This window comes from Hemitrygon akajei, chromosome 3, assembly GCF_048418815.1.
Source record: "Hemitrygon akajei chromosome 3, sHemAka1.3, whole genome shotgun sequence".
Classification (NCBI taxonomy): domain Eukaryota; kingdom Metazoa; phylum Chordata; class Chondrichthyes; order Myliobatiformes; family Dasyatidae; genus Hemitrygon; species Hemitrygon akajei.
The window spans coordinates 34440298-34497100 of NC_133126.1; the positions used below are offsets into that span (position 1 = coordinate 34440298).

The 56803-nt window shown below is 43.4% G+C and overlaps 1 protein-coding gene across 1 annotated transcript; it reads right to left on the bottom strand.

Annotated features, from left to right (window-relative positions):
- Positions 1-1583: 1583 nt before the first annotated feature.
- Positions 1584-37909, bottom strand: snapc1b (small nuclear RNA activating complex, polypeptide 1b). Its single transcript, XM_073039524.1, has 10 exons — positions 37701-37909; positions 35610-35773; positions 23010-23169; positions 22316-22456; positions 21130-21237; positions 20817-20972; positions 17102-17167; positions 12497-12559; positions 12081-12192; positions 1584-2126 (listed from the first exon to the last, which is right to left on the bottom strand). Exons 2-10 carry the CDS (start codon positions 35735-35737, stop codon positions 2098-2100), a joined length of 963 nt encoding a protein of 320 aa, XP_072895625.1. The 5' UTR covers positions 35738-35773; positions 37701-37909; the 3' UTR covers positions 1584-2097.
- Between the last annotated feature and the right edge of the window lie 18894 nt (positions 37910-56803).

Here is a 56803-nt window from a genome sequence, read left to right on the forward strand (position 1 = left end):
AATTCTGTTGGCAAAGTTGTCTTGATCCACACACAGAAGTTGGCTGAACATGTCTACCCAAAGTCACAGAGTGGCTTCCATGTTGTGGGGTCAACTGTGGAAACGATTTTCTCTCTCTGCCAACTCCAGGAAAAGTAGAGAGAACAAAAGGAGCCCCGCTGTGTTGTATATCGATCTTACCCACCGCATCTTTGTCAGCAGAGATGGGCTCTTTCAGATTCTCTTTAAGGTATGCTGTCCGAACAAAGACTAAACAGCATGATCAAGTGTTTCCACAACATGAATTGTGCAGTAAAACTGCAGTTCTTCAGAGCCCTTTGATGTTAAGCAAGCATTACACAAGGCTGTGTTCTCACCCCAATGTTCCTTAGGATCTTCTTTGTCCTCCTGAGGCACAGTTAGCATTACAACAGAGGGGATCTACCTCTGCATTAGAAGATGACAGGCTTTTTAACCTCTCCAGCCTAAAAGCCAAAACCGAAGTGCATGAGGCTATGATCAGAGACATGATGATGCAACAGTTACAACCCACACCCCGCAGCCCACAGCAGCTCCAGAGCTCGATGGATCACATCTCCCCAGGCCTACAAGGAATTTGGCCCGACGTGGAAGCACCACCAGTCATTACTGTTGGTAACTACAAACTGGATGTTGTTCAACAGTTCACATACCTGGGCTCCATCGTCAGTGACAACCACTCCACGAGTGCAGAAATTGACAAGCACATCGGGAAGACTGCAACAACTCTTGCCAGGCCCACCACACAAATCTTAAGGTAAATCCAAAATCTCAATCAAAGCAAAGACGACAGTGTACAGTGCGTGTTGTACAGTAGCAATATCTGGAGAACATACACTAAGAAGGAGAGAAGGCTCAATACCTTTGTCACTCCAGGAGATGCCCAATGCTGAGGTTCTCTCTCATGCTGGCCTTCCCAGCATCTACACCCTGCTCAGGCAGTGTACGCTGTGCTGGCTGGGCCATGTCTGCCGCATGAAAAATGGCAGCACACCAAAAGACCTAGAGTCTATGGTGAGCTGACTTCAGGCAAGGAAACTGCTTGCTGCCTACTAGGATGTCTGCAAATGGGACGTGAAGGCACTGGAAATCAACATCGAGTCCTGGGAGGAACTTGCAGCCAACTGCACCAAATGGAGGAGCACCCTGAAACAACAGCTTAAGTCAGGCATGGAAGAATTCCTTAAAACCAGCAGGAGGAAACAGACCCGTCGGGAGGAACACTACCTCTCCAGCAGAGCAGAGACCACCTATAAATGCAACCTTTGGTCTTGTCAGCCACAGACAGCACTGCACTAACAACATAGCTAGGACACAATATCCATGATTGACCTCGACCAACAGAGGGCCACTTCACATGCTGCAAAAGTGTTTGGTGACGACTGAAGTCACAAATGATCAATAGTAATTACCAAAGTTAAAAAGATTACTGTAAAGCTGAAAAAATTCCATCAATTCACAATTGGGACTCAGTCTATATTACAATTTCTGAGATATGTTTAATAAGAACAGACTTCATTCAGTTCCTAGTAAGGATAGGGATAAAAGATAAAATTCTGCACCAGTTGTTCAATCCAACCAAGTTTAATTTAAGCATCACATTGGTTCAACTGACAATACTCTTCTGTGTCCATCAGTTGTTGGGACGCAGTACAGAAAGTTCTACACTGAAGAGCAAGTGATAAATGTATTAAGGTGGGGAAAGAGGCAAGGTGCACAATTTCCCCTAAACCTACCTTCTTTAACCACTGGAGAGAACTGCATGAATTTCACATTACAAGACTTGAAGACAAATCTAGGATCTCTTACAATTCAGTACTTGGATATGATTCAAGACTTTGCTTTCGTAACATAAAAAAGATATTTATTCATTTTCAGCAGAGAAAATACAAAACTTTAATGTGCAACATAGATCCAAACCACCAGCATTGTGATGTTGTGATGGGATTGCTACTTTGATCTGCTTAGTTCCAAACACAGCTTTACTTCTGACCACCCCCACTGGAGTTGCTGAAGGTGCAGAGATTATTGCTTTGACCCCAGTCATTCTACATGTATTATTCAAAACTGTCTTCATTGTCACCGTCTTCTCTTGGATGGTGGAGATTCTAGAAACAAGCAAAATTGTAATATTAGTCACTTGCAATCCAAAACAGGATCAATTACCCCAACTTAAATACAGAAACAACATCTATTAAGTGAGAGATGTTTAAAAGCAAGATAGTAAGAGGTAAAAATCAGTTTGCTCCAATAACGTTAAGAAGAAATACTAGCGAAGATTGAAGGTTTGATCAGGTATAAGGAAGCATATGTCGGCTATAAAAATTGGTATCAAATGAGACTTCAAAAAGTTTATAGGAAAACAAAGGAGAAAAATTAGGAGGGAAAAAGGGGCCATAAAAATGACCTTGGTAAGTAGGGTGAAGGAAAATCCTAAAACATTCACAACTATATTAGAAACAGGAGGGTAGCTAAGGAAAGAGGAGGTTTCATCAGGAAGCAAAGGAGTATTTGATGGGTGGAGTGAGAGGGTATGAGTGAAGTCTTAAATTAGTACCTCTCATTGGAATTCACCAGAAGGTTGTGGAGGCCATAGAGTTAAGGGAAATGATATGCTGGATTATATTTGTATTAAAGAGGAAAAGTGTTCAAAATATTGGCAAAAGGGTGGTAGATAAATCTGCAAGGTCTTATGGAATCAAGACAGGAGATTGCCGGGACTCTGAAAGTGGTTTTTGCATTTTCATTACTCATAAGTGAGGCACAAGTATACTGGACTTCGCAAACGTTGTGTCCTTGTTCATAAACAGCAGTAACGACATATATTCAGTTTCTTGTTGCTCTGTAAAGTCAAAGTCCATTAGAATTCAGGGCAGGCTCAGTAAATGTACTATTCCTTTAGCACTGGAGAACTACTGATTTCTGCCGTGAACAGAATAGATCAGAGTCACACAAATCAGAAACAGGCCCTGAGGTCCAAATACCAATGTATACTATCCTGCTTATTAGGGCTTGGTCCATAGTCTTTTGTACTTTGGAAATCCAAGCGTTCGTCGAGATTCCACTTAAATGTTGTGAGAGTGACTGCCTCCATCACCCTCTGGGTGAGTCAAATTTTTCCTTAGATCCACTCTTACTCCTCACTGTATACCCATGCCCATTAATTTTAACTATCTCCATTGTTGGGAAAAAATTATTATTTACCCTATGTTACCCTTTCATAATTTTGCATATATCTATTAGTTTAACCCTCAGCTTAAGCAAAGAATAAACTGCCGGAGAACTCAGTAGACCAGAGATTCATGTGCACCTCCTCCAACCTGGCCTAGTGAATAATTCAGTGTTCACGATGTGGCCTACTCTCCATCAGTGAGACCAAGCAACAGAGTAGGCAACCATACATGTCGCCTGTGCATCATCCACAGCTGGCATCTTGAGCTTCCAGTTGCACATCATTTCAAATCACCTTCCCACTCCTGCAATGAATTGTCTGTCTTTGGCCTTCTCAACTGCTACAGTAAGGCCAATCATAAACTAGAAGACCAACCTCTTGTACTCCATAATCCCCTCCACTCATTCCACCACCACCCCACTCTCAACATGGCTTCTTCGGTCCATCATCCTCCCCCACACCCCACAATCTGATTCAACTTAACACCTACCAGCTCCTCGTCCCACAACTCCGGTTTTCTCCCACATTCTAAAGACGTACCGATTAAGGTTAGTGAATTGTGGGCATGCTATGGTAATGTGCAGAAGTCTTAGATACGTAAAATAATTCTGTAAAGTGAGAATGCTTTCAAAAATAATGAAAAGGTTCTAAATATTAAAAAAAACTATAAAGAGCAGTAAAACAGTAAAAAAAACTACATGAAATCAATATTTGGTGTGACCACCCCTTGCCTTTAAAACTGTGTCAATTCCCTTAGGCACACTTTCATTCAGTTTTATAAGAAAATCAACTGATAGGCTGTTCCAACCATTTGTAGAACTTCCCACAGTTCTTTTGCAGATTTCGGCTGCCTTACTTGCTTCTGTCTCTCCAGGTAATCCCAGACAGCCTCAATGATGTTGAGATCAGGGCTCAGAGGAGGGCATACCATCCACTGCAGAACTCCTTGTTCTTCTTTCGCTGAAGATAGTTCTTTATAACCTTGGTCATGTGTTTGCGGTCATCATCCTGTTAAAGAATGAAGTTGAGAGTGATCGGACATACTCCGGTATTGCGGGATCAATGAGAATCTGCTTATACTTCTCACACTGAGGATTCTATTCATTCTGACCAGATCACCATTTCCATTCACAGAAATGTAGCCCCGAACCTGCAGGGAACCAGACACTCATGCATGTAGCACACGCTTCTACAACGACCTCCTGTTTCAGCCAAAATTTCAAATTTTGACTTGTCAGTCCAGAGCACTTGCTGCCATCATTGCTCAGCAGCCCAGTCCTTGTAGTTTTGTGCACACGTGAGTTTCCTGACTTTGTTTCCATTTCAGAGGATTGGCTTTTTGGTAGCAATTTTTAAATGAAGACCACTTCTGACAAGACTTCTCCAGACTGTAGAGGGGTATATTTGGGTTTCAGTGGTTTCTGTGAGTTCAGAGCTGACAGCAGCGTTGGACTTCTTTCGATTTAGAAAGGAAGTCAGTTTGATGTATCTCTCTTCTGCTGCACTCAGTTTCCGTGGCCGACCACTGTTGTTTCTGGTCCTCAACCTTCCCCGTTGCTTTGTGCTTCAGAAGAGCTTAGACAGCACATCTTGAAACCCTGCCGCAACATTTCTGCTTGGGAGAGACCTTGCTGATGCAGAATGACCACCTGGTGTCTTGTTGCTATGTTCATTCTTGCCATGATGTAAGAATTGATGACTTGAAATCACATCTGCCACACCTTTTAGTTTAATTCATATTTGACCAGTTTGATTCCTTCTATACCCATTTCTGTTTCAGTTAAACAGTTTAGTTCATTCACTTACTATGTCATTGATCATTAGCACCTATCTGTCATCATTGTTTAATCATGCACTGGACTGTATACCTACAAATTAATCACATTTTTACTTGAAAAGTGGTCTATTACTTAAAATGTTATTTTCTTTAGTGAAATACAAACATTTCTCAGTAACATTTAATTTTTTGGCAAATAAATGTTTGGAATCTAAAATTTGCTCTTTTCTACTGACACACTAATGCAGAAGACAAAAAATAAATATTTAAAACAAAATTTATATATACGGAAAACTTTTGCACAGTACTGTATGTTGTTGGTGCCAGAAACGTGGTGACATTTGCAGGCTGCCAGCAGTATCCTTACTGATTTGACTTGACACAAGTAACACATTCACTGTATGTTTCAGAGTAAATCTGACAAATAAAGCTAATCTTTAACCTTAAGTCCTCTATAATTCTAAATACTGTCCAGCTTTCTTCTTACTAAACAGCCAAGACCTAATGCAGGACCTCAACTTGGAACATTAACATATCGCTTTTGCCAACATGTTAAGTTCCTCTCTTTGGCTACGTTCTTCCAGTTTATTTATTTTTTGCTCCAGATTCCAAAATCTGCAGCCTTATATGTCTCTGCCACACAGCTTCCTTCACCCCAAGGGAAGCAAACCCAGTCTAACCAGTCTCTCTTCATAATGAACCATTTCTTTCCAAGCAACACCCTGGTGAATCTACTGTATACTCTTTACAGGACATTCATGTCCTTCCTTTCGTGTGGCAACCAAAACTATACACAATAACTAAGTTTTATAAAGTTAGAATATGACTTCCATGCTATATTCTATGCCTAGGCTAATGGAATCCAGTATGACAGTCATTCCGTTCCTCACTGTTCCCTTAGGGCTCTTCAATTCATGGTGATATACTACTAGACTTCCCAAAACGATACACTATGCACATATTTGGATTAAATTCATCTGCCCTAGCTCAACCTACCAGCCCATCAATACTTTACAATGTTACATGTCCTTTGCACATCATCCCTTTAAATTGCCCATTAAATTCTTGACCCTCATAGTCACAAAGGGTCCCACCACTTTACCTGAAGCTGTGACCCCAGGATAATAGGACATTTTAAAGCTAGAAAATTAACATTCTGAAAGGGTGGGGAAGAACGGTAAAATAAAACATTAATACAAAGCAAATACTAGAGGCACAAGAGATTACAAAACAATAAAATGGAGCAAATACTGCTTCTCCTCCTCCTTGCCCTCACATCCCAATCAATATTTAAAATATTTATTAGAGTCTGAAATTATCAGTGACATATTGGCCTGCGACTCCTGGTTTCCTAGGTAACCATGCAATATTCTTTCACTGCACTGTATCAAATGATACAGAGCTGATGAAATCTCCAATATTCATGACTGTACACAACTCAGACTAACCAATTCTATAAAATGAGAATGGATTTTGCAAATATCTAGTCATTATAAATAAAATTTAAAGTATTCCTTTGTATTAAGGAAGCATCAAAATTTCTCACTTTATCTTGGGCATTAAGAGGGTAATGACTGCCCAACACTCAAACAATTCAGGAACACCTGTCCAATAATGATCCCTGGCATATGTGGCTGGGCATCAAGGGCATTACTGACTAAGCAAGGAAAAACAGCGTAGACTCTACCAGTGACACCTCCTTCCCTGATACTCTTAAGTAATTTTTAAGCACACTTCAAGGCTTGCAACACAGGTGAGCAGGCATTGTCTCTAACACCAGCAGACGTGAGAATGAGTCCACAGAGAATCGACCTCTGTAAGGTGGCCCGGCCAAACAACATCCCAGGTCAAGTACTCAGGAAGTATGCATACCAGCTCACTGACACCTTCAACACTTAACTCGTCCAGGCTGCTATCACCACACGCTTCAATCAGCCACCATCAACCCTGTACCAAAGAACTCTACACCTTCAGAAGTGATCGACTATTGCCCAGTGACACTGACATCAAACATCATGAAGTACTTTGAACGGCTGATAATGGCACATATCAAAAACTCTATTCCTGCTACACTGGCCACTCACCAATATGCTCACTGACAAAACCGCTCTACTACAGATGCACCTGGCCCTGACACGCCTAGAATACAAGGACACATATCAGAATGTCACACTGTTGTCTCACAGACCTTGGTGAAGAAACTCCTATTTTCGGTCTAAGTACACCACTGTAACCATCAGACCTCATAGTCAAGATGCACAATCACAACTCCCTCCCCCATCATCCTCAACACACGTTCACCCCTACCAGGCTGTGTGCTGAGCCCATTGAGGTACATTCTGCTCACACATGACCATACAGTAATCACAGTGCTAAGTTCGCGATGGCACGACAGTGGTGGAGATCATCTTCAACCAACGAGTCTGCCAACAGAGAGGAGGTAGAAGAGCCCAAGGCCTGGTGCCAGGCAAATACCCTCTTCTTCAGTGCCCACAAGGCTATGGAGATGGTTATGAAAATGATCCCAGGATTGAATGGCTCGTCATATGAAGAGCTTTCGATGACTCTGGGCCTGTATTCACTAGAATTCAGAAAAATGAGAGGTGACCTTATTGAAACCTATCAAATAGTGAAAGGCTTTGACAGAGTGGATATAGAGAGGATGTTTTCTATCGTGGGAGAGTCTAACACCATAGGATACGGCCTCAAAATAGAGGGGTGTCCTTTTAGAACGGAGATGAGGAATTTCCTTAGCCAGAGAGGAGTGAATCTGTGGAACTCTTTGTCAGATACAGCTGTGGAGGCCATCTTTATGGATATTTAGGTAGAGATTGACAGATTCTTGATTGGTCAGGGCATGAAGGGGTACGGGGAGAAAGCAGGAGGTTGGGGCTGAGAGGAAAATAGATCAGCCATGATGAAATGGCAGAGCAGACTCAATGGGCCAAATGGCCTAATTCTGCCCCGACATCTTATGGTCTTATCAACTTCAGAACTCACACCACTCATGCCCCTCTTTACATTAGCATCACAGCAGTGGAGACTGAAAGCAACTTCTAACTCCTGGGAGTATACATCTCACATCACCTCCTAAGGTCCCAAAGCACATTCTACAAAATCAGGAAAGCTCACCAACGCCACTGCTTTCTGAGTAGGCTAAACAGAACTGGACTATGCATATCTATATTCATGGCAGTCTACAGATGCACAGTAGAGAGCACTCTACCTTGCTCATCACTGTATGGTACAGAAACGGCACTGTGGCAGACAGGCTGGCTCTACAATGGGTAGTCAAAACTGCCCAAGACAACACTGGCACCAGCCTACCTTCCACCTAGGACATATATACAGAAAGGTGCCAGAAAAGGGCTAGTAACATTATGAAGGAACCCTGGTCAAGGTCCCACTCCCATCAGTGAGCCAACGTAACATGCACACCAGGACCATCAGATTCAAAAACAGTTACTGTCCCCAAGCAGTAAGGCCGATCAACACCTCCACACCCCACCACCACTACTACTTTATCATTTCCTCTCATTCACTTTATGTACAGGTAGATCTATGCCTAGCGTCATTTTATGGACTTACAATCAATCTTTGCAAATAAGCTTAGTATTTATATTTATTGTGTTTTTTATTATTATTATGTTCTTTATTTTACTGTGTTTTTTGTGCTGCATCAGATCTGCAGTAGCAATTATTTTGTTCTCCGATACACTGATGTACTGGAAATGACATTAATCAATCTTGAATCCTGAGTATTGAACTCAGTTTGAACATCATACTGAGCTTGATATCTGGGTACATTTTCCATCACTATAAAATGTAATTTACCACCAAACGATTAAGGGCAAGAAATTAATAGGAGTGACATTACACTTTCTCTTTAAAGTAAGAGTAAAGTTTATAGTCCCAAGAAGTTATAAAATGGATTTTTAAATCAGAAAAGATGGAGAATAGAGTCAAGTGATCGACTTCGCAAAGTACTAACAACCATGCTGTAATTGTTATATGGTTATAATTATGGGCTGAGTGCAGGTAGGTGGGGCTAGGTGAGAGTAAGCGTTCGGCACGGACTGGAAGGGCTGAGATGGCCTGTTTCCGTGCTGTAATTGTTATATGGTTATAATAGGAATGAATTATTCTCAATAGGATTGTATTAGAATGAAAAATATGAAACAATTGCAGTATTTTGATCTTACTCAATATTGTATCTTATTGCACACAATTCTAAAATCTTTTGGTCAAGGCAAATACACAGCACTTCAACAAACCATTGTTAATGTACAAATTTTAAAGACAAAACAAATTCCCACTAAGTTGACATTTAAACAATTGGCATGAAGAACCTAACAGCAAAAAATATCATTAAAATTTTGAACAATTAGTGATTTCATTTAAGATACAATTATCAAACACCACAGCAAGGATGAATAAGATAATAAAATGATTTAAAATGAAAATTCATTTTCAGTATTTAATACATCTGTCAAGGAAATCCAAAGTGAAAAAACTAAACTAAAAACATACACAAGAGGCTTTCATTTGTCCGATATAAAAACCACATTAATGGACATGGCTTAAAGGACTTACAACAAAGTTGAGAGCTGTCCAACAAAACTTCCTTGAACACTTAGAAACTTCAGGATGCCTGTTTGCTTTGAACCACTCCAGACATCACTTTAGAGTTGTGGAAGTCCCAACCCAGAGGATCATGTCAATTCTAGAATTTGTATAGTGTATTTCTGCACTGCCCACTGCACCCACCACCATCTTCAACAGAGAGAAGAAAAGGTGCATACATAACAACTTTTGCAAATATTAACTTTAAACTTCTATGTCACTACTGAATGTTATTTTTTGAAGACAGGTATTTTCTAAAAATAAATAGGAAACAAATGTGCCACAGAATTAGCAAGTTGTTCCATGTCCCTTTCCTAGACTATACAGTATAATCAATCACACTGAGCTAAGAAATTCTGGACAGAGATACCATTTTTCCCTTTCTCAGTAATCTTAAATACAAAAAGCACCCTGGAGTTATTAACCACGCATGTAATGCTTAAACAGTTGAACTACTGACAAACATTAATTTTCAAATCTAAACCCAAAACAACTGAAAATACCCAGGAAGCCAGACAGCATCTAAGAGATTTCAGTTGATGATCTTTCAAATTTCCAGCATCTTCAGCAGGGGTTTCTTTATACTGTGGACCAATACCATTAAGCAAGGAGTCCATAGACCCCAGGTTGGGATCTCCAAATACAGTATTTACCATCAAGGGCTAAAATGTGAATAGGATTTTCTAAAGGTGTAGCCATGGGCACCCACATGGGTCCTAGCTCTATGCCTGCCTTTTTGTCAGCCATGTGGAGCAACCTATGTTCCAAGCCTACACCGGTATCTGTCCTCCTCTTTTCTTACGTTATATCGACAACTGCATCGGCGTTGCTCCCTGCACACATGCTGAGCTCGTCAACTTCATTAACTTCGCCTCCAACTTTCACCCCGCCCTCAAATTCACCTGGTCTATTTCTGACACCTCCCTCCCCTTTCTAGATCTTTCTGTTTCTATCTCTGGAGACAGCCTATCCATCGATGTCTACTACAAACCTACAGACTCCCACAGCTACCTAGACTATTACTCCTCCCACCCTGTCTCCTGCAAAAATGCTATCCCTTTCTCTCAATTCCTCCGCCGCATCTGCTCTCAGGATGAGGCCTTTCATTCTAGGACAAAGGAGATGTCTTCCTTTTTTAAAGAAAGGGGCTTCCCTTCGCCCACTATCAACTCTGCTCTCACCCCATCCCCCCGCCAGCCCACCAGGGATAGAGTCCCCCTGGTTCTCACCTATCACTCTACCAGCCTACAGATCCAACGTATAATCCTCCGTAACTTCCACCACCTCCTACGGGATCCCACCACCAGACACATCTTCCCCTCCCCCCCCCCAACTCTCGGCTTTCCGCAGGGATCGCTCCCTACGCGGCTCCCTTGTCCATTCATCCTCCCCCCCCCATCCCTCCCTCCAGGCACTTATCCCTGCAAACAGAAGAAGTGCTACACCTGCCCCCACACTTCTTCCCTCACCACCACCCTAGGCCCCAGACAGTCCTTTCAGATGAGGCACCACTTCACCTGCGAGTCAACTGGGGTGATATACTGTATCCGGTGCTCCCAATGTGGCCATTTATACATTGGGGACACCCACCGTAGACTGGGAGACCATTTCGCCGAACACCGACGCTCAGTCCTCCAGCAGTGGCGGGATCTCCCTGTGGCCACACACTTCAATTCCACAGACCACTCCCACTCCGATATGTCTGTCCATGGCTTCCTCTACCGTCAAGATGAGGCCACACGCAGGTCGATGGAGCAATATCTTATCTCCCGCCTAGGTAGCCTCCTACCTGCCGGCATGAACATTCAACTCATTCAACTCACAGACCTCAGTTTATACCCCTGCCCTCCTTCCCCCCCCCCCCTTACCCCATCCCTATCTATGATTTTAGCCTGGTTCTCTTTCTCTCTCTTTTTCCCCCCTCACTATAATCTGCCCCCAGTCCTACCTTTCTTTCTCTTTTATTTCCCATAATTCTCCACCTTCCCCCTAGCCCATTTCCCTCCAGCCTATCACTTCCCAGCTCTCTACTTCATCCCTCCCCCCACTTCTTATCCCCCCCCCCCTCGACCATCCCATGTTACTTCACTCCTGATGAAGGGTTTCGGTCCGAAACGTCGTTATTACCTCCTCCCATAGATGCTGTCTAGCCTGCTGAGTTCTGTCAGCATTTTGTGTTTTTAAGGATTTTGTAATGATCATATATGAAGACCCTGAAGGAATTCCAGCAGGTCAGGCAACACGTACGGAGGGAAATGGACAGTCAACATCAGTTTAATTATTGTATACATTTTAGAGTGAACCCTGAAACCACACAAAAATATATATTCATTCTTTTCACAAGATTTACCATGTAAGATCTTTTATGGGCAGAATTGACATCGTATGCACATTATATGCTTAAGTTACAATGTAGGTAATATTGCAGAGCTGTATTGAAAAGAACCATGCTCTGAAACACAACTCGCATAAGAAAACATTGAAAATTACCTTTCTTGTTGGCTTGATCTTTCACTGATGAATTTCTCACATTTGGAGGTTTCTTTTCGATTGTCTGATCAGACTCAGTTTTTACTTGCCGGTGCCGTCTAGATCTTGAGACCTTAAAAATATTAGTTTTAAACAATTTATGACCTGCTTATATCACATGAAACCATATAACATTGTTTTCTTTTATTCCTGAAACAGAACATTAAATCCTGACAATGTTCACTTAAACACAAAGAATGGAATTCTAAACAACATAATTATTCAAGGCCTTCAATAAGAATTGTACCTTTACTAAGAAATATATTTTAATGCTGGTGTTGAATCAATTTTCCATTCAGTAAAATTTAAGTACTTATTTTTGTAATTACAAATCAAACATTGCTAAATAAGACATAATATGATTTTGGCATACAGACCTTGACTATGGAACTATATGATTTTGACTTTATCTCTGCTAGGGTCTGTGCACGCCCGGAACCCTGTTTGAAAAATAAAGCTCAAGTTAAGCAGTTTCTAAATTAATTCTTATTTTTAAAGAATGCAAATTAGAGCAAAATAATATTCATAATCACTCAGTCATATTATATTGTTCTACCAGATATTTACATCTGTTACAATACTAAACTGTACCATATTAAACGCAAGCACTTGCCTAACAAAGATACAAGTTTCACCTCCATTCTGGTCTGACAACATTAGATGGACTTCAGTTACAATACTGAGGAATGGTACATTGACACTTGTCCATGGTTTCAGAAGAAAGCATTTTCCTTCTGATAGGAACCAAAACTAATTAACAATTAGTTTCAAATCCTCCTTCAAAGAATGCAATGAATGTTAGTAATTTTTCAGTCAGTAATGAAGTACTGGAATAACATAACTCATATGGAAAATAAAGTCAGGGATGGCTCAAGTATGGTTCATTTAATAAGACCAGCTGAACCGACTGCAATCCCAAATGTGCATTCCTGTCTACCCAAAATAACTTTTCATCCCCTTGTTTATCAAACATCTATCCACCTACCAATGCTATAGAAACATAGAAAACCTACAGCACAATACAGGCCTTTTGGCCCATAAAGTTGTGCCAAACATGTCCCAACCTTAGAAATTACCAGGCTTACCCATAGCCCTCTATTTTTCTAAGCTCCACGTACCTATCCAAAAGTCTCTTAAAAGAGCTTATCATATCCGCCTCCATCACCGTTGCCAGCAGCCCATTCTACGCACTCACCACTCTCTGAGTAAAAAACTTACCCCTGACATCTCCTCTGCACCTTAAACTTGTGTCCTCTTGTGGCAACCATTTCAGCCTTGGGAAAAAGCCTCCGACTATCCACACGATCAATGCCTCTCATCATCTTATTCACCTCTATCAGGTCACCCCTCATCCTCCGTTGCTCCAAGGAGAAAAGGCCGAGTTCACTCAAACTATTCTCATAAGGCATGCTCCCCAATCCAGGCAACATCCTTGTAAATCTCCTCTGCACCCTTTCTATGGTTTCCACATCTTCCTTGTAGTGAGGCCACCAGAACTGAGCACACTACTCTAAGTGGGGTCTGACCAGGGTCCTATATAGCTGCAACATTACCTCTCGGCTCCTAAAATTCAGTTCCACAATTGATGAAGGCCAATACACCATACACCTTCTTAACCACAGAGTCAACCTGCACAGCTGCTTTGAGCGTCCTATGAACTCAGACCCCAAGATCTCTCTGATTCTCCACACTGCCAAGAGTCTTACCATTAATACTATATTCTGCCATCATATTTGACCTACCAAAATGAACCACTTCACACTTATCTGGGTTGAACTCCATCTGCCACTACTCAGCCCAGTTTTGCTTCCTATCAATGCCCCACTGCAACCTCTGACAGCCCTCCACACTATCCACAACACCTCCAACCTTTGTGTCATCAGCAAACTTCCTAACCCATCCCTCCACTTCCTCATCCAGGTCATTTATAAAAATCATGAAGAGTAAGGGACCCCGAACAGATCCCTGAGGCACTATATGAGTTATTTGGCTCATATAAAGCTGATGCTGTATGGGAGCATGTACCAACCCCCACCCTCCCCCCACAGACAAAGAAGAAACAAAAACTCTCAAACCCCAAACTCGCACAAAAACTAACAGATCACCCACACAGAGAAACAGCAGAAAGAACATCAAACTCCAAACTCCCAGCCCACCAAATGGCAAAAATGAAGAAAGGGGCAAGAAAGAAATTCACAAACTGAAAAAGGCAATATCGTACTGAATATATGACTTAAAGATTTAGTCTGCACTCACCTGCTACAAATTTGTAATAAATTTTGTCTTAAATTTATCAACAGGTGTCCCCCGCTTTACAAATGTTCACTTTATGCCACTTCACTTTTACAAAAGACCTACGTTAGTAACCTGTTTTTGCATTACAAAGAGGATTTTCACTTTTACAAAAATTTTTCCCATATAAATTAATGGTTCTTCGCTTTGCGCCACTTCGGCTTAAGAAAGGTTTCATAGGAGCGTGCCACCTTTGTAAAGGGGGGACACCTGTATCATAAATACCAGCTAATCCTTCAACCTCACATACCGACAATGAAAATAGATCAGATAAATTATCTCCTTTCTATCTTACCCCACCTAAAATGCTTAGTTTTTAGATATACTTAAAAATAATTTATACATGTAAACAAAGTGAGGCACATCAACACAGATGGTTGGCTGAGAAAGTACAGAAGGACCAGCTATTCACTGACAATCACAATTTGCATGGGTTCTTCACAGCAACTGACTCTATCGAGGGCACAGAATGAAGGACACCTTAGAAGACAGAGAGACGGTCAGTGACCACTGGATGGAAGAACTCCTTAAAAATCATTCTGCCCTTGATGTGAGCCACACCTGACCAAAGCTCTGCTTGTCAACTGAAAAACAACAAGGCCTCAGGAGTAGGTGATATTCCTGCTCAATTGTTAAAATCCTGTCAGAGAGGAACCTCAAAGAGAACTTCATGCCTCAGAGATAATATATTCTCGACAATGATAACAAGACAGGGCACTTTGATGTCCGCCACAGTAACAATCAACAGGTGTCCGACCCCTCAACCACTTACGAGCGTTGGTCAAAGAGCGACCCTCCAAACTGCAGTATGGATGCTGTCCACAAGAAGCCCCAAATGAACAAGATTTGCACACCACTTCAACTTCAATCAAGGTGTCTGAATGCATGGATCAACTTCAATCAAGGTGTCTGGTCTTTTAGAACTCATAAAAGCCTTTTAATCTGTTAGTTGAGTGGAAATTTGTAGCATCTAACCGCAAAAATTCATCTTCAGTTTACATTTGTTTTATGATAGGCCCAAACTCAATTCAGACCTGTGTCCAGCAAGGCTGTGCCATCAATCCAATCACAACTCAAATGTATTTTTGCATGAAAGTTGAAAAGCAATATATACATGAAATATGGAGAAGTGGCCATAATTTTGCACAAGGACAAGAACCTGCTAGTTATTGGGGAAAAACTGGAAGCCTAAGAAGGTCATAAGCAAAAGTGACTGAACAAAGAAAAGAGGTAAATGGGATTTGGTGTGAATTAGTATGACAGACATCCCACCCTGCAAAATCTAATTTCAGGGAGGTAGCAATTTGCGGGAGATTCGCTGGAGAGATGGGATGTCTGCAATAGCGTAGCTCTTTAGCAGCTCGCTAGCTAGTTTAAATGACATCTGTTAAATTCACCTCAAAATGTTTTTTACATTTTAACCCACCATGGGCAATATAAAAGTCACTGTTGCGAACAGTGCAGCAAACAACACTGTCATTATTTTTGACCCCTATTAGGCAGGGGTACACTTTAGTGTAGTCTGGAGTGAAGTATGTTTTTTTGGAACACTCTGTCATGTCGTGCACTCTCTTTCTCTCTATCTCGCTCGCTCTCAAAAAAAAATCAATTTCTGGGATATTGTATATAATTTGTGGGCGTCAGGGAGCCGCTATCAATATATGGGAGACTCCCAGAACTTCCAGGAGAGGTGGGATGTCTGGTATGAAGGAAGAGTCTTGGAGAACCTCAGGCAAATGGAGGGAGGAATAAATCAGAGCTAACAAAATCAAGGATTAGGGTTTCAGTTGTAGGAATAAACTAAAGCAGGGTTAAAGACAGGATTTATAAAGATGAGAGCAGACACAAAGTCATAACTTGCCGCTGGGACATATAGTTCACTAAATTTTATACCACAACCTCATTCATTAGCCATGAAGAGTCCATGGGTCCAGAATAGAGTTTGCAGTGCTTGAGGACAAAGACTGACTAAGCTAAAATCAATACATAAAAAGTAACATTACATATGAACCTCTTCTATAATGTACCCTTATTTAGGATTCAAAGTCAAAAACACAACTTCTTCAGGAGCAGGCAAGACTGACTTTTGTCCTCACAACTGTCTCTAGCTACATTCTATGACACTCAGTATATTCCACACTACGATATGATTTCCAATATGAAATTTTCTCAGCACTATTCTTTTAGCTATGGAACTTAATTCATCCTAATTCTACATGTATCGAGTACATATTTGGGAGGACAGAAGTTGTATACCGTTTGAGCACGGGTCAGTACTAGTTCTGAAAGTCATTAAAAATCGATAAGTAATACTTCGGTAAAGTCAACAGTGAGACAGTGACTAAAACACAAAGCAGCTCTGTACCATTGATCTTACAGTAAGCCTGGAGGGAACAAATATAATTAAAAATCAGTGGCAAGGATGGAATATTTGAAACTCATTTACTCAGCATTTTTTTCTACAATAAAGACCTGAACAGTTTTAAACAATATAAATCAAGTGATCCAGCAAACAAGAATTGATGCATAATTTACACTGCTTCCTACAAAAACAATGTAATAATTCAACAAAAATTTCATAATGCCAGCAATCAATACAATTCAGTCTTAGATTTTCTGATGCCATACAAGAGAAATCCAAAATTTAAGCACAAACAACAAAGTTATTAATTTCATTGCACTCTTCTCACCTTGTGTGCTTTAGGCTCATCATCTTCAGGAACAGGGATTCCTGACTGGTCAGTTAAGTTTAAGTTCTGTAATAGTTTTCAGATTAAAAAATTAATGTACTGTATTTTCTTAAAATAAATTCAGAAATAGCTATACTGAAGCTCCCAAACATTTGTGAGAAAATGAAAACCTGACAGAATGCACTGATCAGAATGCTTCTCTAACAAAATTAGCATTCAACCAGCATTGTAATAAAATATAACCAGATTTATTAAAACACTAAAGAAAGAATCAGTGATTTTGTTAATTCTCCTGGCCTCTAGCATTTTGGGGTATTCCAGAAATTTGAAACCTCTCAATCAGCTTGCTTAAAATAGATTTCAGAATAATAAATGACTAAATGCACCAAAAAGGTGTACGTTCAGACAGAATAGAAATCCACAAAACAGCAGACAGCGCACTGTTTTGCACTGCATCTGTTCAATCTAGAGGCTCTGGCTGTATTACAACCTCAAAATCCAAGCATTTCTACAATCTAAATTTATGTTGATACTGCATCTAAACAGTACCAAGTATTTATTTTGCACCTCTAACAAGAGAAAAAAATGTACCTAACAAAAGCTTTACTAAACAAAAATGTGGCATTAAATCATTCAGACGTCAGGTCAGGAAGCAGAAAGCTTTATGAAACATATGTTGTGGGGTGCTCTATAAAAGGAGACAAATGCAAAAATTCAGAGGGTTAGGGAGAGAATTTCTCAACTTAAAGGAAAGGCAGCTGAAACTCCACTTGCAGATGGTGAAGCAACTAAAATGAAGTGCAAAAGGACCACAGTCAGAGGAGCAGGGAGATTTAACAAAGATACAAGACTGGAAAGGTTTGGAGAGTGGAAGTCAGTGAGCCTGTGAATGAAGATTTTAAAATGAAGCTGTGTTGTAGAAGAAGCTGTGTTATGAAGATGAGTGACTACATGAATAAAGAGCAAGAAAGACTAAAATGGTTAAAATACATGAAGTAGGTTTTGGATCTGATCCCTCAAGAAAAGAACTTAAGCAGTGACCCAGGTGTACACTGGAATAGAATTCTTGGAATAACAACTTCAGCTGAACGGAGCCAGGGCAGAGCTGAATAATAACACAGGGTTAGAAAGCAAACACGAGGAAATCTGCAGATGCTGGAAATTCAAACAACACACACAAAATGCTGGTAGAGCACAGCAGGCTAGGTAGCATCTATAGGGAGAAGCGCTGTCGACGTTTCGGGCCGAGACCCTTCAGGACTGACGAAGGGTCTCAGCCCGAAACGTCGACAGCGCTTCTCCCTATAGATGCTGCCTAGCCTGCTGTGTTCTACCAGCATTTTGTGTGTGTTGTTGACAGGGTTAGAAATATCTGTTTTAGTCAAGAAATTGCTAAGTGGGTGAAAACTTAAGCAAATCAAACAACATCAAAGTTACAAACCTTCTCCTGAAAAGGAAAAAGGGACCAGGAACCCACATTAGTACCAGGAACCATGAGAATGCTTTCAGCCTTCTGTATATGAAAGTTTTGCTAATCTTATACCAGATGTCAGATGAGCAAGAAGACAAATCTGAAATAGTAAAATGATCCAGAGGGAGGTTTGAGAAACAAGTCCAGTCATCCATCTGTGGAACCTGATTGGGTGACTTTACAATGACATCACTGAACCACAGTGTGCAAGTGAAAAACAGAATGACAAGGATCCATCATTAAACTTGCAAAAAGTTGGAAGGTTGATGTCAGTGGAAAAGTTCCACTGAGATAGTAACATCAAAAGCAGATGGAAGAAGTTAGATAAAAATAAAACATACATATGGATAGAACCGTTATTTAAATCTTACACAGGGAACAAATTTTAAATTTGCCACATCACAATAACCAAAACTCTGGAAAAAGACCTGACAAGGAAGCTTAGTTCCAAGTTCTCTTATCAAGTCTATAATACTGACTCGATCCTTTTTCTGCACAAATTCATTGCAAATGCATCAGTTACACCATTAGGCTATCCAGTACTGCCTCAATCAGTTTAACCTGTTGATACTACCTTGTTAATCTTAATGAAAGGTTGCACAAGGCAACATAGGAAAGAACTCATCAACAACACTTGTCATTAGAAAAACAAATCATTGCTAGAGATTGCTTCCCTATTCCTGGCGTGCAAACTGTTTCCACACTATAACATATCTTGGGTCGACAGTATACCCTACAAATGATTAAGATCTAGCTTCAACCTAAAGAGCATCAACCCCCATGAAGCATCTAATCACTAAATGCAAAAGCCAACTGCAGCAGTTGGTCATAACACTGGAGGAGCTTAGCTAACTCAGAACACATTATCACTTCTATCTGGGAGATTTCTCAAGCCTTCTGGGTCAAAGGGTGCCTGATGAATTTAAAAGCCAAATAATTTTTACCGGGATCTTATGTGACACAGCAAGGAAAAAGCACGCACAGTCTGGCTGGCAGGCCTGACTGCAGTTAAGAAGATTGTAGTCCAGCGTTGGAAACCTCCCCATGGTATTTCAAATACTCACTGGCTTTGGAGCTTTTTGGACATTTCTTTCTTGGAACCTTCATCAGCAAGAGTAAATGATGCACAACTAAACACAATCTTCATGTGGACAAATTTGATATCTAACTTAAAAGATCTTTTGTTAAAATAGGAATGCTTTGTCTGTGTATGCACTACTATTCAGTTGGTTGGTGGAGGGGAGAGGGGTTGGGGGGAGAGAGGGGTAGAGGGGGAATGGCGAGGAAGGTTGGGGGGTGGCTGGGTTAAACAGTCAAAATGTAATTGGCAATTGGTTGTATTGAATGTAAATTGTTGGTGTTGCAATAAAAAATTTGTAATAAAAAAAGCAAGGAAAAAGGATGACAAGGGAAATAAGAAAGACGACTCTTAACAAGAAGGAAGCCCTATATCAGAGAATAAAGTAAACTGGCAGAACTAGATAAGAAAGCTAAAATAAAAAGGTCTTGAGTTTTATGAATAAAGCCCTACACCAGAATAACAAAATTATGATGACTCTTTACAGCATAATGGTTTGACCACAAATGCAACATCATATCCAGTTCTTAGCATCTCACTTCAGGAAGGATATGAAACACTTAGAGAGGGTGCAGAAGCAATTTAGTGGATTGACACCAAGAATAAAGAACTTGATGAAAATTTAAGTTAATGAAAATTGGAGATATTCAGAATCACGCAAGACCTTGACAGAAAATTATTATACTGATCATACTTTGGTCCAAAACCAAAGGAGAAACAATGAAGGTGATCAGCAAAAAAACCCACAAATGATAAGAAAATGTTTTTTTTTAATTTAGAATTGTAACGCACTGTGAGGAAAAAAAGGTGGACTCAACTGCAGAATTGAACAGATTCTTGAAAGGAACAAATCTCCAAGGCTTTCAGCAGGGCGGGGGGGAGGGTGGTGGTGAAAGGACGACTAGATCAATTGCTTTTGTATGGAGCAGACAATGACTCATTGGGACAAAGGGAGTTTTGTGCCATAACAGTGAAATCTGATTGAGGTAGGAGCAAAGGAGAATGGAATTCTGTATTCTCTTTCCATGCTCCGAGGTTACTAATAAGTTACACATTTACACCAACCTCTGCATCTATTGTGTTAATGACTCATCAATTCTAACCAGCTTTAATGCATCTTGTATTGAAAATTATATCACATTACATAAAATTAGACATAGCTTCACCTTGTTCTCTTGCCACTGTTGGAATTCCACTGCAATGTTCTTCAGATCTGACACAAAGTTCCCTCGAATTAAGCTCAGTGCTTTGTCCAGCTGTGCCTTGTTTGCCGAGATCGTATGTTTCATAGCTTGATAATGTTCATGGACATTTGTGAGTTCCTTTAAAAGGGAAAAGAAATTATTTCTATGTCATTGTTCAGGAGGGAAGTAAAAAAACTCCATCCCTTTGCCTGGGCAAAACTTCACTATGTTCTCTTCCAAATAACTGCCCATATGTCCATTTTTGAATCCAAGTCATTCACCATTTAGGTCATACCTCTAAAGCTTCAGCACTAATAAGCTCGGACACCAAATTAGACTTTTCCCGGAAGTTCTCATTAACATCATCATTGGGTAATTTTTTCCTCTTTCTATTGTAAGTTAGCTGAAAAAGAAACAAAAAGGAATTAATCAGCTATTTTTAAACTAATTCAATCTTACTGATGTATCTGAAATGAAACTGAAATGGAACTGAGGCATCACAGTAGTGTACTGGTTAGCACAACGCTTTACAGTACCAGCGACCAGAGTCAATTCTCGCCACTGCCTGTTAGGAGTTTGTACGTTCTCTCCATGACTGCGTGGGTTTCCTGCAGGTGCACCGGTTTCCTCCCACAGTACCGGTTGGTCGGTCAATTGGTCAATGTAAATTGTCCTGTGATCAGGCTAGGATTAAATTGGGGGATTGCTGGGTGGCGTAGCTTGGAGAGGCAGAAGGGCCTATTCCATGCTGTATCTCAACAAACAAAAAATATAATGATCTGCACCTTGACCAGAGAGTAAAAAATATGCGAAGACTTTGCACTCCGATATAAAACTCCTCAATAGAGTAACAGAGTACCATGTAGTTCTGATTGCAACCACACCCTTTATATAATGTGGAATTGGTCACTGTGTAGAGGACACCAAGCGGGATTTTTTTTTCAGATTTGAGGAGAGGCTCATAGGCCGATTTGTTTACTTGGGAGCAAAAAGACTGAAAGGAAGAACTTGACTGAGGTGTACAAAATTATATGGACATAGAAAAGTTAGAAAATGAGAAACTCTTCCCCTTAACAGAGTTGTCCATGACCAAAGGATGGGATTACAGTGAGGGGGTAGAATATTTAGAAAATATGAAGATTTTTGTTTTCACGAAGAAGATCATTGAAGTCTGGAAATCTGCCTGAAGGTGGAGTCAAATATTCTTTAAAATTAAAAATGTATTTGGACAAGTCACAAAATAGAACACTACAGTCAGTTGATGGTCAATGGGAACAATATAGATGGGTACTTAATAGCCAGCATGTACAAGGCAGTCTGAGGGTCTGCTTCATGCTGTATACCTCCGATTATATGCATTTGATGAGGCTGATTCTTTTAAAATAGAAAAAGAACTGATGTATCTATTTAAATACTGATAAAACAACAGTTTGCAGACTTTTTAAGCTTTAATAAACTATAGAGCCTCAACTGGCACTTACCAATGTTGGCATTGCTGTGAAATGGAAGGCTTTGTCATTCAGAAGTGTTTTCAGAATATACACAGCATCAAAATGTTCTGCATTCACCATTTCTTCTTGGCAACTGACCACCTCATCCCAATTCTTCAATGCGATCCTTATCTGTAGAAAATAGACTGAATTGCTCATCGTATAAATGTATTTTGGGCATTTTAGTTCAAACTCCATCATGATAGCCACATCAGGGAATAAAGAAAAAGTACTTACCTCCAATTCCTCACATATTGCATAAACTATTCCTCACTTTAAAGGTGAGAAGATAAATTAGTTGTTATGTGCGGTTAAACAGGAAAAAATAAATTGTATAGCAGAAATAGGATTTTGCAATGTCCAAAGTGTCAACACTATAATTAAACTCCATAGATACCTCCTTGCGTCTCAATTCTTTTACATTTATCAACTTCTACTTGGGTTGTTCACCATCAATGCTATTTACTATAACTATTATTTCCCACTGTGAATACAGCAGTTTTTTTTTTCTCTCTCTCTGAATCACTTAGCATTTACTGGTGACTATTTCATATCTATGGGCCAGACTTGTGATGCCCCCACCTCTATGTCCAAAATGTACAGGATAACCTCTACGGAATAGATAGAGATATGCACTGATAGCTTAGAGTAATCAAGCACTCAGCAAGGTAAATCTGGCACATACCTTTTCCTTAGGTTGACAAAGCTGTGTATTGTACAGTCCATAAAGAAGGTATAAGCCTCCTAACCGGATCTGAAAGCTGTAAGGAGGGAAAAAGTATCGACTTGCCAGAGCTAGCGCTTCCCTTGCGAAAGTCCTCCTGTCAATTTTGCCCATTTTTCCACTGAAAGAAACAAATATAAGAGGTACAACTTATATTCCTATCTACCTTAACATCATTAACAAATTTAGAATAATACTTTTAGTCCTTTAATCCAATTCACTTATACAAGTTCTAAAAAGTTGAGGGCCTTGGCATTGACCTCTTGAATTTACCACTCATTGTATCTCAACAACCAGAAGACATACTGATGTCTACTTCAATTCCACAGAAATAACCATATCAATGTTAACTCCCATTCCCATTCCAATATGTTGGTCCACGGCCTCCTCTTCTGTCATGATGAGGCCACACTCAGGATGAAGCAGCAATGCCTCACATTCCATCTAGGTAGCCTCTAACCTGACATAATAAACAATGATTTCTCCAACTTCTGGTAATTATTTTCCCCCTCCCTTTTCCCTCTAATTCATTTCCCCACTCTGGGCCCCATCTTACCTCTTCTCCTCACCTGCCTATTACCTCCACCTTCCCTTTCGCCCATGGTTCACGTTCCTCTCCTATCAAACTCCTTCTCCAGCCCTGTACCTTTTCAACCTCTCCCATCACAACTTCTTACTTCATATCCCTGCTCCCACCCACCTAGCTTCACCCATCACCTTCAAGACAATAATAATAGACAATAGAAGTAAACCATTCGACCCTTCAAGCCTGCACCGCCATTCTGAGATCATGGCTGATCATCTACTATTAATACCCGGTTCCTGCCTTGTCCCCATATCCCTTGATTCCCCTATCCATAAGATACCTATCTAGCTCCTTCTTGAAAGCATCCAGAGAATTGGCCTCCACTACCTTCCGAGGCAGTGCATTCCAGACCCCCACAACTCTCTGGGAGAAGTTTTTCCTTAACTCTGTCCTGAATGACCTACCCCTTATTCTCAAACCATGCCCTCTGGTACTGGACTCTCCCAGCATCTGGAACATATTTCCTGCCTCTATCTTGTCCAATCCCTTAACAATCTTATATGTTGCAATCAGATCCCCTCTCAATCTCCTTAATTCCAGCGTGTACAAGCCCAGTCTCTCTAACCTCTCTGCGTAAGACAGTCCTGACATTCCAGGAATTAACCTCGTGAATCTACGCTGCACTTCCTCTATAGCCAGGATGTCCTTCCTTAACCCTGGAGACCAAAATTGTACACAATACTCCAGGTGTGGTCTCACCAGGGCCCTGTACAAATGAAAAAGGATTTCCTTGCTCTTGTACTCAATTCCCTTTGTAATAAAGGCCAACACTCCATTAGCCTTCTTCACTGCCTGCTGCACCTGCTCATTCACCTTCAGTGACTGATGGACAAGGACTCCTAGATCTCTTTGTATTTCTCCCTTACCTAACTTTACACCGTTCAGATAATAATCTGCCTTCCTGTTCTTACTCCCAAAGTGGATAACCTCACTTATTCACATTAAACGTCATCTGCCAAGTATCTGCCCACTCACTCAGCCTATCCAAGTCACCCTGAATTCTCCTAACATCATCACATGTCACACTCCCACCCAGCTTAGTATCATCAGCAAACTTGCTGATGTTATTCTCAATGCCTTCATCTAAATCGTTGATGTAAATCGTAAACAGCTGTGGTCCCAATACCGAGCCCTGTGGTACCCCACTAGTCACCACCTACCATTCCGAGAAACACCCATTCACCGTTACCCTTTGCTTGCTATCTGCCAACCAGTTTTCTATCCATGTCAATATCTTCCCCCCCGATGCCATGAGCTCTGATTTTACCCACCAATCTCCTATGTGGGACCTTATCAAATGCCTTCTGAAAATCGAGGTACACTACATCCACTGGATCTCCCTTGTCTAACTTCCTGGTTACATCCTCGAAAAACTCCAATAGATTAGTCAAGCATGATTTGCCCTTGGTAAATCCATGCTGGCTCGGCCCAATCCTATCACTGCTATCTAGATGTGCCACTATTTCATCTTTAATAATGGACTCTAGCATCTTCCCCACTACTGATGTTAGGCTGACAGGAGGATAGTTCTGTTTTCTCTCTCCCTCCTTTCTTAAAAAGTGGGATAACATTAGCCATTCTCCAATCCTCAGGAACTAATCCTGAATCTAAGGAACATTGGAAAATGATTACCAATGCATCCGCAATTTCCAGGGCCACCTCCTTTAGTACCCTAGGATGCAGACCATCTGGACCTGGGGATTTGTCAGCCTTCAGTCCCCTCAGTCTACTCATCACTATTTCCTTCCTAATGTCAATCTGTTTCATTTCCTCTGTTACCCTATGTCCTTGGCCCATCCATACATCTGGGGGATTGCTTGTGTCTTCCCTCGTGAAGGCAGATCTAAAGTCCTTATTAAATTCTTCTGCCATTTCTCTGTTTCCCATAACAATTTCACCCAATTCATTCTTCAAGGGCCCAACATTGTTCTTAACTATCTTCTTTCTCTTCACATACCTAAAAAAGCTTTTGCTATCCTCCTTTATATTCCTGGCTAGCTTGCATTTGTACCTCATTTTTTCTCCCCGTATTGCTTTTTTAGTTAAGTTCTGTTGTTGCTTAAAAATTTCCCAATCATCTGTCCTCCCACTCACCTTAGCTCTGTCATATTTCCTTTTTTTTAATGCTATGCAATCTCTGACTTCCTTTGGCCCCTTTCCCCCCTTTGAATCCTTCCCTTCTCCGGGGGATGAACTGATTTTGCACCTTGTGCATTATTCCCAAGAATACCTGCCATTGCTGTTCCACTGTCTTTTCTGCTAGGATATCCGTCCAGTTAACTTTGGCCAGCTCCTCCCTCATGGCTCCATAGTTTCCCCTGTTCAACTGCAACACTGACACCTTCGATCTGCCCTTATCCTTCTCAAATTGCAGATAAGAACTTATCATGTTATGGTCACTACCTCTTAATGGCTCCTTTGCTTCAAGATAGCTTATCAAATCCTGTCCATTACACAAGACTAAATCCAGAATAGCCTTGTCCACGGTCGGCTCTCGTACAAGCTGTTCCAAGAATGCATCCCATAGGCACTCTACAAACTCCCTATCCTGGGGTCCAGCATCAACCTGATTCTCCCAGTTCACCTGCATGTTGAAATCCCCCATAACTACTGCGACATTACCTTTGCCACATACCAATGTTAACTCCCTATTCCACTTGCACCCAATATCCATGCTACTGTTTGGTGGCCTGTAGACAACACCCATTAGGGTCTTTTTGCCCTTACTGTTCCTCAGTTCTATCCACACAGACTCTACTTCTCCTGATCCTATGTCCCCCCTTGCAAAGGACTGAATCTCATTCCTCACCAACAGGGCTACCCCACCCCCTCTGCCCACATTTCTGTCCCTACGATAGCACGTATACTCTTGTACATTCATTTCCCAGGTCTGATCTCCCTGCAGCCATGTCTCCATTATCCCAACATCATAATTACCCATTCGCACCTGAGCTTCAAGCTCATCCGCCTTATTTCTGACACTTCGTGCACTCAGATATAGAATTTTTAGCCCACTTCTCCTCTCTCTGTTTAAATCGCTGCCTATTGTGCTTAACCCAGCTCCCTGAACTCCCATCGGGCTATACGCCCCTAGAATTTTGTTGTCCTTCCTAAATTTACTTATTCTTTCTGCACATTTAAGTCCATGTTCCGTCAGACCATCCCTCTGTACATGTCCTCCTTATCACTTGTTCCGCCTCACCTTTCTCTACTACACACTTAATATTCCAGAACCGTGTAGTCCCCACCTGTCCTTTATTCTTCATCTCGCTATCCTCTCTCGCATTCTGGATCCCTGCCCCCTGCAAATTTAGTTTAAACCCCCCCCCCCCGAGAAGTACTAGCAAACTTTCCTGCAAGAATGTTAGTACTGCTCCAGTTCAGGTGTAAACTGTCCCCTCGAAACAGATCCCACCTTCCCTGGAACAAAGCCCAATTATCTAAAAACCTGAAGCCCTCCCTCCTGCACCATCCTCACAGCCACGTATTAATCTGTATAATCCTTCTGTTCCTTGCCTCACTCACACGTGGCACAGGTAGCAATCCTGAGATTGTTACCCTGGAGGTTCTGCCCTTCAGCTTCGCACCTAACTCCCTGAACTCACTACTCAGGACCCCCTCACTCATCCTACCCACGTCGTTGGTCCCTACATGGACCACAACATCTGGGTTCTTGCCCTCCCTCGCGAGAATAACCTGCACCCAATCTGAGATGTCCCGGACCCCGGCACAGGGAGGCAACATACCATCCGAGACTCCCGATCTTCCCCACAAAATCTCCTATCCGCCCCCCTGACTATAGAATCCCCTATCACTACCGCTCTCTTCTCTTCCCTCCTCCACTTCCACTCCCCCAAGCTTCTTACTCTGGCATCTTCTTTTCCAGTCCTGAAGAAGGATCTCGGCCCGAAACGTCAACTCTTTATTCATTTCCACAGATGCTGCCTGACCTGCTGAGTTCCTCCAGCATCTGGTGCCTGTTGTACTGCTGCTTATTCTCTCTTTCCTGTTAGCTACCCAATCCAGTTATGACCTCCATGCTAAAGCTTTTTAGCTTTAATTGTCATGCAACCATCCATGAATACCCTTGAATATAGGCAAACAAAACAGCATTGCTCCAGGGCCAAGATGCAAAAGCATAGTGCCACAGGACACAGCGCAAGGCACGCATAGCAAATATAAGACAGCAGTGAAATGCAGTCGCACAAAAAAGGCTAAATCCCCGAGTCCATGAATGTTGCAGCAGTCTGCCTTCTTGGCTTCTGCAGAGTTAACACTGGAGAGCAGCATCAACTCCAGCACAGACGCCATGCCACACCACCTCTGGAGCATACCAACACTTCTCTGCTGGGTGGCTGCAAACAGCAACCCCACAGTTTGAGGCTGACTCCTTGCTACGATTGAGGCCAGGCGGTCCCCCACTGTCCGCACCTGCCACTCACCAATAAAAGTGAATCAGACTTGCAGCACTCCACGCTACCAATGTCCAAAAGGGTCTTGTGATCACTAAGACAATCGCTTGTTATTAGACAGCACACTACCTTTGCGCACCAACTCTTCTCTGTTGCAGGTAGTGTCATGGTTTCTCATGCCCCACAAACGACCAGAAAACGCAGAAGATTCTTCAAGTATTAAACTTTAATTTGCAAATCAAAGCTGAGACAGTCATTGAGCTAGTCACTGATTGCCCACCGATCCTTGTACATAGCATTTTTTATAGCAATCTCCTGGTTTAGTTGCATTAGCATATCCAATCAGTCTATAGTTGCGTATCACAAGTACATCTGCCACTATTGTTTCTACCCATTGACTTAATCATGTTCTAATCTATATCTCTTAGCTACCTCTCATTAACACACCATTGTCTTCTACATTCTTAAGATTTCATTCTCCTACTAAATTGGATACATGCATAGCAAATAGCAAGTTCAAAGCTGACTACATAGTTTTGATTACACAGCAAACAACGCAACTTTTATACTCCAATATATCCCCCTTTTGAGACCCATACACACAGAGAAAGAAGACTAAGAGTCCGCGCACAAAAGCCCCAATGAACTCAAACACTTATTCCCAAATCTCGGGTTAAACTATAATTTTCTGTGCCAAGACCTCAAAGTATTCTCTCCCTGTTACCCTGGGCCGCTGAGCCAAAAACCTGTCCCTTTGTACCTGAGACAGGGAAAAAAACTCAGAAGCCCTTACAATCTACTCCCACACTGTCGTTTTGCTCTTGTTCATCCTGCAGGTGTTGATACATTTTCGGTGTTTCTTTCTCCACTAAGCTTGCTTCAGTAATTGCCACGAGCATCGGAAATTGTTTGGTTGCAGCACACACTACAAGAGACTTGAGACAAGGAAGAAAACAGCACAGCGCAAGTGCACAGCTCAACAATACAATACTGACAGTTATTGCCATTTTAGTCAGCCACGGTCCCCATCCTCCGAGTCTACTTTCTAACCAGTCAAATAACTGATGTCCGGACCCTGCATTCTGTTCAACTTCCTTTCTTAGCCTTTTCAACTTATACATTGCCTTAGTAAACGATCCTTCTGGACTAGTGTTATTTGGTATAAAAGTACAGTACTTCTCTCCAAACATCACACAAACTCCTCCTTTTTCTGCCAACAGCCAGTCCAATGCTTTCAGGGTTCCATTAATTCTCTCTACCATGCCCTGCGACTGAGGGTGGTATACACATCCAAATCTTTGCTTTATCCTCAGCGCTTATAGTACCAATTTGACCACTTTCTGGATAAAAGCTGAACCATTGTCTGAGCTAACTTCTGTAGGTATTCCAAACCTTGGGATCACTTCATTTGTCAGAAATTTTACCACTGTCTTTGCCCCTTGATCTCTTGAAGGTACCGCCTCCACCCATCTGCTAAATCGATCAATTACTACCAGCACGTATCTTTTCCCTCTCACTGTCTTTATCATGTCTACGTAATCGATCACTAGATGTTTAAATGGTCCTTCAGGTACAGGAATGTGACCTATTGGGGTTGTAATTCCCTTCCGAACATTATTCTGTGCGCATACCTCGCACAGTGACAAGACAAAGTCTACTGAAGCCTGTAAATAAGATGACCAAAAACCATCCTTCTTTATTTTCTTTATCACTTCCCCCCTTGCACAGTGGTCAATCCCATGCACTTCTGAAATCAGAATCATCAGTAGAGGGGTGGGCGCTACCAACAAACCGTCTTCCATGCTCCACAAGCCTTCCGTTCTCCACATTATCTGTTCTGCCAAAGTTGCCTTACCTTGTATTTCAATTAGGTCCTCTACCACAGGTTCTGGAGCTAGGCTTACCTGGGGGGCAATGACACCTGATGTACATCCAGACGCTCTTCTGGCTGCTTCATACGCAGCTTGATTTCCCTTTGTTATTACATCATTTCCCTTTTTATGTGCCTGGCATTTTACTATAGCCAATGCTTTAGGTTTCATTATGGCTTTTATTAAGTCTAGAATTTGCTGACAATGTTGTATGGGATCTCCACTGCTTTTTTTAAAACCTGTTTCCACACTGCCCCGAACAAATGGCATACTCCGTGAGCATATGCCGAATCAGTATAGATGTCTACTTTCTCACCTTCCATCATTTCACACGCAGCTGTCAGGGCTTTGATTTCCGCTAATTGGGCAGAACACGGTTGGGGACAGGACTCCATCCTAATAAGCTTATAGCTCGACTGATCCTGCTGCACTACTGAGAACCCTGCATGATTTCCATCATAGTCCCTATAACAAGAGCCAGCTACGAACAGAACCTTTTTATCTGCATCCTCTAGTGGTTCTGACCGTAAATCTGCTCTCAATTTGGCAAATGCCATCGTCTTCCCTACACAATCATGGGGTTCTCCTTCATAGCCCAAAGGGACAAAATCGGCTATATTACTGGTAGTGCATCTCTGTATAGTTATGTCTGGAAATGTCAATAGCATCTGATACGCTGCTATCCTGGCTGGTGTCAGCACAAATTTCCCTCTTTCCAGCAACTCTGCTACTTTGTGGTGTGTGTACAGAGTCACAGGATAGCCCAGGGTTATAGATGATGCATTTTCATATGCATAGTACAGCGCCGCCAATCCCTGATAACAGGGTGGGTATCCCTGAGCCACCTCATCTAGTCTCGTACTGTAGTATGCTATCGGCTGCTTTGCTTTTCCTGTGCCTGTCTCTTGTGTTAGAACCGCTGTGACATAACCCTCCTGTCGGTTGGATACATACAAATAAAAAACCTTCTCGTAGTCAGGCAAAGCTAATGCTGGTGCTGACTGCAATTCCTGCTTAATAGTATTGAAAGCTATCTCTACCTCTTCATTCCACTGTAAGCCGTTCTTCAAATTTGTATGTCCTGCTTCTTTCATTATCTTTCTCAAAGGTGCCACAATCTCAGCATATTCTCCTATCCAATCTGAGCTGTACCCTGCCATTCCCAAAAACGTCATCATCTGCCCTACAGTCTGGGGTTTTGGGGCCTTAGTTATTACCTCAATCTGATCTGGTGCTATCACCTTCACTCCCTTGGATATTACCCTGCCTAAGTATTCCACTTGCTGCGTGCAAAATTGCAGTTTCTTTTTGGATACTTTATGTCCTCCGTGCACCAGCTTCTCTAATGTCCTGCTCACACTGTTCCTTACTGTGGGAGCAAATCAACAGGTCATCCACATACTGTAACAATGTACTTTCCAATGGTATGCCCTCTAGGTCTGCCTTCAACACCTGATTAAAAACATGTGGTGAATGTTTAAACCCTTGTGGCATTCTGGTATAGGTATACTGAGCACCTCTGTAAGTAAATGCAAACAGATACTGACACTGGTCGGCCAGAGGAATGCTGAAGAAAGCCGAACACAAATCAATCACTGAAAAGTAACTTGCTTCTGGTGGAACATTAGTCAAAAGCACGTGTGGATTGGGGACTACCGCTGGCCAGTCCTCTACCACATCATTTACCGCTCGCAAATCATGCACTAATCTCCACTTAGATTTATCTGCTTTTAAGACCGGCAGCAACGGGGTATTGCATGGACTGTTTGTTCTTTTAAGCACTCCTATTTCAAGCAACCCCTGCACTGTCGATGCTATTCCCTCTTCTGCTTCTGGTCTTAGAGGGTATTGTGGTCTCCTGGGTGGAATTGCTCCTTTTTTCAGCCTTATTTCCACCGGACTAGCTGTTTTTATTTTCCCTACGTCTGTGTCATGCTGTGACCATAGAATAGATGGCAACTCATCTAACCTTCTATCTTTCTGCTGGCCTCTTTCCTTTCCCAGCAATGGCATGTGTGGTTGGGGAGTTATTTCGACCTCTCTCACTGTCCCTACCATATCTACACTTACCATTATTTTAATGCAATTGTTGTCTTCTGATATCCACACCTCTGGCGTGATTTTCCTCCACACTGTTACGGTTTCTGCACTCTTAACTAAGGGTCCTAAGTCTTTAGACTGATATCCCTTGTTTACCAACAACGTTACGTGGGGCGCAGCCTCCGGTATCCTGTACCATTTTTCTAAAAAGGTGTTCCACTTAACTTGTAAAGCTGCCCCTTGCTTTCCAATTATCACAGCCTCCCCTTCCAGGTGCTGTTGGGTACATGCCTCCAGGTGCCATCTCTCCTCTAACTCCCTGTTCTGAGTCTCGTCAAAAATCACTGTACAATGTAGCTCAGATTTGGGCATTGCAGCCCTGGGTAATATAGCCTGCACACCCTTTTTCCATTTTTCCCAGGTTTCCTGAATCTGATCTGCGATGTCTCCTATCCAAAAGACATTAGCCTTCTTGTCTTCTCGCACTATCAATTGAGCCCCTGCTCTTTCCACACTCAGCCCATTTCTGGTGCATTCTAATTTTAATTCCAGTTTCAATAAGGCATCTCTGCCTAACAAATTAATCGGAGTTCCTTTAAATACTAGCACCGACAAAACAATTCCTTTATTTCCCATTCTCAACTGCACTGGAGCCGTGCACTGTGTTTTCCCCGAGAACCCCACCGTCTTAATAAACTTTCCTGACATGGAAAGGTGAAGGGCATACTGTGGCTGTACACAAGTGTACGTGGTTCCAGTATCTATCATCATTGGTGTCAGTTGCCCTTCTAACATAACCTGAACAATGGGTTCCTCATCTGCCTCCCTTGTTATCATTGGGTAATGTCCCTTCCCACTCGAGTTCTCGGGGCACCCCTAATACCTCGCATAGGGGTTCACAGGTCCGCTTGGGCCTGTGGGGGCTGGTCCTTGGCTAAACTTTAGTTCCCTTCTTATCGGTTCCTGCTGGTGTGTGACAGGCCATGGTGTAAACGGACAATATCTTCTCATGTGACCTGGCTGATTACATCCCCAGCACAATCTCTCTACCTCTCTTTCCCCGTTTCCTCACTGGTCACCTCTGCCCATAGCTCCTCTGTCCCCCTCCTTGGGACTTCCAGTCCTATCTGGGCTGTTTGAATTTAGTCTGTTCATTTCTATGGTATAACCGATACACCTCATACTCCTTTTCCTCTCTCAAGTATTTCATCCGTTCAATCTCTTCTTTCATTTCTCTCTTTGCCTGTTCCACCTTTATCCTTTCTGCCTGTATCTCCTTCCATATCGCCGCTTTTTCCTTCTCGTATTGTCTTTTTTCCTCCTCATTATCCAAACTTGTACTTCTCCCTGCATGTTTACTGTTCCTGTCAGCAGGGGGCACTGCTTAGGGGTTCCTTCCTCATTGTAGGGAGGGGGTTTTTCTGTTTCTTTCGCATCCGGGTACGGAGCTGAAGCTTCTCACTGTACCTTCCTCTCTCTCTAACAGGCTGTTTCTCCAGCACCTTAGTGTCTTCCTCGCTTGTAATCAATATTCTACCTGTCCTCCTCAGCCTTTCTCCCTCTGTTCTGAAGAGTTTTAGCACTTCCATTTCTCATTCTCTTTTCTACCCTCTTAGATTTATCTTTTGGTTTGTAATTTTTAATTAGTGCCTCCATTTCTTCGCACAAGCTTACATCAAACGTTCCTTCTCTTGGCCATTTTGTGACCAGGTTTTTGGTTCTCTTTTCCCATTTTTCTGAAGTTTTTGTGATCTCATATTTAATTACCGGGATTTTTTGCTCAGAATCTCTACTGCCGTTCCTTTACCTGTCATGTTGTTCTCTCTTTTTAAGGTATTTCAGATATTCACAGTTTGTTTACAGGATAATATTATTTACTCTAATTCTATGCCTAGTCTATCGTCTATCTACCAGCACTTTAAACTATATATTGGACTGTCCTTGTTTCCTATTCTGTTCTGCCCGTACAGACCTCTATTCAGAGCAGTATCCACAGAACTTTCTCTTTGCACCTCGTCTATTCAGACCCTTATCTCTTAAGGCGGTATCCACGAGGATTTTCTCTATTTTCCTTTCTCTGCCCGTTCAAACTTTCGTTTCATACGAAGCGGTATCCACAGGGATTTTCTCTATGCACCTCATCTATTCAGACCCTTATCTCTTAAGGCGGTATCCACGAGGATTTTCTCTATTTTCCTTTCCTTGCCCGTTCAGACCTTCATTTCATACAAAGCGGTATCCACGGGGATTTTCTCTATGCACCTCATCTATTCAGACCCTTATCTCTTAAGGCGGTATCCACGAGGATTTTCTCTATTCTCCCTTTCCCTGCCCGTTCAGACCTTCGTTTCATACGAGGGGGACAGGGATTTACCAACACCACATGGAATTTTTCTTACTTCTTATTAACTTATTTGTACTTACCCTCACTGCAGTGTTCTTGATCAATCCTCTGAGCCCCCTGTTAACCCCCGATTCTGCCAGATTCTTTGGACCGGAGAGACCCTTCGGCAGTGGTTCCACACTTCTGAGACTCCAAGACCTCCCCAAAACCAACAGAATTCTTAGTCCAAATTGTCGCAAAAAGTGCTTACCTTTTGTTTGGGTGCACCCTTAATTCTGTTAGCCTTGTGGGGGTCCCTAGAGGACTGGGAAGCGTCCCCAATCTGCCGTTTCCTTTCCGCGGGTCTCTTTCCAGTCCTGCCGTGGTCACCAATTTTGTTGTGGTTTCTCGTGCCCCACAAACAACCAGGAGACGCAGAAGATTCAAGAAGTATTAAACTTTAATTTGCAAATCAAAGCTGAGACCGTCATTGAGCTAGTCGCTGATTGCCCACCGATCCTTGTACATAGCATTTTTTACAGCAATCTCCTGGTTTAGCTGCATTAGCATATCCAATCAGTCTATAGTTGCGTATCACAAGTACATCCGCCACTATTGTTTCTACCCATTGACTTAATCATGTTCTCATCTACATCTCTTAGCTAGCCTCTCATTAACACACCATTGTCTTCTACATTCTTAAGATTTCATTCTCCTACTAAATTGGATACATGCATAGCAAATAGCAAGTTCAAAGCTGACTACATAGTTTTGATTACACAGCAAACAATGCAACTTTTATACTCCAATAGTAGCAGCATGGTCTACACTAAGTCCAGCTCCCTTAGTTTCTCCTGCAACGAACAACTCTCTGATGGGGTACTCCTGCAAAACTTTAAGTTCCTAATGTCCAGCAGGGTCTAGCGATCGTGAAAAAAAATTATTGTTTAAAAAAAAAGACAATAAAACCTTTGGTTGACCCCAGAGAAGTCGCTACGTCTGAAAACGCCATCTACTTACTGTAAGTTTTAATTTCCACAATAACTTTTGATGCAGCTCCTTATTAAATGCTTTCAGGAAATAGTGTTCATCAACTTTTTCACTTTTATTCTCATACACATTAATACTTCAATTTCTCTTTCATAAAAAAGCAGTCCAGTAATGAAATGTACTCAGTAGAATCAGATGAGAAATGGATCTGTCTCAGATTAAATACACTTCAGGCTATTTATACTGTTGATGGTCATGACGTCAGCCATTTGGGCATCAACATCTTTGTAAATGCAAACCTTAATCACTGAATTAACATTTTAAAAGTAGAATTCTTACTAAAAGATAGTGGAGAACTTCATGTCTCGCCAGATGGCAGAGAACTCCTCATAGCGCACACTTCCAGTTTGCTGAAAGCGCAGAAGCAACCTTTCATAATCAGTTTTCAAACCAGCTGTTAGTGACATGGTTTCCTCTTCTACAGCTCTTCAGTCTGAGACACCCTGAGGACAAGATTAAAATGAAAGACATCTTAGTGTATGGAGATTGCATCAACAATGTGTGTACATGCACCCAACTCTCTTTTAAAATAACATCAAGAGATGCTTGGCTCAGTGAGCTTATCCAACAAGTTTCTGGACCATGTAGATCAGAAAAGTTCAGTGACAAACTCCATGGTAACTTGTGCAACTGTGGATGGGGAAAGAAAATGATACAGGAAACATTCAAAAGGAAAAGGAGGCTGGCTTGTGCTGTAGTAGCCCTAGTTCAGAGAACAAAATAACCCAACTGGAAATGACTGCTAGAAAACTGAATACTTGACCTGGGGTGACATTAAAAGGTCTGAAATTAGAATGAATTAACTAACTAGATGCAGAATGCATCCAACATGTATTTGCAATTACCCAAACAGAATAACTCAGTTCTTCACAATATATCATACCCAATTCAAAATATAGGGATATTGCAATGGCTACCAAAATATGAAAGGTGTATGTGATTCTGCTATTTGTGGATGTGTGCGTAGCCACTGCTCTACTATCTCTACCCTCATGACTGTGTGGCTAGTATCAGCTCAAATGCCATCTACAAATTTGCCAATGACAAAACTGCAGTTGGCAGAATCTCAGATGGTGACAAGGAGGCACACAGGAGTGATGAGATCAGCTGGTTGAACGGGGTCGAAGCAACAACCTCCGACCAAGAAACAGATTATGGACTTCGGGAAGGGAAGATCGGGAAAACACACACACAATCCTCATCAAGGGGGTCACCAGTGGAAAGGGTGAGCAGCTTCAAGTTCCTGGATGTGAACATCTTAAAAGATCTATCCTGGACCCAACGTATTGATGCATTCATGAAGAAGGCATGCCAGTGGCTATACTTAATTTGGATTTTTTGGAGATTTGATACGTCACCAAAGACTAGCAAGTTTCCAAACATACTGAGGGGAACATTCTGATTGCTGATGACCACCGGTATTAAGTCTCTAATGCACAGGATTGTAAAAAGCTGCAGAGGGATGGAGCCAGCTCCATCATGGGCACTAGCCTTGCACTATCAAGGACATCTGCAAAACAGAAGGCAGCCATTAAGGACCCTCACCATCCAGAACATGCCTTCTCATTACTACCCTCAGGGAGGAGGTATGGGGCCTGAAGACACACTCTTAACATTTTAGAAACAGCTTTTTCCCCTCCACCATCAGATTTCTGAACAGTCCATGAACACTACTTCACTGTTTGGCTTTCCTTCTTGTTTCATTTAGTTTTATATTTCTTACTGTAGCCTACAGTGTTGCTGCCACAAAACAACAAATTGCACAGCATACATAAATTAGTGATAATAATCCCGATTCTGATACTCACGTATTCTCTGACCTTTCTCTACAAGGTGAAGTCACAAGATTTTAGTTTAAATCAAAATATTACTCTTCTAATTTGAAAGTTAAAAAGAATACATCTACTAGTTGACAGCAAATAGTTAGAGAATGAAAGGACATTTAAACAGTGATGCTACTGTAAAATACCAAAAGCAACACACCAACTCACATTTTAGGTAGGTTGCCAAAATACAAACAAAAGTGCACCCCTCCCCCAATAGCCACTTATGACTGCAAATGCAGAAATAGTTTCCCCAGCTATACATAACAATGTGCTACCACACTGCAATATTAGCCATTTTTTCCAAACAAAACAATAAACACCCTGCATTTAGGGGGCTGACGATGCAAACCCATCTTCAATATCTCGGTTCTGAGAAAGAGATCAGAAACGAGTGGAACTGGTCGATCATGTCGGCGGGCACTGGCCCGTCTGTGCTAGAAGATCACTTCTCCGTGGTACCTGTGGCCATGTAAACCACTACAGTTCAGCAAAACGCGTGCCCGAGGATCCGAGCACAATGCAAAGACAACGCAGCCACATTTACCTTTAAGGGACACTCTTACGCGGAATTCCTTCAGGGATCGATTGAGGCTAGTGCGGCGTGAAGCTTGAAGGTGCGTCTCCGCAGCACCGAGTTTCCCGAGCAAAGACGAGAGCGGGGTCCGGGGAGCCGCCAAACCCCCGCCTGCCCCAGGGCCGACCCTCCTAGCGACGGCCAAACCAAGAGGGACCGAAGCTACGGTGTCGCGGACGGACCGAAACAGTGGCAGCGCCGCCTACGGGAGGCAGAGAACGTGCAGAGCGAAAAGTACGATCGTTTCTCAAAACAGCTCTAATAAACGTGGACTTAAAGCTAAAATGTTTCTCCAGCGTCGAGGAGGCAGGACTTCTCAACCTGGGGTTCACGGTCCCCTCGCTTCATGGTAGAAGTCCCTAGTATAAAACGGGTTGCACTGAAAGAAACTAAGGAAAGCGATAAATAAGGAGACTCAGAAAACTGTTGATGCTGGAATCTGCAACGACAAACCAGCTGCTGGAAGAACATAGCATGTCGTGCAGAATCGGTGGGGGGGGGGAAGGATTTGTTTCCTTCCCACAGATGCTGGTGATTCACAGAGCTCCTCCAGCAGAAATTCTTTTGCAAGCATGAACGAACAATACAAGAAGAAGAGCACGTGATTGTAACAAATTGACCCCTCCACTGTGCTTTGTCATACAATAAAATGACGTCTAATCTTAGGCTTTAAGATTTTTCTGTCTAGCCTCTAGAACACTTGACTCATGTCTCAAAATCTATTTCAAAGTTCAAAGTAACTTTGAACTTTTAGATTTACTTTGAACTTTATATGGCACTATCAGAGGAAATATCCTCCAGAAATTACTCTTTCAGCCCCTTCAAAACTTTATATGTCTATATCAGAAACAAGAGAAAATCTGCAGGCGCTGAAAATAGATCACCTTTCCTTAAAGAGAATAGAGGACAAACTTGTTCAGTGTGTCCTCTTAACCCAACAATCAGAATCAGAATCCTTTATTATCGCCAAGTATGATGACTCATACGGGGAATTTGATGCCGGTTTCCCTGAGCTCTCTCTGTACAGAATTGAAAGCAAACAAAAACAACAGTGCAAATAATCATAAACTATATACAATGAGGTCCACCTCATTGAATGTACAGGTGGATTGATTTCTAATAGACTAAAATTCAAGTGTTCATAAGACTGATGGCATACGGAAAGAAACTCCTGAATCCACATCGACGTGTATATACACCCATCCACATCCAACCTTGTGTTCAGGACAGTCCCTAGGCAACCACAGCCATGAGAATAACTTGAGAAGAAGACACCCAGAACAGGTGGACCCCACGACAACCTGCTGCCTAGACCTATGAATAACAGCTTTGGCCGGCTTAGGATCAGCGCAAGGCACATGGGCATACATTCCGCCATGTCCTCCAATTCACTGACATAAGAAAGGCTCTCAAAGTAAATCAGTGATAAATCAAAATCTCAATTAAATCAATGGCAAACTCGGTAAATCCCTTCAAGGAGAATGAAAGCAGCACCGGTTTGGTTAAAAGTGCTAAGCTAAACTTAAATACTAATAACGAAAGCTCAGTGAAACAAAATTGAAATTTAAATGAAAATAATTGCAAATACTTTTCTCAGGGCAGTAGAGACTAGAAGTTTTTTTTTTGACTTGGAGCAAGAAGGCTGCGGGTGAACGGCTAAGGATTTCCAGAGCAAAGGCGGCTTTACTACTCAGGGTAAAAGAGAGGCAAGACTGCTCAGGTGCGTGACGTCACCCAGTAGAGCGGGGAAAGTCTAAAAAGAAGACCGCCATATCCAGTGGGCTGCTGAGTGAGAAGGCTTTGGCTCGACGGGCTTAGGCAGTAACGAGGCGAGGTAGGTCTACCTGTGTTATTTGCAGAAAGGAAGTAGTATGTGTATGAAGCCGGTTTTCTGTGGTCGGTGTCAGATGTGGAAGGTCCTGGAGTCTCCCAGCCTCCCGGACGACCATATCTTCGCCCGGTACGTCGAGCTTCAGCTCCTAAGGGACTGCGTTAGGGAACTGGAGATGCAGCTTGATGACCTTCATCTGGTCAGGGAGAGCAAGGATGTGATAGGAAGGAGTTATAGGCAGGTGGTCACACCGAGGCCATGGGAGATAGACAAGTGGGTCACAGTCAGGAGAGGGAAGGGGAAGAGTCAGGTACTAGAGAGTACCCCCTGTGGCTGTACCCCTTGACAGTAAGTACTCCTGTTTGAGTACTGCTGGGGGAGGGGGGTGGGGGGATAGCCTACCCAGGGGAAGCAACAGTGGCCATGCCTCTGGCACAGAGTCCAGCCCTGTAGGGGAAGGAAGAGGATGGCAGTAGTGATAGGGGACTCTATAGTTAGGGAGTCAGACAGGCGATCCTGTGGACGCAGGAAAGAAACTCAGATGGTAGTTTGTCTCCCAGGTGCCAGGGTCCGGGATGTTTCAGATCACATCCAAGATATCCTGCAGTGGGAGGGAGAATAGCCAGAGGTCCTACCAATGACATAGATAGGAAAAGGGAAGAGGTCCTGCAAAAAAACTACAGGGAGTTAACTGATGCACCATCAATAACTCTCCGAGACGTGAGGTGAGATATTGGCTTTTATTGACTGGAAGAAAGAACAAGCAGTAATTGCCCACCATACTACATCCTGGAGACTGAGGGCAGGGCTCAGGCCTCAATCGCTTTTATACCAGGGTCCGTGGGAGGAGCCACAGGAGCAGTCAGCGGGGGGGGGGGGGGGGGGGGGCGTGTCCAGACGGGTATATGTAGTTCACCACATTCACCCCCCCCCCCTTTGTTTTAAAAGAGAGTCCCCATGGGGCGAAGTTTCTGACAAGTATATTTACAGGTTAAGTCTATCAGGTGGTCGAGTCTGTCGCTGCGATCTACGTAGCACCGGCTGTGATTGCACAGGTGCCGGTGGTGATTGCACCAGAGACGGTGGTTGTGCTGGTTCCGGCCTAACTAGAGGTGTCAGCCCACTAGGCGTCAGTGATCCCTCATGCGTGTGCGAGGCGCCAGGTATATGCGCGTGCGAGACACCCCGTATAGGAGTGTCGTGAGAAGTCTGTGTAGGGCTCGGTGTGCACGGTGTCACCTCGGGTACAGGGTTCATAGTTACCGTGGAGTGGTTGGGGTAGTGGTCTGCTGCTCCTGCGGGCGCCAGGTCGCGGACGGAGACCGTGTCCTCCCGCCCATCAGGTAAGACCACGTAGGCATACTGGGGGTTCGCATGTAGAAGGTGAACCCGCTCGACCAGCGGGGAGTATTTATTGCTCCTCACATGTTTCCGGAGCAGCACTGGCCCTGGGGATGTCAGCCAAGCTGGTAGGGTGGTCCCAGTGGCAGACTTCCTGGGAAAAGAGAATAGGCGCTCGTGAGGGGTGGCATTGGTAGACGTACAGAACAGGGAGCAGATAGAGTGGAGTGCCTCGGGGAGGACCTCCTGCCATCGAGAGACCGGCAACCCCTTTGACTTAAGGGCTAAAAGTGTGGCCTTCCACACTGTGGCATTCTCCCTCTCCACCTGTCCATTTCCCCGGGGATTATAGCTCGTGGTCCTACTAGTAGCAATGCCCCTAGCCAGCAGGTTCTGGCGCAGCTCGTCACTCATAAAGGAGGACCCTCTATCACTCTGGATATAGCAGGGATATCCGAACAGAGTGAAGAGCTGGCGCAGGGCTTTTATGACGGACGTGGCAGTGGTGTCGGGGCAGCGGATGGCAAAGGAGAACCGCGAGTACTCGTCGATAATGTTGAGAAAGTAGACATTGCGGTCAGTGGAGGGAAGAGGGCCCTTAAAGTCAACACTCAGTCGCTCAAAGGGGCGGGTGGCCTTGATAAGTTGTGCCTTTTCAGGACGGTAGAAGTGCGGTTTGCACTCAGCGCAGATCTGGCAGTCCCTGGTCATCGTCCTGATGTCCTCAAGGGAGTACGGCAGGTTCCGTGCTTTCACGAAATGGTAAAATCGGGTGACCCCCGGGTGGCAAAAACGTGCATGGAGGGCGTATAGCTGGTCGAGCTGTGCGCTGGCACACGCTCCCCGGGATAGGGCCTTCATTCAGTCAGAGGCGCAGCAGCTGCTCAGGGAGGGGATCATTGAGCCAAGCACAAGTCCTTGGAGGGCCCAGGTGGTTGTTGTTCGGACCGGGCAGAAAAATAGGATGGTCGTGGACTATAGCCAGACCATCAATAGGTTCACACAGCTTGACGCGTACCCCCTACCCCGCATCGCGGATATGGTCAACCAGATAGCTCAGTACAAGGTGTACTTGACAATAGATCTGAAATCCGCTTATCACCACCTCCCCATCCGCCCAGAGGACCGCTCCTACACCGCCTTCGAGGCGGGCGGCAGGCTCTATCACTTCCTGCGCATCCCCTTCGGTGTCACAAATGGTGTCTCTCTCTCTTCCAGAGGGAAATGGACCAGATGGTGGACCAGTGCCAACTGAAGGCCACATTTCCCTATCTGGATAATATCACCATCTGTGGTCACGACTGGTCAGATCACAACGCCAACCTCCAATGATTTTTCCAAGTGGCCAAAGCCCTGAACCTTACTTATAACAGGGACGTGTGTGTTCGGAACCACCCGGCTCGCTATCCTTGGGTATGTCGTGGAGAACAGGGTCATTGGCCCTGATCCCGACCGTATGTTGTTAGAACTCCCTCTTCCCACCACCCTCAAAGCCCTCAGATGGTGCCTGGGCTTCTTTTCCTATTACGCCCAATGGGTTCCCCATTACACAGACAAGGCCCGCCCCCTGGTCAAGTCTACCACATTTCCCCTCTCTGCTGAGGCCCATACGGCCTTCAGTTGCATTAAAGGGGACATTGCCAAAGCAACGATGCATGCGGTGGACGAGACCATTCCTTTCCAAGTAGAGACTGACGCCTCTGACTTCGCGCTGGCTGCTACCCTCAATCAAGCAGGCAGGCCAGTAGCATTCTTTTCTCGTACCCTTCAAGGCCCTGAAATTTGGCACTCCGCGGTGGAGAAAGAAGCCCAGGCCATAGTGGAAGCTATTAGGCACTGGAGGCACTACCTCGCCGGCAAAAGGTTCACCTTGCTGACCGACCAGCGCTTAGTTGCGTTCATGTTCAGCAACCAACAGCGGGGCAAAATCATAAATGATAAAATTTTGCAGTGGAGAATAGAACTCTCCACCTACAACTATGATATCCTGTGCCGGCCTGGAAGGATCACTGACACCAAGTGGGCTGACACCTTCAGTCAGACCAGAACCAGCACAACCACCGTCTCCGGTGCAATCACCACCGGCACCTGTGCAATCACCACCACCGGCACCTGTGCAATCACCACCACCGTCTCCGGTGCAATCACCACCGGCACCTGTGCAATCACAGCCGGTGAAACGTAGATCGCAGCGACAGATTCGACCACCTGATAGACTTAACCTGTAAATATACTTGTAAGAAACTTCGCCCCATGGGGACTCCCTTTTAAAACAAAGGGGGGGGGGGGTGAATGTGGTGAACTACATATACCTGTCTGGACACGCCCCCCTGCTTTTAGTTGTCACAGTTACGAAGGAAGTTGAGAAGCAGGACTGCCAAGGTAGTCATCTTGGGATTACTGCCTGTGCCATGCAACAGTGAGTATAGGAACAGAGTAAGGTGGAGGATAAATGCATGGCTGAAGGATTGGAGCAGGGATTTAAATTTCTGGATCATTGGGACCACTTTTGGGGCGGGTGTGACCTGTACAAAAAGGACGGGTTGCACTTGAATCCCAGGGGGACCAATATCCTGGTGGGGAGGTTTGCTAAGGCTACTGGGGAGAATTTAAAACAGAATTGTTGGGGGGTGGGAACCGAACTGAAGAGACTGGGGAAGAGGAGGTTAGCTCACAAATAGAGAAAGCTTGTAGACAGCGCGAGAGGGAGGATAGGCAGGTGATAGAGAAGGGACGCTGTGGTGAACTACATATACCTGTCTGGACACGCCCCCTGATGACTGCTCCTGTGGCTCCTCTCACAGACCCCTGTATAATGTTGATGGAGGTCTGAGCCCGGCCTCTCTGTCTCCAGGATGTAGTATGGTGGTCAATCACTGCTTGTTCTTTCTTCCAGTCAATAAAAGCCGATATCTCGTCTTTACGTCTCAGAGTGAGTTATTGATGGTGCATCAGACGCGCTCAGACCAAAGGCTGGAGATGTGTCTATTTTAATGCAAGGACTGTTGTGAACAAAGCGGATGAGCTTAGAGTGTGGATCAGTACTTGGAGCTATGATGTAGTGGCCATTACAGAGACTTAGATGGCTCAGGGACAGGAATGATTACTTCAAGTTCTGGGTTTTAGATATTTCAGAAAGGACGGACGGAGGCAAAAGAGGTGGGGGATTGGCACTGTTGATCAGAGATAGTGTCACGGCTACAAAAAAGGTGGACGCCGTGGAAGGATTGTCTACGGAGTCTCTGTGGGTGGAGGTTAGGAACAGGAAGGGGTCAATAACTTTACTTGGTTTTTTTTATAGGCTGCCCAGTAGTAACAGGGATATCGAGGAGCAGATAGGGAAACAGATCCTGGAAAGGTGCAATAATAACAGAGTGATCGTGATGGGAGATTTTAATTTCCCAAATATCGATTGGCATCTCCCTAGAGCAAGGGGTTTAGATGGGATGGAGTTTGTTAGGTGTGTTCAGGAAGGTTTCTTGATGCAATATGTAGATAAGCCTGCAAGAGGAGAGGCTGTACTTGATTTGGTATTGGGAAATGAACCTCGTCAGGTGTCAGATCTCACAGTGGGAGAGCATTTTGGAGATAGTGATCATAATTCTATCTCCTCTACAATAGCATTGGAGAGAGATAGGAACAGACAAGTTAGAAAAGCGTTTAATTGGAGTAAGGGGAATTTTGAGGCTATCAGGCAGGATAAGTATAGAAGAAATGTGGGAAAGGTTCAGGGGATATTTGTGTGGAGTTCTGCATAGGTACTTTTCAAATAGACAGGGAATTTATGGTAGGGTATAGGAACCGTGATGTACAAAGGCTGTAATGAATCTAGTCAAGATGAAAAGGAAAGCTTACAGAAGGTTCAGATAGTTAGGTAATGTTAGAGATCTAGAAGATTATAAGACTAACAGAAAGGAGCTTAAGAAGGAAATTAGGAGAGCCAGAAGCGGCCATGAGAAGGCCTTGGCGGGCAAGATTAAGGAAAACCCCAAGGCATTCTACAAGTATGTGAAGAACAAGAGAATAAGATGTTAAGGAATAGGACCTATCAAGTGTGAAAGTGGGAAAGTGTGTATGGAACCGGTGGAAATAGCAGAGGTACTTAATGAATACTTTACTTCAATACTCTCGATGAAAAAGGATCTTGGTGATTGTAGTGCAGACTTGCAGCAGACTGAAAAGCTTGAGCATGTAGATATTAAGAAAGAGGATGTGCTGGAGCTTTTGGAAAGCATCAAGTTGGATAAGTCACTGGGACTGGATGAGATGTACCCCAGGCTACTGTGGGAGGCGAGGGAGGAGATTGCTGAGCCTCTGGTGATGATCTTAGCATCATCAATGATCAATGATCTTTGCACCATCTCCGTCCCCGGAGAGGTTCTAAAGGATTGGAGGGTTGCGGATGTTGTTCCTTTACTCAAGAAAGGGAGTAGAGATAGCCCAGGAAATTATAGACCAGTGAGTCTTACCTCAGTGGTTGGTAAGCTGATGGAAAAGATCCTGAGAGGCAGGATTTATGAACATTTGGAGAGGTATGAAATGATTAGGAATAGTCAGCATGGCTTTGTCAAAGGCAGGTCATGCCTTACGAACCTGATTGAATTTTTTGAGGTTGTGACTAAACACATGGATGATGGAAGAGCAGTAGATGTAGTGTATATGGATTTCAGCAAGGCATTTGATAAGGTACTCCATGCAAGGCTTATCGAGAAAGTAAGGAGATATGGGATCCAAGGGGGCATTAATTTGTGGATACAAAACTGGCTTGCCCACAGAAAGCAAAGAGTGGTTATAGCCATGTCATATTCTGCATGGAGGTCGGTGACCAATGGTGTGCCTCAGGGATCTGTTCTGGGACCCTTACTCTTAGTGATTTTTATAAATGACCTGGATGAGGAAGTGCAGGGATGGGTTAGTAAGTTTGCTGATGACACAAAGGTTGGGGGTGTTGTGGATAGTGTGGAGGGCTGTCAGAGGTTACAGTGGGACATTGACAGGATGCAAAACTGGGCTAAGGAGTGGCAGATGGGGTTCAACCCAGATAAGTGTAAAGTGGTTCATTTTGGTAGGTCAAATATGACGGCAGAATATAGTATTAATGGTAATACTCTTGGCAGTGTGGAGGATCAGAGGGATCTTGGAGTTTGGATTGTTGCCTGGATTGGGGAGCATGCCTTATGAAAACAGGTTGAGTGAACTCGGCCTTTTCTCCTTGGAGCGATGGAGGATGAGAGATGACCTGATAGAGGTGTATAAGATGATGAAAGGCATTGATTGTGTGGATAGTCAGAGGCTTTTTCCCAGGGCTGAAATGGGTGCCACAAGAGGACACAGGTTTGAGGTGCTGGGGAGTAGGTACAGAGGAGATGTCAGGGGTAAGTTTTTTTACTCAGAGTATTGAGTGCGTGGAATGGGCTGCCGGCAACGGTGATGGAGGCGGCTACAATAGGGTCTTTTAAGAGACTTTTGGATAGGTACGTGGAGCTTAGAAAAGTAGAGGGCTATGGGGAAGTGTATTAATTTCTAAGGTAGGGTCACATTTGGCACAACTTTGTGGGCCAAAGGGCCTGTAGTGTGCTGTAGGTTTTCTATGTTTCTAGATGGTAGATTGTTAAAATGAGAAGGCAGAAATTTAAAGATTTGAGGGCAAGGTGTTGACACCTGGAATGAACTGCCAAAGTAGACTGTAGAAGCAGATAGAGTTACAATATATAAAATATAGGTACTGAGACAGGACCTAACTCATAGAGGGTACAGCAAATGGGAATAGCATAGATGGACATCACAGTCAACACAGAAGAGGTGAATTGAAAGAGCCCATTTCTGAGCTGAATGGTTCTATAATAATATCCAAAAGAATCAACTTTAGGTTTCTGTAATCCCCAGGAACTGTTAAACCATTAAGCCAAATAATAAAAACTCAAAGCTACACAACAGGGAACGGAGATGCTTCAGTAACAACCTGCCGAAGGAACTCAGTGGATCGAGTAGCATCTTTAGGCGGAAAGGAATCATCAGAGTGTCAGGCCAAAATCCCTGCACCAGAACCAAGAATGATGATGAGAAGGAGCTGGCATAAAGAGGAGGTGATGGGTGCCAGAGATGGTTGGTGGATTGAGCAGGAGGTGAATGATAATGGACAATTGGGGAAGGGTGGAGAGTGGAGACAGGTTGATGACAGATGGAGGCAAAAATGAAGGTGGAGACAGGTACATTTACTTCCAGGCCCTCTAAAATATTTCTGTCAATCAATAACAAAACAATTGAAGAGGAGTTAATGTAATTGCTGAAATGACCATTCCCACAATAGAGAAGCACCATACAAACAAACTACTGTATATGGTAACCTAGATACACCAAGTGGAACATCTTGGTTTAAAATGTTATATGCGTCAATGTGCAACAATAGGGTAAATTTAGAGGTTAGGACTACAAGATTTTAAAACTGGTACCATACGCATTAATTCACATTTCTGAGTGCGACAAAGACTTAAAAATCAGTACCCAGGATAAGATTTTTTGAGGAGTTTTAGGTTCTATAACATAGGAAGAAAATTAAAGGGGCAGAGGGAGTCAAATTAAATGAAAACCAACAGAATACTGTGTTACGTACCCGTGACAGTGGTACCATTGTCACGTGACTGGGGTTGAAGCTATACTGGACTTGAGGTAATGGTCTTGTGATGGTGGAGTGACGTCATTTTCCCGCCAGTAGAGGTCATGTGACAGGTTTTTTTTACAGGGTATAAAAGGAGGACCCCTCCCTGTGAGGTGGGGCAGTTCGTGGCTGGATTTGCCATGTTGACTTCATGCCACTGCGTGATTTAATGTTATGACACAGTTTAGTTGAAAGATGAAGTTTTATCTAATGCCTAAAATTTAAAAGGTCATTGCCAGCAGTTTCTTTACAATACTGCTAGTTGAGAGTCAGTGGAGAGTGAAGATCGGAGTTTGGGAGTTAAAGATCAAGGAGAATCGATTTTCGGTGGTGAAACAGGTTCGACCTTGTTTGATCCTTATTCGGAAGGATTTTGTTGACTGTTCTCGTGTTAATCTCTGGGAAATACCAGAAAAGATTGAGAATAGTGTGGAAGAAAAGGTCAGTGCCTTTAAGCCGTTGTGTTTCATAAAATTCTTCGTGGGAAAAGATCGATTTCGGGGACTGAAGAAAAACGACGCGAAAGAGAATTTAAATCATCTTAAAAAGTCTCTCCTTTTAAATGGACTGAACATTTTGAACTTTTGGCAATACCACTTTAAAGAACTGTTTTTTTGCAACATTGCTTTAAGAACTGTTTGAGCTGCATCGCTTTAAGAACTGTTCAAGCTGCCGCACAGCAGCTGATTTCCGGTTACGTTAGTGTTTGTTTACTTTTGGGGGGTTTGTTTTCAGTGTTTAATAAAAGTGTTATTTGTTATAAAAATCCTTGCCTAACTCACATATATTTATTGTTGCCTGAATACGTAACAACTGAAAAGAAAAGAAATTTGACAAGTCAGTGTTGGACCAGTGAAGATTAAAAGTTGATTTGATGGGATGATTAAAATTCAGAAAAAGAGTTTAAAGTGGTCCTGATGAAGGGTCTCTGTCCAAATCATTGACTGTACTCTTTTCCATAGGTGTGACCTGCTGAGTTCCTCCAGCGTTATGTGGGTGTTGCTTAAAATGTTCTTGACAGGATCGAGAAGAGATATTTTTACACAGGATAAAACTAGGGCAGATAATCATGAAGGACAGAAGGTGGAAGCCAAGGCAAGAACTCTTCACAAGACTTCATTCCAAACTGTGTAGACCCCAGACAAAATGCTGCCGTATTAAGAAAAACAAGAGTTCCCCAGCTGATAAGTAATTTCTAGCCAAAATTAAAACTAATTGTTTCAAATCAAACTGCTACATTGAACAAATTTCCCTTATCTTCGAAAACATGAAAGGTTTTAAAAATATTTTTTGAAAACAAAGATAACTAACTGTGATAACTAAAATAGATAACCGTGAGTTCTGTCCGATATGGGTTTCTTTAGAAGCTAACTCTGTTAATAAATTTTCTATTATTTCTCTTCTTGGATCCTCACTTCCTTTATCTTTTAGTAAACTAACTGACAATTTGGTAGTTAAACATACTTTGAGGATCCGGGTACAATTTAAGAAATTCTTTGGTCTATTGAGATTTTCTTTGTCTAGTCCCATTAGTTTTAACTTTTTTTAAATCTTTGGTGACTGATTCAGTTTTTAAAGGATGGGATAGATTGGGTATTAAATGCTTCCAGGATTTGTTTGTTGGAGGAAGTCTTCTTTCATTTGAGCAAATCTCAGCTAAATATAGTTTACCCAAAACTCATTTTTCTCCTTATTTACAAATTAGAGACTTTCTGCATTCTCAACTATATACATTTCCTATAAGTTCTGGTAAGGACTTATTAGATGTAATTCTTAATTTGAAACCTTTTTATAATGGTTCAATATCCAATATTTATGTTATATTGATAGAAATGAGAAACGTTCCTATAGACAAAATTTAAAATCTTTGGGAACAAGATTTACAGACTTCAATTTCTGAGGAAAGTTGGAATGAAATTTTTAAATTGGTTAACAGTTCATTGTTATGTGCCCATCATTCCCTTTTACAATTTAAAGTGGTTCATAGGGCTCACATGTCTAAAGAAAAGCTATCTCATTTTTATTCGGATATATCCCCTTTCTGTGATAGATGTAATAATGGAGAAGCTTCATTAATTCACATGTTTTGGACATGTTCGAGCCTTGAAAGATACTGGAATGAAGTATTCCAAACTTTCTCGGTTCTTTGCAAGGTAAATTTTAAGCTTAACCCTTTGACCGCATTATTTGGTATTGTTGGAGGAAAATACTTTATTTTGGAGACACCTGATTTGCATATTATGGCTTTTACTTCCTTTATAGCTAGGAGGACACTCTTGCTTAAATGGAAGGATGCTGTTCCGCCTACTCATGCTCAATGGTTATGGGATGTTATGTCATGCTTAAATTTAGAGAAGATCCGATGTTCAGCCTTTGAATCTAGCCAAGACTTTTATACATTTTTGAGTTATTTTCAAAACCTTTGATTTGTTGTGAAAGTACAGATGGTGGCGAATAATATATTTTATTATATGATAAGGGGTCTTTCCCTTTTTTCTTGCTTTTCCTAACAGCTCTGACTTTGGTAGTGGGTTTAGATTTTTTTCTGTATAACAAAATTATTATATTTCAATATTACGATTTAATTTTATGAATACAGGTTTCGTGATTGTAACTGTATTTTTAATACAAAGTATTTGGTACTATTTTATTTTTTCTTTTGACTTATATATCTTCTTGTACTCTGTATTCCTTTATGCAGAAACGAATAAAAATATTGAAAAAGTTAGCAATAACTTTTGTTTAAACAGTGCCTTTAATTCTGCAAGACACTTCACAGAAGCACATTCAAACAAAAAAATAATGTTGTGCACGTAGCATATTAGGACAAGATTCCAAAAACTTGCTCAGAGCTGAGTTTTACAGAAAATCCTAATGGAGGAAAGAATAATTCCTATAAAGCACTTGAGGCCAAGTAGAGTAGTGATAGCAAATCCATCTCATATAATGTACATTTGACAAACTGTCCCAAGAGTCCTGCTTCTCAACATCACAATTTCAAAGCAGTAACACTGAAAGAAATTATAAATTTAATTGGTCAATTTTTTTCTCTCAAAAGTAAACAATAATATTGTTCAGGCAATTAAATTAAGGATCCTATGATGAGACACATTCATCTCACAAATTAAAATTTGTCCCGAAGGTGTTCATTATTCACTATTACAAGTTGTGCCTCAGGAATGTTCAACTAATGGAAAACATAGGTTATAAACTTAAACTCTGAATACTAACTTTCTTTTAAAACTATATCCAAAATCTATATCTCCAGAGTTATGAGATCTTCTACACGTATATTACCTGTATCACAGCTGAACCGTTATCATTCAGGAAAATAGTTATAAGAATATTGTGGCGACCCACTTCCTAGCGCACTCGAACCGGCTCACAAATAACCAGCGTGCCGACATAAAGGCCAGTCTCAAAAGGGCGCCAAGTCTGCTTCATCAGCAAGGGGAAAAGCCCGCGCGCGGAACAGGACTGTGAATACGTGCCCCCTACAGCATTCCCGCCCGGGGAGGGCAGGATCAGGAAGGCTTTAAAGCGAGGCCGCGAAGTTCGAATAAATCTCTTTTGCAACTGCAGCTCATCGACTACGTGTCGTTATTTCAGCGCTGTGTGTAGCACACCGCTACAATTGGTGACCCCGACGGCCCAAACGATATTTGGGCCGAAGATGAACGACACCGCATATGTTCATGCAGTTTCGTTGAAACTGCCAAGCTTCTGGACGCTGCGACCTCACCTATGGTTCCAGCAAGCAGAAGCCCAATTCCACATTTGGCAGATAATCTCGGAGGACACGCGTTACTACTACGTGGTGAGCTCCCTCGACCAGGACACAGTGGCCCAGGTTGAGGAGTTCATACAGTCTTCCCCAGCGGACGGCAAATACACGGAATTCAAAGCCCTGCTCATAAGGACCTTCGGACTCTCACGGCGCGAGCGAGCTGCCCGCTTACTGCTCCTGGATGGTTTGGGAGACAGACCGCCATCGGCTTTGGTGAATGAGATGCTGTCCCTGGCCGGAGGTCACAAGCCCTGCCTCAAGTTTGAGCAGGCATTCCTGGAGCAGCTGCCCGAGGACATCCGCCTGCTGCTGTCCGACGCGGATTTCAGCGATCCCTGGAAGGTGGCAGCCTGGGCGGACATGCTGTGGAAAGCCAAGAAGGAGAGTGGGGCATCCGTCGCACAGATCACCAGGCCACGCTCCCAGCAGCAGACCAGACCAGGCCCCGCAGCAGAGCCCGCTAACCCCAGAGGGAGGGGTGAGGAGACCAACGAACAATGGTGCTCCTACCACCAGTGGTGGGGCGCAGAAGCCCGCCGCTGTAGCCCGCCTTGCAAGTTCCTGGGAAACGCCAAGGCCAGCCGCCGCTGATGGCTACGGCGGCCGGCCATCGGGATAGCCTCCTGTATGTGTGGGACAAGAGGTCGGGACGCCGTTTTTTGGTCGACACCGGAGCCGAGATCAGCGTCTTACCTCCGACGAGTTATGACACCAGCAACAGGGCACCGGGTACCACCCTGCGGGCCACGATCGGCAGCACTGTAAGGACCTATGGCACCCGTACGGTGCGGCTACAGTTTGGCTCCAGCCGGTTCACGTGGGACTTCACACTGGCCGCCGTAGCCCAACCGCTCCAGGGTGCGGATTTTTTGCGGGCTCACAGCCTACTGGTCCACCTGCCCAGGAAGAGACTGGTCCACGCTGAGACCTTTCAAACGTTCTCCCTGGGTGAAGCCCAGTTGCCGGTCCCACACCTAGACTCCATCACCCTGTCCGACAACAATTTCACCAGAGTTCTGGCAGATTTCCCATCGGTTCTGGCACCGCAGTTCATGGCAGCCATGCCCAGACACGGCGTACAGCACCACATCCCGACACAGGGACCACCCCTCCACGCCCGTGCTCGAAGGCTTCCCCCGGACAAGCTCCGACTGGCGAAGGAGGAGTTCAAGAGGATGGAGGAATTGGGGATCATACGGCGGTCCGACAGCCCATGGGCCTCCCCCCCGCACGTGGTGCCCAAAGCATCAGGGGGCTGGAGACCATGCAGCGACTACCGCAGGCTGAACGAGGCTACAACACCGGACCGCTACTCTGTGCCACACATTCAGGACTTTGCAGCAAACCTGGACGGCACATAGATCTTCTCCAAGGTGGACCTCATCCGGGGATACCATCAAATCCCGATGCATCCTGATGACAACCCCAAAACGGCACTCATCACCCCTTTTGGCCTTTTCGAGTTCCTCCGCATGCCGTTCGGCCTGAAGAATGCCGCACAGACATTTCAGCGGTTAATGGACGCGGTGGGACGCGACCTTGACTTCGCTTTCATCTATTTGGACGACATCCTCATAGCCAGCAGCAGTCGTCAGGAGCATCTGTCCCATCTCCGTCAACTCTACGCCGAACTGAGTGAATACGGCCTGACAATCAACCCGGCCAAATGCCGGTTCGGGCTCGACACCATCAACTTCCTGAGCCACAGGATCACTACAGACGGGGTAACCCCTCTGCCCGCTAAGGTAGACGCAGTCCGCCATTTCCCCGACCCACCACAATCAAAGGCCTTCAGGAATTCGTGGGTATGGTAAATTTCTACCACCGCTTCCTCCCTTCAGCTGCCCGAATCATGCACCCCCTGTTCGCCCTGATGTCGGGTAAGGGCAAGGACATTACCTGGGACGAAGAGGCCGCAGCCGCTTTCATTAAAACCGAAGAAGCCTTAGCAAACGCCACGATGCTAGTGCACCCCAGAACGGACATCCCTACTGCCCTCACAGTGGACGCATCTAACACGGCAGTCGGTGGGGTGCTGGAGCAACTCATCGAGGGTCGCTGGCAACCCCTGGCGTTTTTCAGCAAACACCTGTGACCACCCAAGCTCAAATACAGTGCTTTCGACCGGAAACTGTTGGCGCTATACCTGGCAATCCAGCATTTCAGGTACTTCTTGGAAGGTAGGCCCTTTACCATGTTCACAGACCACAAACCGCTTACCTTTGCGTTCACGAAAGTGTCCGATCCCTGGTCGTCCCGCCAGCAGCGCCATCTGTCCTACATCTCTGAATACACGACGGATGTCCAGCATGTCTCGGGAAAGGACAATTCTGTGGCAGACGCGCTTTCTCGCCCTACCATTCATGCCCTTTCCCAAGGGGTAGACTTTGAGGTGCTGGCGGAGGCGCAGCAGGCAGACGAGGAGATCCCAAGTTACAGAACCGCAGTCTCCGGTTTGCAGCTCTAGGACCTCCCCATAGGCCCAGGTGAGAGGACCCTGCTCTGTGACGTCACCACCGGCCAACCCCGCCTCGTCGTCCCAGCAGCCTGGCGGCGACGCGTTTTCAACTCCATTCATAACTTAGCGCACCCCTCCATCAGGACAACCGTCCTGATGGTCTCCAACAGGTTCGTTTGGCACGGACTCCGCAAGCAAGTATTGGAGTATAAAAGTATAAATTTTAAACTTGCTATTTGCTATGCATGTATCCAATTCTGTAGGAGAATGAAATCCTAAGAATGTAGAAGACAATGGTGTGTTAATGAGAGGTAGCTAAGAGATGTAGATTAGAACATGATTAAGTCAATGGGTAGAAACAATAGTGGCAGGATGTACGTGTGATACGCAACTATAGACCAATTACATATGCTAATGCAACTGGACCAGGAGATTGCTATAAAAAATGCTGTGTCCAAAGGATCGGTGGGCAATCAGCGACTAGCTCAATGACTGTCTCAGCTTTGATTTGCAAATTAAAGTTTAACCCTTCTTGAAGAATCTTCTGCGTCTCTTGGTCGTTTGTGGGGCACGAGAAACCACGACAAAATTGGCGACCACGGCAGGACCGGAAAGAGACCCACGGAAAGGAAACGGCAGATTGGGGACGCTTCCCAGTCCTCTAGGGACCCCCACAAGGCTAACAGAATTAAGGGTGCACCCAAACAAAAGGTAAGCGCCTTTTGCGACAATTTGGACTAAGAATTCTGTTGGCTTTGGGGAGGTCTTGGAGTCTCAGAAGTGTGGAACCACTGCTGAAGGGTCTCTCCGGTCCAAAGAATCTGGCAGAATTGGGGGTTAACAGGAGGCTCAGAGGATTGATCAAGAACACTGCAGTGAGGGTAAGTACAAATAAGTTAATAAGAAGTTAAGTTAAGAAAAAGTCCACGTGGTGTTGGTAAATCCCTGTGGGTACCGCTTCGTATGAAACGAAGAGCTGAATGGGCAGGGAAAGGAAAATAGAATAGAATTAGAGTAGAAAATCCTCGTGGATACCGCCTTAAGAGATAAGGGTCTGAACTGACGAGGTGCAAAGAGCAAGTTCTGTGGGTACCGCTCTGAATAGAGGTCTGTACGGGCAGAACAGAATAGACTAGGCATAGAATTAGAGTAAATAATATTATCCAGTAAACGAACTGTGAATCTCTGAAATACCTTAAAAGAGAGAATAACATGACAGGTAAAGGAACGGCAGTAGAGATTCTGAGCAAAAAATTCCCGATAAATATGAGATCACAAAAACTTCAGAAAAATGGGAAAAAAGAGCCAAAAACCTGGTCACAAAGTGGCCAAGAGAAGGAACGTTTGATGTAAGTTTGTGCGAAGAAATGGAGGGACTAATTAAAAATTACAAACCAAATGATAAATCTAAGAAAAGAGGGCAAAAAAGAGAACGAGAAATGGAAGTGCTAAAACTCTTCAGAACGGAGGGAGAAAGGCTGAGGAAGACAGGTAGAATATTGATTACAAGCAAGGAAGACACTAAGGTGCTGGAGAAACTGCCTGTTAGAGAGAGAGGAAGGTACAGTGAGAAGCTTCAGCTCCGTACCCGGATGTGAAAGAAGCAGAAAGACCCCCTCCCTACAATGAGGAAGGAACCCCTAAGCAGTGCCCCCTGCTAACGGGAACAGTAAACATGCAGGGAGAAGTACAAGTTTGGGATAACGAGGAGGAAAAAAAAATACGAGAAGGAAAAAGCGGCGATATGGAAGGAGATACAGGCAGAAAGGATAAAGATGGAACAGGTACAGAGAGAAATGGAAGAAGGGATTGAACGGATGAAATACTTGAGAGAGGAAAAGGAGTATGAGGAGTATCGGTTATACTATAGAAATAAACAGACTAGAGAAGAAAGTGGCTCATCAGGGCAGGAAGAGATGAGGCATTCAAGAAGAGGTGGAAAAAAGATAGGAGACGAGAGTCTTGGAGAAACACAAGAGAGAAGGGAATCAAGCATGAGTAAGGATCATGAGGAGTCCCTGCCACAGGTGTACAGACACGGACAGAAAGAAAAAGAAGGTGACTTATTGGAGGAGCAAGAGTTAAGTGGAGAGAGAGAGGATGCGAGAATTTGTGGGGAAGTGGTAGGAGGCAGAAGCCTAGAAGAGCAGAAGGAGGCGGTACCTTCAAGAGATCAAGGGGCAAAGACAGTGGTAAAATTTCTGACAAATGAAGTGATCCCAAGGTTTGGAATACCTACAGAAGTTAGATCAGACAATGGTTCAGCTTTTATCCAGAAAGTGGTCAAACTGGTACTACAGGCGCTGAGGATAAAGCAAGATTTAGATGTGTATACCACCCTCAGTCGCAGGGCATGGTAGAGAGAATTAATGGAACCCTGAAAGCCAAACTAAACAAAATTTGTGCAGACACTAAACTTAATTGGGTCGATGCTTTACCGTTAGCATTGATGAGTTACCGCATGCAAACTAATCGAATAACATGCCTGACACCGCATGAGATGCTCACTGGGAAGCTATCATACCTGTGATAGGGGTAAGCAAAAATGTTGAATGGATAAACTATATATACTACAATCAACAGAGATTCATCAACTACACCGATGATGCACTGGAGGCCTTAGGGCAACAGCTGGATGGTGTGGCAAAACAGACAGGTACTGGATTGGCTTTTGGCAGAAAAAGGGGGTGTGTGTGTAATGTTTGGAGAACAATGCTGCACTTTCATACCGAACAATACTAGCCCAGAAGGGTCTTTCACCAGAGCAATGAATAAATTAAAGAATCTGTGGATGGAGGTCAAACAGAATGCAGGGTCCGGACATCAGTTCTTTGATTGGTTGGAAAGTAGACTCGGAGGATGGGGAGCATGGCTGACTAAAATAGCAATAACTGTCAGTATTATATTGTTGAGCTGTGCGCTTGTGCTGTGCTGTTATCTTCCTTGTCTCAAATCTCTTGTAGTGCATGCTGCAACCAAACAATTTCCAATGCTCGTG

Bases quoted from the DNA above. Each gene is read 5' to 3' on its own strand.
- snapc1b (XM_073039524.1), bottom strand. From the start codon at position 35,737: ATGTCACTAACAGCTGGTTTGAAAACTGATTATGAAAGGTTGCTTCTG. The intron at 20,973-21,129 runs GTATGACCTAAA...TCCCTTTTAAAG, and splicing joins TTAGTGCTGAAGCTTTAGAG to GAACTCACAAATGTCCATGA. The intron at 2,127-12,080 runs GTAATTTTCAAT...GCTTGTTTCTAG, and splicing joins AGATCAAGCCAACAAGAAAG to AATCTCCACCATCCAAGAGA.